The sequence below is a fragment of the Canis lupus genome, chromosome 30 (genome assembly GCF_003254725.2).
Source record: "Canis lupus dingo isolate Sandy chromosome 30, ASM325472v2, whole genome shotgun sequence".
Classification (NCBI taxonomy): Eukaryota; Metazoa; Chordata; class Mammalia; order Carnivora; family Canidae; genus Canis; species Canis lupus.
Window position 1 is genome coordinate 37263744 of NC_064272.1, and position 70698 is coordinate 37334441.

The 70698-nt window shown below is 54.2% G+C and overlaps 1 long non-coding RNA gene across 2 annotated transcripts; it reads left to right on the forward strand.

The window, feature by feature from the left end:
- Positions 1-342: 342 nt before the first annotated feature.
- On the forward strand, positions 343-14832 carry LOC112675620 (uncharacterized). 2 transcript variants are annotated; one of them, XR_004810887.2, is made up of 2 exons: positions 343-723; positions 13739-14832. It is a non-coding gene; the product is annotated as an uncharacterized LOC112675620 (long non-coding RNA). The 2 variants fall into 2 exon arrangements; XR_004810886.2 differs by having other exon boundaries at positions 13744-14832.
- The last annotated feature ends 55866 nt before the right edge of the window (positions 14833-70698 follow it).

The following is a 70698-nucleotide window of genomic DNA, read 5'->3' on the forward strand; positions in this document are numbered from 1 at the left end:
AGCCCCCGGGCGCGGGTGAGGCTGCGGGGAGCGGGGGGCAGAGCGGCGCGGGGCCGGGGGCCTCCCTCCGCCGCCTCGCCCGGCCCTGCGCTGCCCGGCCCCGCGGGGCCCCGCCGGCCTGGCCCGCGCCTCGGCCCCTCGGCCCCTCGCCCTCGGCCCCTCGGCCCCTCGGCCCCTCGGCCCCTCCGCCCCGCGGCCCCGCGGCCCCTCCGGCCCGCCGCCCCTCCCGCCCTCGGCCCCTCGGCCCCGCCGCCCCCGCCGGCCCGGCCGCCCCCCGCCGCCTCCCGCAGCGGCGCCCGCTCGCCCGGCCCGGCCCGGCGCTGGCGGAGAAGGGCGGCCCCGCGCGCCGGGAGGGAGCTTTTAAAGCGACACACACGCCGCCCAGCGCCGAGCGCGCCCGCCGGGGGCTCGGCTCCGAGTGACGCTGGGGCCCCGCGCCCCGGGCCTAGGCGCCCTCGCCCGGAGCGACCCCGCGGGACCCGCCCCCCGCCCCGTGACCCCGCCCCCTCCGCGGGGCGCCCGAGCGCCTCTTGGGCCTGAGCCTTCCGCGCCCAGCCCTTTCCCTCTGCCCCTTCCCACACCCCGACCCACCCCAGGCCTCGCCTGGAAGCAGAGAATTTCAGGAATCTCAGAAACCTCAGAACACAGACAGCTCTACGGAGCGCCTACTGCGCGCCGAGCTCTGCGCAAGGCCCCGCGGGGACTTGGAGGCCCTGGCGACAGGTATGCCCGGGACACAGCTCATTTCTTCGGTTGCTCTGTGCATTGGCTCGACATTTGTTCCACGTATTCGGCGCCTTCCCGGTAGGCCCCACGCTGGACTCGGGGGCTTCGGGAAGGAGAGCAGCATTGCTTACGGCTTACAGCCCCTGGGGGAGTAGAGGGGGGGTCAGTGCAGGACAAAGGCAAGTTCTGGAATAAATGGTAAGGGATTGGGGAGGGCGGGGAGCAACCCGGGTCAGGGGCTGGCAGGCTCTCCCTGGAGGCAACCCTTGAGCTGCATCTGGAAGGAGAAGTAGGAGTTACCCAGGTGACTGTCAGTGTGGGGGAGGTGGGGATGAGCGCTCCTGGCAGGGAGGAGAGTTAGGGGGGAGGCTCGGAGGCACAGGGGAGGGGAGGGGAGTTTGAGCCAACTGTGTCCTTTGGAGATGCCTATTTGACAGCTGGAGGGGGTGGGGTGGGGGGAGTGGATTGGAGGAAGACCAGATCCTGGAGAGACTTGGAGGCCACAGTCAGGCGCTAGGATTTCCTCCCAGGGGCAGAGGGGAGTGATGATGTCCGGGACGAGTCTGTTCCTGCTCACCTTCTCAGGAGATCCCTCCCGTGGTGTTGTGGACGGGAACGCTGAGGGCCAGGCCACAAGGAGGAGACCAGTTAGGAGGCCGTTGCAAGAATTCAGCTGGGCGGGGGGTGGGGGTGGGAGCAGAGATGGAGAGGATGGGATGCTTTGAGAAAGCATTTAGGAGAATTGGACGGGACTTAGGGACTGGCTGAACTTTGAGAGGGAGGGAGAGTCCAGGATGCCTCTTACAGCTGACGGCTTACAGCTTGGGAGACTGGGTGGACGGCTGTGCCGCCACTTTCACGAGAGAGCAGTGGGGAAGAACGGGTCTGGGGTGAAAATGAGCAGTCCAATTTGGGACACGTGGCGATACCCCGAGGACAGTCGACTGTATGGACCTGTTATGCCCGGCCTGGAGAGGTTGGTTTGTTTTCAATTGAATCATCATTGGAGGCGACGAGGTTAAGCAGGACGATTGTGTAGACTAGTACCAAAAGCAGTAAGTGTAGGCTGGAACTTTGGAAAAGAGCCCCCGAGTGAGATGGAGCAGGAACAGTCAGGGAGTTAGGAGAATAGAGAGGATAGGGCATCTTGCAGGCCAGGGAGGACGGGGTTCGGAGGAATGCATGCTCAGCCGTGTCAAAAGCTGCAGAGAGCTGCTGGGAGAAGGAATGGAAAGTGCCCACTGGCCTTGGGACTCAGGAGGCCACCGGTGGTGTGGCAGGGGCAGGTTTTTGGGGGGGTAAGAAAGAAAAGGAAGGTGGCAGGAGCCCTATCATTGGGCATTGGGTGCTGAATGGTTCGTGAGGAACAGAAGTGAGTCTAAGTGACACTTGGCTGCCCATTCTTCATCCCCCAGACTCTGGCAACCACCCTTCTTCTATTTTCTGTGTCCGTGAATGTAACTACTCTTGGCACTTCACAGAAGTGGAATCCTATAGTCCCACCAACCATTTTCATAGAAGCTATGATGCTAAGGATAGCCAACATCAAAAATGGGCTGAGCCTGAGAAAATAGAGGAGTTTCTAGCTTAGGTCCACAGGACCATCTGTGCACGTCCGGGATGGGGGGAGTCGTATTCGAACTGGGAGTTATTAGGAGACAGTGAGCTTGGTTTCAGAGGATGAGATGGAAGTGCTTAATACCTACTTGATTCTGGGTCTCATTAGTGGAAGTGTGTTATTTGGGAAAAGGGAGATGACATTTCTTCTGCTGCCTGGGTGGATCGAATGTCGAGGACCCCCATGCGGTGGGGGGATCCCCAGGAGGGCAGCCAGACGGAGAAGCAGAGGGACTGGTGTATATGTCCTGTGAAGAAGGGGTAGGCTGGTCAGAGCAGAGCAGAGGAGAGGATCGTCAGAAGATGTCTGATTATAAATCTCCAAAGGGCGACCACAGGCGAGAGACAATAACTAGGCTCTGGGTGGTGCTCAGGTCTGCCTTCCTCAGCGTTTGGAGTTTGGCCCATTCTCTCTTCCTTTCAACCTCCCTGGGCACCTGCCCAGATGTCCCATCCTTCAGAATTCTGCTTAGATCCATACTCCCTCCCCCTGCCACCTCCGGACAGCCTTGCCTAGTCCTTAGTTGGCAGAGAGAAATAGAAGCATTTTTTTTTGGCCCTTAACCGAATGTTTCCGAGGATGTTCATTTAATGTGCTAGCTGTGCGACCTTGGGCAAGTCACTTAACCTCTCTGAGCGAGGATAAGGAGCCCATGAACATTTTATTTTTCCCTCTATTGGCTGCCTTGCCAAAAGGGGAGGGGGAGCTGTTTTTCTAATGTCTCTTTGACTCGGAAAAATAGGGATGATAACAGTCCCTACTTTCCAGGGTCATTGTGAGCTTGGAATAAAATAACGCGTGTAGAAGTACTTGGCCCGATGCCTGGCACCTGGTAGGTGCTCCGTGGATGGTAGCTGCTCTCAGCTCTTATTAACGGCTTTGTGTCTGAAAGCCTTATTTCTCTGTGAGGCTCTGACTCCCCAAGATGGTGTCTGTTTCGTGTCTGCCCCCGTCTCTCCCATGGACCAGTGTCGTGGACTGTATCAGTTAGTGACTTTTACCTCTTTAGCCTGTTTCCCATCACCCTACTTCTGGCATCCCTTTCCTTTGGGAACCTCCCGGTTGTCACCGAGACCTAGTGGGCTGCCCACTGCTCCCACTTATCCTACCCCATGGCCAGCAGGTGGGCATGTGACCCAGACTGCGCATATTATAGAACCTCACCCTCTAGCGTCAGGGGTCAGGGATCGGCCCAAGAGGTAGGCAACACTACCCAAGCAGAGCCAATCAGACTCTTTCCCCAGGATTGATATGTGGGTGCTAGGGGAGGGAAGCCTTCTTACTGGGCCGCAAAGGCTGCTGACAGCCAGGAGTCTAGGGTAACAGAGTGGGGAGGAGTTTAGAGAGCATGCTAGGGGCACTGAGTCCCAATCTTGGCTTTTACGGCCTGGCAGTCTTTCTTTCAGCCCTGGGAGCTGCAACAGCATCCTGCCTATCTCGAAGAGCCAATAAATTCCTTTTATTGCTCCAACTTGTTTGGTTGGGTTTCTGTCTCATACAACCAATAAGAACCTGACACATTCAGGGAATATTAGCAAACAGGTGACTGGCTAAATGATCAGATTCTGGAGAGGGTGGGATGTCAAAGATCCTGAAACCCAAGGGTTGGGGGCTGCTGCCCTGTGGCCGTAGAAGTGAGAGTGGGTATTTGGTGGGTTATTATATCAGGCAGACTTGGATTCCAGTTCCAACTCTGCCATTTATTAGCTGTGTGATCTTGGTCAAGTTCCTTACCGTCTCTGAACCTCAGGTTCCTTATCTGCAAAATGGTCAAAGGAATAGAGACTGCATAGGGTTGCCCTGAGGATGGAATGAAATAAGTGACGAAGCACCAAGCACTGTGCCCTAGGTGGGGGCACAGGAGACAAGAGCTAGAAAAATGGTAGCTGTTTTTCTTAGCTCGCAACCCCTTGCCACCGATAGCATAGGACTGAGGTTGGGACGCAGGTCACAAGGGAACCACGATTCAATCTGCAAGCTGAATGCTCAGAAGGAGTGGGGCCTGGCTTTCCACTAACCACGTGACTCGCTAAATCTTCCCAAGCCTCAGTTTCCTCTTTTTTTTTTTTTTTTTTTTTTTTTCAGTTTCCTCTTTGTCAACACTTTCTTGATGGATATCTTGAAGGCTAAATCCACGTAGCATGTTCAGCACAGGGCTCAGTAGGTGTTCCATAAATATGATTGTTATCGATGTTTGCGGCCTAGGGAAATTTCTGAGCACAAAGGTAGGATCAGTGGATAATGTTACAGGCGAACTTTCCATGAGAAAATCCCCAAGTAAAGGAGCGTCTGTATCTGAATCTCCCAGGAAAGGCCATTTCGGAATGAGGTGGGAGGACATGGGTTTTTCTGTAGCTGGACGGTGGTAGGGCTCATATCGGGGAAGCCATGTCTGGGAGCATTCCTGTCACCTTCTTGCTCCTGTGATCTCCCCAGCTAAGACAAGGTTTTCTTTCTTTTTTTTTTTTTTTTAAAGATTTATTTATTTATTTATTTATTTATGATAGACACACACACAGAAGGGGGGTGGGCAGAGACACAGGCAGAGAGAGAAGCAGGCTCCATGCTGGGAGCCTGATGCGGGACTCGATCCCAGGACTCCAGGATCGTGCCCTGGGCCAAAGGCAGGCTCTAAACTGCTGAGCCACCCAGGGATCCCCCAAGACAAGGTTTTCAAAAGATTTTTCTACACTGGCTGCCTCTTCTTCCTCACTTCTGATTAGTTCTCAAGCTTTATCACCTGGTTTCAGCTGCCATTGCATTGTTGGAATCACCATCACTGAGCAAGATCTTGTTCTTGCTAAGACCAGCAGACACTTTTTCTCCCCTAAGGTGACCACTTTGTGGCCCCGACCCTGAGAAGCTGGTCCACTCTCTGTTCTATGACATTATAGCTCATTTTCAACTGATTCTCTTCCCAGCCCTCTGAGCACTGCTTCTCAGTTGGCCTTTAGCATTCTTCTTCTGGGGCACCTGGGTGGCTCAGCGGTTGAGCGCCCGCCTTCAGCCCAGGGCGTGATCCTGGGGTCCCGGGATCGAGTCCCACGTTGGGCTCCCTGCATGGAGCCTGCTTCTCCCTCTGCCTGTGTCTCTGCCTCTCTGTGTGTGTGTGTGTGTCTCTCATGAGTGAATAAGTAAAATCTTTTTTTTAAAAGAGGATCCTACTTCTTCTGGTCCCTGGAATGTTGGTGATCCTTGGGGGTTCTCACTTGGACTTTCTTCTCACTCCATACGCCTTCCCCAAGGGAAGTCTTCCACATTCCCTAAAGGTTTCCCACCTCCAGTTTGCTATTTCCAGAAGAAACTGTTCCAAAACTTCAGATCGTATTGCTACCTGCCTGCTGGACATTTCCATGACGATATCATGAGGCGCCTTGAACTCAGTGTACCCACATCAGAACCCATTGTCTTCCCCCTATCCCTCACCAAATGTAGCCCCTTTTATCACCCCCCATCTCAGAGGCTGGCGCCACCCTGCAGCCCACCATGCAAGCTGGAAACCTGTGATCATCCTAGACTCTCACTTTCCCGCATCCCTTGGGGAGCTAAGTCCTGTTCATTCTACCCTCTTAACACTGCGTAGACAGGTATGTTCTCTCTGCTGATGGCCAGGCCCTGTCTTGAACCCCCTGGCCCCCATTAGCTGATGGCCAACTAATGGGTCTGCCAACCTTCAGACTTATTCTGTGGAGTCCACTGTGACTGGTATCAGTTTTCTGATCTCCCTGTTTACGACACTCCATGGCTTCCCATCCCTACAAGGCAAATCCAGCCTCCTTAGTTTGGTGTTCACCTCTTTTCAGGAGTTTGCCCTTGTTAGTCTCTGCAGCCTCCTCTCTGTAGCCTCTTGCTCCCTTGGCTTCTGCCGGGAGCTCCTCATGCACCACTCCCTTTATACTTGCTCTCCTCTTTGCCTGGAATGCTCCCCTGCTTCACCCTTTTCCTTGACACCAACCGCCAGAACTACCTGAAACATTCCCCCAGCGTGTGACGTCTCTCCTCTGCGCCACCACAGATGCCTGGTCCTCCGCAAGCGCTTGCCATGTTGCATTGTCATTGTGAGTCTGACCCTCACAATGAGCTGCCGGAGAGCAGACACCTCCAGGTCCTCCACGTCCAGCAGAGTCTGCTGTAGTCAATTCTCCAGCTATATTTTTTTTGAATATTGAATCTCTAAAATACCTGTTGTCTCACATCTTCATTAAACAAAATATCCTTAAGGTGGAAAAAGCTGGACGGAAAGAGCAGGGCACATAGCTCAGGGGTTTTCCCAACCACATCCTGAGCCTTCCCACCCATGAACCTCTGATGCTCAGACCCTGCCAACAGCATCAGTCTGCCCACAGTATGGGCAAAGTGTGTTGTTATCAACCCCTCCTGCCTTCCGGAGAATCGTATGCTGTCCATGACCCCTCACTCTCTGCCCTCCTGTCAGTTAAATCATACCCCCATACAAAAAAAAAAAAAATCCTACCCCCTGCACACACACCCCCGCCTCTTTCTCCTGGGCCCTTTCCATCAGCATTTACACCTGCTTTCTAACTCTTCCATCTGAAAAGTAAGATCTCACTTCCCTCTCCAAGAACTGGCTCATCTTTCCTCTCTCCACAGCCAGACTTACCCCAAGAGTTGTCCCCATGCCCGGCCTCTTCTTCCCCAGCTCCCACTCACTCCTCTTCCTTGGCAATCTGGCACCCGCCTGTACCACTCCTCTAGCCAAATGTTAAATGCTGAGGTCACCTGTGACCTCTAAGAAGCCCCACCCTCAAGTCCTGACCTGACCTGACCTGTCTTCCCACTACATTTGGTAGTTAACCACCTCTTTTGTCGGCCGCCTCTTTCTCCTCAGCTTCGGGGGGCACCAAGCCTTCCCGGATTTCTGTGGGGGGCGTGGGGGGTGTATCCACCACGGGCCCCAAGCTCCCTATGTCTTTCCACCCTGCCCCCGTCAGAACGCAGCAGTGCTCCAGGCTCAGCTCTACGTCCCGTTCATCCTCACCCCTGTCTCGTCCCCCTCTGTCCTGCCCCCACCCCCGCCCAGCTCGTGGCCCCTCATCCCCACATGGCATCTCCAGCCCAGACTCTCTCCAGGTTCCAGACTCATGGGATCCTCTGCCTCCTGGGGAGCTGGGATTCAAAACTGAACTCGGGATATCTCTGAAGCAAGCCCTCAGCTCCTCTATCTCAGCAGCTTACAGAGACTCTGGGAAGCTTCTTTTATACCTTCCTCTCCTCACCCCCCCACCCCAACATCAAATCCACCTCTGCTCGTTCTGCCTCCCGCGTGTCTCCCAGTCTCCCTTCTCTGCTGCCACCGCCGTGTCTGAGACACCGTCATCTCTCCCCCAGGCAGTGAAATCCACCCCCTACCACGTGCTCGCTGGGCCTTTCAAGGCATTAGCCCCGTGGCAGGCACAGGGATCTCAGAAAACTCTGAGTCAGACGTATCATTCCCCTGCTTAGAAACATTACGTGTCTCACATTTTCCTAAAATCCCCAATGCACAGGAGCCCCTGGCTGGTGTGGCCCCTGCAGCTCCCCCCCACCTCCCCGCCCTCTGTCCTCACCTCCCCGGACTCCCACCCATCAGCCCTGCTGACCTTTCAGCGCCTGGGATGCACACAGTCCTCTAGGCCGGGCACCTGCTGTCCCCTCTGCCCGGGGCACTCTCCCCCACCTTCATGCAGCTAATGTCCGTTCATCCTTGAGGTCCTGGCTGAAAGGTCACTTCTCGGGGAAAGGCCTATGCACCCCACCCCCCGACACCCAGTCCTTGCTAGGTTTCGGATCCTGTGGCCTACGGCAGGCCGCCTCTTAGCCCCTTTTGGACGTCTTGGCGCCTGTGCCGCCGGCCCCACAACACGCAGACTCCTTTACCAAACCAGGGGGCGCGCCTCCTCCGAGCTGCCTGTTCGGTGGCCGAGCCCAGAGGATCCAGGGCAGAGGCTGCGCCGTCCCGAGCGTCCCTGTGCCCCGGGCCTGGCATCTGGCCAGGCGAGGACGCGGAGTCCCCGGGACGGGCCTTCGGAGAGTGGCCCGCGCCGCCCTCCCCGCAGCACCATCACTCTGCAGCGCGGCTGGCGCTGAGCCTTCTTTCCCTTTCCATCCTAAGCTAACTCTTCACGGAAACTTTGACTACAAAGAGAAAAGCAATAATAATTACTTGGCGAGTAATAATCGACAGAAGCGCAGAAGGAAATAAGACCCAGGCTATAGGGGCAGCCCCGGGGGCTCAGTGGTTTAGCGCCTGTGGCCCAGGGCGGGATCCTGGAGGCCCGGGATCGAGTCCCACGTCGGGCTCCTTGCGTGGAGCCTGCTTCTCCCTCTGCCTGTCTCTCCCTCTTCTCCATCTCTGCCTCTCTCTCCCTCTCTCTTTGTGTCCCTCATGAATGAATAAATAAATAAAATCTTTAAAAAAAAAAAAAAAGACCCAGACTATAAAACACAAGAGCCTAGAGATGGTTGAGGCCAAGAGGCTGGGCTCCATGAGGTCTCTTGGGGATCACTGCCCCTTTGGCCCTTGGGCCAGGACTTCCACCCTTGTCCCGTACTCTGGGCTCAGTCCTGGCTAGGGGGGCGCCTCCCTGGGCACTCTCACTGGCTGACAAATCTGTGGGCGGCACCTCTAAGGGGACTGGGATCTCCAGGGATGGGGAAACAGAGGCCCAGACAGAGGAGTGGAGAGTGGGCTTCGGTGTTCAGCCCCAGACCCAGATCATACCCGTGCTGGCTGAGCTGGTCTGTGTAGCCCCTGCCCCTGCAGGGGCTGGCCCTGGACCGATAGGGGGTAAGAATGGAGGGGAGGGGGCCCAAGTGCATGGAGGCAAATGGGTACAGCTGAGCTGGAAGGGGGGGCTGGGGGGAGGGGAGGGCCCGCGGAGCAGGGGGCAGGACGGAACAGCAGGTTCTTGTCAGGCACACAACTTAATTCTGAGGCTGTATCCCTCGTGCCTGAGAGATTTTCAGCTTGCAATAGTGTCATTTACAGATGGATTTGCAGTGGCGAATTACAAGTTTGTAAGCAACAGCTTCTCTGACGCCTTGAAGAAAAAAAAGCCTTATCCCTCTGCAAATTATAAATTCATAACTAACACTTTTATCCAACTGAATGCAAAACAAATTCATTACCAGCTATATTATTCCATTGAATACCAAGTGAATGAACTGCGCAGGATTTTGTGCGGATTAGGGATACGTCGGGAGATGGGGACCAGACAGCCCTTCCTCCGGTCCCTCTTCTTTGTGTCCCTTCGGGCCCACCTCAAGCTAACCCCAAATGCAGGTGGAATTGGACGGGGCACACTGCTTGGATCAAAAGGAGGCTGGAGGTTATGGTGGTGATGGTGGCGAAGATGGTGCGGGGGGGCGGGTGCGCCGAAACACAACCACCCTGCGGGCGCGAGTGTACATCTTTTGCATGATTATTAAAATTGTTGTGGTGTTATCTTAAGATACTATCTGGTGAATGCCTAAGTCCTTGTGAGGTGCAGGACACCCCCCTGTAAAAGGAGATCATTGCAGTCGTTCACTACGCAGGAAGACTCGAGTCCTCTGAGCAGACTCCAGACTGGAGCAGGAATTCCCAGTGTCTCCCCAGAGCGTTACTCTCAAGACCACGTTCCAAGGTGCTGAGCATGTGGATGGGTGATCCTGGGGGCAGGGGGTGCGTCCAGACCATGCCTGCCACATGCGGGCCCTTTGGCGTCTGTGGCGGGATGGGGGGGTCATACTTTTTAACTCAGATAATTTAGTCCCTGACTCTCTGGTGTATTCCCCATGTGCGGTTCTCGAAACTTAACTTTTCTCTTTAATGTTTATTTTAGAAAATCAGGAACATACAAATAAACAGAACTAAAAAATATGTATACGTCCTGCCAGAAACAACCCAAAGTGGTTGAATGAATGGAAAGCTGTTCATTCAGGAACTCTCATCGCTTGGAAGACTTGTCTCCACGTTGGCTGTGGAAGAGGAGGGGAGATGGCCCATGCTGTAGCTGTGCAAGCAAGGGCCGGGGACCACAGCTCCCGTAGGATCCCCTCCACCCCCCACACTGCCCCACAGTGTTCCCAGCCTCCGTGTCCCGTCTCGGCCTCTCCTCCAGGCCAACCTCCCTGCCTCCCTTCCTCCTATTTCTCTGATCCTGGTGCCTCTCTCTGCATCCTGCTCAGGAGCCAAATGACTTCTTATCTCATGCTGAATGGTTTGCAACCATCATCTCACTAAACAGTTGACCGAGGGTTTTTTTTTTTTTCTAAACAAAGACAGTTTCCCATCTGAGAACAATTTCTGGTGCCAACTGTGAAGATAAACTATCTTTACCTTGTTTTATGAACACATATTTTTTAGAAAGAGAGGGTTATTCTACAAATGCTGATATCAAACCTGCTTTTGTTCATTAACAATGTAGCGTCCGCATATTTGTATGCCCATCGAGAAATCTTTTTTTTTTTTTTTTTTTATTCATGATAGGCACACAGTGAGAGAGAGAGAGGCAGAGACACAGGCAGAGGGAGAAGCAGGCTCCATGCACCGGGAGCCTGACATGGGATTCGATCCCGGATCTCCAGGATCGCGCCCTGGGCCAAAGGCAGGCGCCAAACCGCTGCGCCACCCAGGGATCCCCCCATCGAGAAATCTATATGTGCTGTTTTAATGGCTGCATATTCGTCCATGTGATTTTTAAAAATTTTTATTTATTTATTCATGGTAGACAGAGAGAGAGAGAGAGAGACACAGGCAGAGGGAGAAGCAGGCTTCATGCCGGGAGCCCGACGCAGGACCCGATCCTGGGACTCCAGGATCATGCCCTGGGCCAAAGGCAGGCGCTAAACTGCTGAGCCACCCAGGGATCCCAGTCCATGTGATTTTTTTTTTTAATCTCTCTCTCTCTCTCTCTCTCTCTCTTCTGCTATGCACTTAGGCTGTTTCTAGTTTTTGCTATTATAACAGCACATATCATCCTTGCACATTAATTATTTCCTTAGGTTCTTAAAAGTAAAATTTCTGAGAAGGCACTTTCCAAAGGCTATTGTCATATCATTGAACTACTCTTTTTTTCTTTTTTAATTGCACTTCTCTTCAGAAAGTTCATGCTGATTTGTATTCCCGGCAGCAGATTGTGTTATTGCCCCCTTACTATTAGTTCTAGCTTTGTCTCAGTTACGCTCCGAGGTGCCACAGGAGGACCCCCATGGCCGCTCTGGTGACACACGGCAACCAGTGAGTGACTCCTTGAAGGATGAAGAGACTCAGGAACAAGAATGGGGGCCATGTGACCCACCTGCCCCTCCTATAGATCCTTTGATGGCCTCCGTGGAGGGATTTGAAATTGATTGATTGATTGAACCATTGATTTTATGAAGGAAGATACTATGTCCCTTCCAGTGATGGTGATGGTCACCAGTGCAGTGTAATGATGGGTGGCCATGCGGTGAGTGGCAGGTAAGGGTGGAGGTGATGGGGAGTGCAGCGTTGTCATGGAGCCGGTGGGGGCGGCACCGCCCACAGGAAGGCCATCACAGTGGCGGCAGTGGGGACCGCGGTGGCAGGGAGGTGAACCCAATGGTGATGGAGGCCGTGAGGCCGTGAGGGCAGCAGTAGCGGAGAATTGGAGGTGTCCCTGTGGTGGTGCGGGGCTGCTGTGGAAAAGTGCAGATGGAGGTGGTGCAAGTGACAGTAAGAGTATGCTACAGGATTACACAGATATACCACCGGGGAAGAGGTTGTCTCAGGCCTGGGGAACAGTGTGAACAAAAGAAGCAGCGTGAGACTAGTGCCAAGAAAAGCGAGGAGATCCACTGGCCAGCAAGGTGGTCGAGGAGAAGTTTCATGGTGGTTGGTGCTGGGGAGGGTCTGGAAAGGGGCAAGAGAAATTTGGACTCCAGCAGGGCAGTGGAGAGATGTTTTGGATCCTGGGGTGAAGGTGGACGGGAGACGAGTTCCCTGTAGGACAAAGGAGGAGAATCTGAGGAGCTGAGCTGCCAGCCACGCTGCAGAACTCAAAGGGGAGCGGCAGGTGGACTAGACCCTCCAGGGTGCCTGTGAGCATCCAGGGGCCGCCAGCAGCCCGCAGGAAAAGGGGGAAGGGTCCACGGCACCGGGTCCGACCCACAGGGGGGGAAGGGCCCCTGACCCCGGCCACTCCTGTGCCAGCCCCAGCCAGCAAACCCCACTCTCACCTTTGATGGAGCGGGAGAAAGGTCTAGACCAGTGGTTCCGGCCGCCCCCACCTCTCCCGCAGCAGCTCCCAGCACCCACCCTGAGTCTGATAGGCATTTACTCGTAGCGCTGCCTGGGAAGAGGCCTCTCCTGCTTCTCTGGATGTAGCACGAAGCCTGCTTTGACGTGTGCACAAAGCTGCAGGATTCTTTCTTTCAGGGCAAGGACACCTGGAAAATCTCAGGGAGGCAGAGCGCTGGTATCTGAGCAGCCGCATCCTGGGGATGAGGGGTTACTCCCTCCCTGGGGCTGGGGCTGGTCTCCTCTCCCGCGGCCTGCTGTCCTCCTCACTCCTACACAGAAGCCCCCGGAGCCGGTGGGTGATCTCTAGGCAAGAGCGCGAAACATACTTTTTCTCCCATTTTAACGATCTCAGTGACCTCACAAGGTTTCCATGGTGACAAGACCAAGGAGTCAGTCAGGGGGCCCTTGGTGAATTAGGCCAAACACACCCACCCCCCAGGACCTTCTTCCTGGTGCTGGGCTTCGGGAGTGGACTCTAGATCATCAGCCAGCAGCAGAGGGAAGGTCATTCTAGGCACCAGGGCAGACGAGGCGACTGAGGGGGGTGGAAAGGGCACAGCGCAGGGGCCGCGAGGAGATTAGCACCTGGTGAGGAATTGGGGGCTTGCCATCTGAAGCTTGGCTTTGCAGGGAGCAGCCAGGGCCCAGGGCCCAAGGACACAGGCGGTGGAGTCCAAGTGACCCAGGTGTGAGTGACACCCACGTCCTATGGCTGCGCATCTCCCGAACATCGCAGTCAAGGCACCTAGCGAGTGCTTATACATTCCTGTTTTCTCCCTCCTGCCCTTTCGATCGTCTGCACCATGGGCCACTGCAGCTTCCTGAGGGGTTTGAAGTGCCATCTTGCCCCCCACCCCGAATTTCTTGCCTTCAGGCACTGAATAATTCAATCTTTACATAGCACAGCGATTGAAATGCCCCATCCGTGGTCCTACTGCTGGAAATTCCACCACAGAAGCCCCACGGCTTTGCACCCAACCTCCCTGTAAATGGTACCCTCTTACCTGGGAGGTGATTCGTCCCATCTTTGGTCCCTGGACAGGGGCAGTAGTGCTGGGAGACGGGGACAGCAGGTTTTTTCTTTTTTCTTTTTTCTTTTCTTTTCTTTTTTTTCTTTCTTTTTTTTCTTTCCTTTCTTTCTTTCTTTTTAGTGCAGATGGAGCCTGTGAGTGAGGGTGAATGAGAAAGAGAAAGCAAACGAGAGAGTTTGCTCCCCTGAAATCCTGGCCAGCGGTCATGGCTTTGGCTGCGGAATTTCTCTGAGGGAGAGTGATGGAAAGCCCAGAGATTACCGAGCATCTGAGAGGAGTCAGACATGGACATCGTGCCACACTTTGCACCGTGGAAAACGGCAGAGAAATCTATAAGCTTGGCTTTCGGAGAATAGGTCCCGGAGGTGGGATAAAGTGGCTCCGTGCACCTGCAGCTCAGCTGGGTGCCTCCGGGGGAATCGCGCCACCTCAAGCAAGACAAGACCCACTTGCCAGGAGTCTGGGGGCAGAGAGCTGGGGAAGGAGCCCGCCTGGGTATGTCTCTTTGCCTTGACAGGTTCTCTGGGGAAGTCAGCTTTTATGAAGCCTGAAGAACGATTTGTAATCGGCCCATCAGATATTCAGAAACACTTTTTCACCTAGAATCTCACTTGCTGGGAGTCTGTGGCCTGTAGTGGCTATGGATTCTCCGTCAGCATCTGCAGTCCTCTACCCCATGTCCGAGGCAGCCTGGATCTCCCAGTGGGCAAATCCCACCTCTCAATGGGTCCAGGCCCACCGCATCCTTGGGAGGCATCTGGGTCTCACCGTCCTGAGCTGCTGTCTTCTGGGGCGACCGGGAATCGGGCCCACTGGCCTGGGTCTTCTGCTAACAGGGCAGCTTCCAGCCCAAGCCTAACAGTTGCCAATCCTGGGAGCTCTACCAGACACCCTCCTCCTCCTCCTGTCTCTGCTCTCTCCAGCTCCATCCTGTGTCCCATTCCCCCCCCTTCCCCACACCCAAGGCTTGGACCTTATTCTTGAACTTTGAGTGCCCTTGGGCTGCTTCTTCACTCCATTTGCTCAGGATGTGCAGAATCACTGAAGAGAATTCATGTTGGGTGTAGGGGAATAGGCGAAGGGAATTAAGAGTACACTTGTCTGGGTGAGCACTGAGTAATATATGAAAGTGTTGAACTGCTACATTGTACACCTGAAACAACTATACCACTGTCTGTTACCTACACTGGAATTAAAAAAAAAAATTCACATTGGGGATTTTTTCTTCTTTTCTCTTTTACATTTCCTAACTGGATTTTGCTAGTGTATTTCTTGATTCCCGCCATCTTGCTGACCTCCTCCATAGTCTCTTTCTTGTTTTTCAGTTTATTCTCTGGAGTGTTCTGGATAAACAATCATATCATGAACAAATAACGATAGCGATTTCTCCTTCTTCCTGAATGTTATGCTTCTTTTTATTTGCATTTTTAATGTACTATTGCATTAGCTAGAACTTCCAGAACAATGCAGACTAATTGTGGTAATAGCAGGCAATCGCATCCCACTCTGCCTTAAATATGAGCACCTCTCCTCGCCAAGAATGTTGTTGTTGACTGTTGGTCGCGGACAGGTATTTTTTTTTTTTTATGATGTTGAGAAAATGTTCTTTTATTTTTATTTCACTAGGAGTTTTCATCAGAATGGATGTTCAGTTCTATCAAACGCATTTTTGGTTTTTGTTAAGATTGTCAACGAACTTTTCCCTCTCTGGTAATTGATGTGATTAATCATATGGGCCGATTTTCTCACGTGTAGTCACCCTCACCCCGCTGCACTTCTAACACAGCCACCTGTGAAGTGGGGAGGAGATCTGTTGCCCAAGAGAAGTCTGGTTGAGTAGCAGCTCTACCCTGTGCTCTGAATCCCATGGCCCTGAGCACGCTTTGCCCCACCCCCACCGTCTACTCCAGGATGTAATCCTGTGATGCCTAGGGGCTTGAGCTGCGGTTCTGGAGATGTGGATGGGGTGCTGGCTGGTCCCAGAGTGATCTTTTTTTTTTTTTTTTTTTTTTTTTTATTCCTGAGAGATGCAGACAGAGAGGCAGGGACACAGGAAGAGGGAGAAGCAGGCTCCCTGCAGGGAGCCCGATGTGGGACTCGATCCTGGGACTCTGGGAGCATGACCTGAGCCAAAGGCAGATGCTCAACCGCTGAGCCACCCAGGCATTCCCCAGAGTGATCTTCTAAAGGTCGGTCAGATAGATGACTCCCTTCACTGGCTCCCCATCGCCTTCAGCAGAAAATCCAAGCTTCTAACCGCATGGTCCTGGCCTCTTACAACTGGCCTTTGCCCAACACCATCCCCCGGCCCGCCATCTCCCCATCTTCTCCCCTCTAACCACGTGGAAATTTTGGCAGGTGGCAGTGGGGTGTCAAGGTCTGTGCCTCTGGGCCCTTTCACAAGCTGTTGTCTCATGTGGAATGTTCTCCCCCAGGGAGGGCTCATCGGTCTCTCCGGGGAGCCTTCCTGACCCCACCTGCCGAGTCAGGAGCCCCTCCCCAGGTGCCACAGTCTATGAGTTCACTACCTCTTTGGTGCTTTCCAGGCAGAAGGTAGTTCTATGTGAACGGTTGTCTCCAGTAGCTCCAGGAGGCCAAGCAAGGGTCCTCCTCCCAGCCCAGGGCTTGCCCTACGACAAGTGTTGGTCTGCCAAGCCTGGGTCAAACACCGTCTGAAGACAGCCTTGAGCACAGTCAGCTGTCCAGACTCATGAACGCACCCTGTTTGAGCCCACCCGATCTGTGCCCTCCAGGGCTCACTGCCCCCCCTCCAACGGTCCTGTGTGTGTGGAGAAGCTCACAGGTGGCTGCAGCTCCCTGGAGCCTCTTTTAAAAATGCAGTCAGGCTTGTTTCCTACTCGTAAACAACGACTTAGCACAATGTTGGGTCCCACGGGAGAGTGTTCCCCCAAGCAAAGGAGACGCGGGAAGGGGAGGCCAAGTGGGCCCAGGAGGGACCGGGTGACTGGGCATAGATGGGAGGCAGCAGGCAAAGGGGGCTTGGACGGGCTGCAGCCCCCGGTTTCCTGCACGGCCCCAGCTCTGGCATCTGATCTGGGCCTCGGCAACAGCTCTGCCTCTTTCTCCCCACTGGGCCTCAGGCTCACACCTGGTCCCCACGGAGGTGTCCTCAGCCCACCCAGAGAGGATCCATTTTCAACTCTGCCTTCTCCCGGCCACCAGGCGGCCAGTTAGAGTTGTCACCTCTGGTAACAGCAAGCTGATGGCAAATGGAGGGCCGCTAAGCCTGGGGCGGGGTGAGGGTAGCTCACCCTGCCCCTCTCTTCTGCCCCCATCTACTCGCCCGGGCAATCCTGGATAAGAATCTAATGAGATCAGGTGTCGTGGCTCCAAGGGCACTGGCGTCAGGTCGTCAGGTTGTGGAGTCAGGCGGAGCTGGGTTCAAGTTCCAGCTTCCCGTCTGGCTTGCTGTGTCATCTTGGGCACACGGCTTAACCTCTCTGAGCCTCGATTTCTTTACCCGTGGAGCAGTGCCCGCCCGCGGAGCCGTCGTGGGGATGAACTGAAGCGACTGACGGACCGCAAGGTGCTCAGCACACGTCTGACACACGGTCAGAGCTCAGCTCACGTCAGCCGATGTTACACATCACAGGGCGCAGCAGGCTGGGCACGGCGGTCGCTTCACACAGCCTCGTCTGCCATCAGGGGTAGGGAAACTGAGGCCCAGAGAGGCACAGGACAGCAGGCTCCTACAGCTCCTCCTCGGCCTCGGCTTGTGTCTGTGGAGGAGACCTCTGCGAGGAGCCACTGCTCCCGTCACAAAGGCCTTGACGCCCGCAGTCTTGGGTCTTGGGCTCTGCCCTACAAACATCTTGGCAGCCTCATTAATTTAACAAACCTTTGCACCGTGCTCACTAAGTGCCCAGTGGAGTTAGATGCCTTTTGTGTATACTAACTTTTTACTATCATTACCCCCATTGTATGGAGGAGGGAACGGAGCAGCTCACCCTTGCCCGAGGCCGTCCAGCCAGCGGGTGGGAGGGCCACCCTCGGCCAGCAGAGACACGCCAGCAGCCGGTTTCCCATCCTCAGGGGAGCCCAGCCCAGGCTGGGGGAGAGGGGAGGGTCATGAGGGTACCTGGGGCATCCGAAGCCTGTCTTGCCCCACCTTCAAAGCTGGGGTGGAGGAGGCAATCTTGTGGAACTTGAGCCTGAGGCTGGCCTAATGGGAACATGAGCTTCGCCCTACAAATGCCCGTCACTGGATGCCACGTCTCAGGCCACAGCAGGTATTTCCCTGGAGAGAGGACAGTGAAAACTTGGAACAAGGGAGCTTTTTATTATTCAGAATAACCACAGTATTTAATTTACTATTAATAATAGCTCTTGAGTCAACCTGCTCTTGAAGGGAAGCGGGAACTGAAAGGATGTCCCTCTCTCCTCTCCTGCCTCCCCTCCTTAGAATACTAGGAACACAGTCTCGAATGTTTGCATTGTGGGGCAGGTTGGCGTGGGAGGAAGTGAGGCCCAGCAGTGAACCCCTCTCCTTCCTCCCTGTCCAGCTGTGCTCTGCTATTCTTCTGTGGGTCCACGGCGGCCACCACCCCTCTGCTGGCAGGACCCCTGGAAGGACAGTGTGGCTTCTGTCTTTAGGCTGAGCTGAGGGCAGGGCCAGGGGCCTCCAGCTGAAGCAAAGGGAAATGTGGGCTCAGCAATCCTTGCTGCCTTAGCACTGATGGGAGCCATAGGGACCATAGGTAGGGGCGAGGAATCAGTGAAGCCGGGATCCCTCGGGGGCCCGTGTTTTGCCCTCTGCATCCAGTGTGGGTGCAGTGTCAGAAGGAGCCCATGCAGAGAGGAGCAGAGCCAGGGAGGAGACCGGAACCCGTGCCAGAGAGTTTGCGGCTTGGAGTCCAGAAGGCCCAGGGGGACCTGAGAACTGCCTTCAAGGAACTAGAGGGGTTTGTTTTCTCCACCATCCGTCTTCACTGAGGGCTCCTCTGCCAGGGGCTGGGAGTGTGTGGCCCAGTCTCTGTGGGGCTCTCAGGGTGGCCGAGACAGTGGGCAGGAGCATGACTGAAGCTGGGCAGGGAGCACTTCGGGGTAGAGCTGTGTGGTCCTGATGGGAGTCGTAGGAGACAGTCAATTTGCCTGATTTGGAGCTAGACGGGTGTCCTGGCTCCCAGAGGCAAGAGCTCAAGGACTCTCCTCTGGAGTTGAGTTTGGCCCTTTGGGGTTGGTTTGCTTGTTTGTTTATTTTTGAGAGATTGAGAGAGAGAGAGAGAGAGAGAGAGAGAGAATCTCAAGCAAGCTTCACACTCAGTGCACAGCCCAGCGAAGGGCTCAATCTCAGGACCCTGAAATCATGACATGAGCCGAAACCAAGAGTCAGACGCCTAACCGACTGAGCCACACAGGTGCCTCGGCCCTTTGGCGCTTATTCAAGATGGCACCCAGACTCCTGGGCACCCACTGTCCTTGACTCTGCTGCCTATATTAGGGCCCCTGTGTGACCTCGGGTGAGTTAAGTGGCCCACTGGGCACACGTCCCAGAGGGCAGGGGTCATGCTTTCCCTTTCTTTTAACTACCCAGCTACCCAAGTACCTAGAGCTGGACGACCATGGTTGACCTCCCAGGCTGTGGGATGAAGGTCCCGGGCAGCACGGCAGCATCTGTTCTCCTTCCCCGAGAGATAGCCAGCAGCCTCCTCTCCTCTCCTGTCCACCTCTCCCATGGGCTGAGTCCTAGACATCTTTCGGCGATTGAAGACTGCTCTGTAACACTGCCATGGGGTGGATTCAGACCGGCTGATGTGATACTTGAGCTTTCTTAGTCTGCCAGAGTCGAGCTCCACATACCTGCACACACACACACACACACACACACACTCCTAAACATGCACACTCACACACATGCCGGCTTTCATTGTGAGGGCCCCACTCTTTATTCAAGGAGCGGTCTCGGGTGTCTGAATGGATGCTTGAAGACTCCCTCTTTGCAATTAACACGCTGCTGCAGTATTATTAGCCTCTGATAGGCAGGTCTGCCTTTGCCAGAGACTATAAATATGTGGAGCCAATGACTCAGCAAATCTGTTGCTATTTTTCTTACAGATCCGTGTGGATCTGTGTCTGTGTACACCATGGCCCCATCTCCCAGCAGCTCCCATGGCTTGTATCCATGGAAACGCAATCCTCCCCAACTACAGTACTCCGGCTGACAAACATGGGAGTCTCCCCAGCCCCCTACCCACTTTGGAGAGGGAGTGTGGGCTCCCAGTGAGCAAGAGGGTGGCACAATGGAGGACGTGGCACTTTCTCTGTTGCTTTGAATGTCCAGTCTCCAACCCCTCCTCCTCCCCCCACACTGATCTGTGGTCAAGGCTTTGCCACCTGTTCAAGAGAAGTGGCCCAATGAGGGAGCCCTTCCTGAGGGCTCTCATGGGGGTGAGGTTGGCAGGGCAGTTCCTGAGAGCTGTGGGTCATATGGCAAGGGAGGCAGGGAGGGCCGGATGCCCTTGGCTGTGGGGGACACCAGCCATTGGGAGACAGAGTAGACAACAGGGCAGCGGCTATGAGAGGGAGAGGGAGATTATGTTTGGTACAAAACCCTGTCTCCTGACCTTGACTCTGTCAAAAGAACCTGTGAGTTGGATGAAAGAGCATGAGCTCTGGAAGTCCTCGCTCCCTCCTTGCCTTCTGTAAACACTTGCATCTGCTGACTCCGTGCCAGGCCCTGTGTTGGGAATGGGAGTGCAGGGAAGAATTGGAATCAGACCCTCCTCCTTGAGGACTATGGTCTAAGAGGAGCAAACAGACTCAACATCAGGTCAGGATTGAGCAGTGGGCCACAGCAGGGTGGGCAGAGCAGCTTCCTCGGGGAGCTACAGGTCATAGAACATGCCAGAGGATGAGGCAGGGTACAGAAGATGCTAGGAGGCAGCATGGTAGCCCTGGGGAGCTGGTGAGACTCATACAGAACTCTAACTCTCGCTCCTATTAGTGGTATTCCCATGAGAAAGTGAACTAAGCTTTCTGCCCTATGAAATAGGAAACCACAGTACGTCCCTCATGGGGCCCGGTGAGAATTAACACAAGTATCTGGCCCTAACTGTAGCAGACTTTTATTGTGCTAACTATATGCCACAACCATCTACATGGCAGTTATTTTCTTCCTTTCGGGGCCTGTTGCCCTATGTCAAATGAGGAAGCTGGGCCAGATAATATCTAGAGGGCCAAACACCCTGACTCTCCCTGTCCTCAGTTTCCCCATTTTCCAAATGGGAAGAGGAAAGTTCCAGGAGGCTTCAGAAGTGAAGGAATAGATCATGGAATTATTCAAAGAACATGAGCAGTCATTTATTAAGCTCAGCTCGCTTCTCCTCCTGCTTGGGATACAGAGGAGCAGGAGACCTGGCCTCACCCTCAGAACGTCTGCTATGGCTGGAGAGGCAGGGAGGATGTCCAGTCCTGGAATATGAGCTCTAAGGACCATTCGGGCCACCTCTGGCCTCCAGATCCTTGTTCTCAAAGCTCCAGGGAGGCTGGGGAGCAGAAATGATTGAACACCCTCTTTGTTGGCTCCTAGCAAAGTCACGCTGACCCTTCGAGGTAACTAGTATAATTAGAGAATTTAAGGACTGGCCTGAGGTCACCCAGATGCAGGTGGCAGAGCCGAGGTATCAATCCAGGTCAGCATCACCCTACCGCCCACAGTCTCTCCACAGCTCTGCACCCCACCCTCTGGAGCTCTGGTAAACCTCCTCAAATCCTTTGGGAAGTAGAGGAGTTATAAATAGCATGTGGGATTGTGAAGTGAAAAAACCAAGTTGCTGAACAACATATACAGGATGATTGCAGTCATGTAAAAAACAACCTGGAGTTGATATGTCTGTATATGTAGAATGCAGAGGAGCGTAAGCGCAGTCTGAAAGTAAATCTGGAAGGGGCTCTTCCCCATTGTTTGAACATCTCTGAGTTCAGACAATGTCTGAGAACATTGTTTGTTCATCTCTGAGTAGAAGAGTAGAGTGGAGGTGGGGTGGAGGGCATCTTCCCTTATGATTCGACGTATTTCTGAATTGGTTAACTTTGTCACAAGGAGAAAGTATTCATGTCTTACTTGTGTGATAAAACCATTGTACCGGGAAGGATGACCAACTCCCCCATGTCATGAGCGATGACCCATCTCCCCCTGTCATGAGTGGGGCAGGCAGTGACTTGGAGCGGGGAATGGTGCTGGTTGGAGAGGGTGAGTTTAATGACCCAGGTGGCCTGATTCACAGGAACTTTTTAGTCAGACATGGCAGGAGTTTGCCAGGAAAATCTATGAGCTTCATCTATCTTTTAACAACCAAGAGAGCAGCTCGTCCACCCATTTTTCTAGATGGGGACCCTTAAATCCATAGACAGCTTAGCCCAAGGTCAGAGAGCCCTAATGTTTGGTTGATGAGTACACCTGCTTAATTAGCAAGGCTCAGAGAATCATGAGCTTTATCTTCACATGGGCCTGGCTTTGACTTTACACAATGCCATAGATTTTCTGAGCCTCAGCTTTCCTGCCTGTAAAATGGCATCGATACATCTACCTTGAAGCATTTTTGTGAGGGTTGAATGAGATCAGGTTTGACAATGGCCCTCTTCATGGTAGTTGCCCAGTGCTCTTCCCCTTTCTTCATCTAAGGGATGCTGTTCTGGACTCAGACTGTGCAAGTAAGACAGAGGCTATGTCTTCAGTCTTGGCATGGCCTTAGAGAAGGCCTTACCACACATTGAGCACATTCTAGGTACCAGTGATTATGCCAAGAGCTATCTGTACAACTCACTTAATCCTAATTCTGCTCCCATGTCCGAGATAGGGGCTACCTGTTATTATCCTCACTTGACAGAAGTGGGAATTGACATGTCAAGGTTATTCTGACCTGGTAGAAATAACTTAGGACAATCACCATTTTCCATCATTAGGAAGACTTTGTGTAATAAGGTATATTTATTTTTCTTAACTATTAGGTAGAATTCGCCAGGAAAATCCTCTGGGCCTGGAGTTTCATGAGAAGTTTGATTACAAATTCAAATTCTTTGAGGGACACCTGGGTGTCTCAGTCAGTTAAGCATCTGAGGGATCCCTGGGTGGCGCAGCGGTTTAGCGCCTGCCTTTGGCCCAGGGCGTGATCCTGGAGACTCAGGATCGAATCCCACGTCGGGCTCCCGGTGCATGGAGCCTGCTTCTCCCTCTGCCTGTGTCTCTGCCTCTCTCTCTGTGGTGACTATCATAAATAAAAATAAAAAAAAAAATAAAAAAAGTTAAGCATCTGACTCTTGATTTTGGCTTAAGTCATGATTTCAGGGTCATGGGATGGACCCTGAGTCCAGCTCCTCACTCAGTGAGGAGCCTGCCTGAGATTCTCTCTCTCCCTCTGCCCCTCCTTCTGCTCTTGCTCTCTCTCTCTCTCTCAAATAAATAATCTTTTAAAAACCCAAATTCAAGTTTGTTGAAAGTTTCAGAAGCATCTGTACTCTCTATTTCTTCTTGTGTCAGTTTTGGTAACTTTGCAGCTGTAAACATAAAAGGATAATGGAATTCCTGCCAGGCAGGGTTATTCGGCAGAGTGACAGAGCTTACTTACTTATGTGTTAGAGCAGCAAACCCACTCTAAGCCTGGAGCACACTGGGCCTCCTGACATTGCATAGGATTTCGGCATCCTAATGTGCCCCCTGCTCTCCATCAAAGCAGATGGGCCAGGATAGGAGCCATGCCTCCCCCATTGGATTTGGGGCCTGAGTTTTTCTCATGCTAGAAAGACTTGGGTCAGGGCAGGAAGGCCCTAAAAGGTTGGCACACGATACCAGAGGGGCCATCCAAGGCTGAGACAACCTAGAGGGTCAGTGGAAGCAAGGCACTCAGGACCTCCACACAAAACTACCCAGAAGCCCTGGTTTTGAAATGTTGAGTGCCCAACTGGTACTTGGGTAACGCTTATGGAGGGAGAGAATGGGAACAAGGGAATGGGGGCAGGGGCTAGATGGGTGCAACCAGAGGTGATGTTCCCTACCCCTATCTCCTCTAGGATCCCCAGCTTCCAGATCTGAGTCCTGGAGGGGTGATTATAATCACAGGCACTGCAAGGTACCCCCACAACCAGTCCTCCAGCTCCAGAGGCTGGGCAATGTGGGGTCTGTATCATACTTGCCTCTACACTTTAGCTTTAACTCTCCTTCCCCATTGAATAGCAGGGCTGAATGGGGGTGGGGGCACAATGACAAGAATGAGAATGTACTTTGCTGTTTTGGTTCCATGCTTGTATCTCTTCCCTGTTCTGTGAAGCTAGAAGGAGCTAGGCCTGTGCTGGAAATACTTGTCCCTGAGTTCAGCCTTTGGGGACTGCTCCCTGGGATCCCTTATGCAAGGATGTTCTAGGCCATGCGGCAGCTTGACACAGCAGAGCTGCTCCACATAGCACTGGGATCTTTCAGAGAGCTCAATATCCTTGGAACAAAGGAAGGAGCAAATGAACGATGGCTCGCTGAACGACTGAACGTGTATTGCACGTACCAGCACATTAAGGTAAAATGCGTTGTCTGGTGAGAGGCTGACACACACATGCAACAACATACCTTTGGGTGCTAAACACAGTGCTAAAAGTGGTCCAGGGTGCTGTAGGGGCACAGAGGAGGAATGTCTAATCCATACTGGAGGATTGCAGGGAAGACGGCAGCAATGATTTCTTGACAGAGGTGGCAGGGGCTGAGTCTCGAAGGATAAATAAGAGTTGGCTGGGAGGCTGGTATTGCTGAGAGAGACAGCAGGGAAGAAGAAACACGCTTGGCACAGGGAAGTGAGAGTTCTGATCTCAGGGCTATTAGTGAAGTTACTGATGTTCAATATTCAGCCTTATTTCCAGGGCATATCCTGCTTGGAGAGGATCCTGGACTCACGGTGCATTGGAAGGTTTTGTTTTTAAAGATTTTATTTATTCATGAGAGACAGAGAGAGAGAGAGGCAGAGACACAGGCAGAGGGAGAAGCAGGCTCCATGCAGGGAGCCCGATGCGGGACTTGATCCGGGGTCTCCAGGATCACGCCCTGGGCCGAAGGCGGCGCTAAAATGCTGAGCCACCCGGGCTGCCCGTAAAAAACCTTTCTTGCCTTTGAATAAAAGTTTATAGGAGGTTAGTGTCAAAATCCCAGTAGAGAGAATCTGGCCTCTTTGGCCACTTACGAAGTAGTTTCCCTTGGAGGTTGGAGAAAGCACGCAGACAAGTGGGGGTAGCAGAGTTATTCCACGAGTTGGGAGTGACAGGAGGGGGTCACTGCTCGTCCAGCCGTGTCAGCCTCCCACCACGTCAGAGGGCCCATCACCCCCACCAGGATCTCCTCTCCCCTTGAGGTTATCTGACAACTCCTGACCCTTCATAGCCCCGAGCCCAGGAAGCAACTTGTGATATTGTAGCAGAGAAAGGTCCTTCAGATCCTCTTGGTGGCCCCATCCCAACCCAGATCCATTCTGGGTCTGGTGAGCAATGCCCAGGGCTGGGCATCAGAAGGCCTGTGTGACCTTGGGCGAGTCAGTCAACCTCTCTGGGCCTTTAGTGACACCTTGTGGCAGCATCTGCTTGAAACCACAGTACTTGGGTGAAAAAGAGAAAAACCTCCTGCCCCTGTGTCCCTTTTGCCACCCCCAGGCCTGTCTCCCCTCAGAGCAGAAGGGCAGGCTTCCAGAACCTCTGATCCGGCCCTTCCCAGTCCCCCATCTGTCGTCACATGACTTAGCCACACTAAGCGAGCTGGCCTCCACAGGGCAGCAGTCCCACCTCAGTCCTCTAGTCTGGAGTGGCAGGTGTCAGCGCTCTGTCCTGCGTGGCACTTGGGAGCAGGATGGGAGGGCCATGTGCCGATCACAGGAAGGCAGACAAATCTCCCCATTTTCCAGAAAGAGCAAGTGAGTCCACAGCCGAGCGAGGTTACTACCTGGGTTGCCAGCCTCAGCCTCCCATTCTCTGTCCCTTCTCCGATAGGTGCAGGGTTTCACCCAGAAGTAGCCAGGAAGGGTTCCCTGCTTGGTGTGCGCATGTGTGTGAGTGTGGGTGCGTTGCCATGCACCCCGGGAACTTCCTCCTGGAGCCCCTGCAATGGCAGGATGGTTGTCGGTGGTCCATGTTCTCGGCTTCCCTTCCTGACCCATGAAGCCGAGCCCCTCTGCTCTGATCCCCAGCATCCCGACCTGTTCCTACCCGGAGATGTGCTGGTTAGAAGGGATCTAATAAAACGGCTCCGAGAGGCAGCTGCTCCTGACTAATCAGGGTGCCCAGAGGGGACTGACAGGTTGAGAAGGGCCTTCCAGGCCCAGAGCCAAGCGCTAATGGTGGAATTTCAAACCAGGTCTCCGTGGCCCAAAACATTTTCTCTTCCAGCCTGGCAGGCCGATCCACGGGCGCAAGGAGGCAGGTCTGGGCCGGAGGGAGAAGCTGGCCTGAGCTAGCCATGGCCCCGCCCGGCCACCTGGGGAGTACAGGAAGGGGGCCCGGGGCTGGGTAGCCAGGAGACAGGGTTTCGGGGACTTGGTTTGGGGCTCTGCAATGTCTGGCCCAGCTCCATAGCATCAAGAAGATTAAGGGTAATCGAGTGACTGCTCTGGGCAAGGCGCTTACTACTTGGAAGTTAGAGGTTGGCCTGACACCCTCACATTCAGTCTGCTCTCCCCGGGATTTGAGAGTCCCTCAAAAGGCAGGCAGCCCCTCCAGGCTTTCCCCAGGGCCGATGGAAGGGGCTCACCCTTGAGCAGGTCTGTCCCGACACACACGGTGTCCCTTACTCCTCCCCAGCCCACGAGGTGCGCATCATCTCTATTCCACTTCACAGACGAGGAGGCCAAGGCTCAGAGAGATGGGGCCGATTCCCGCTGTACCGTGTCCTGGGGCAGCTTGCTGCCGGAGGGCAGGTGGCCTAGAAGGTGGCATAGGCGGAGGTGGGGCACACGGGCCTCATCCCTGGCCAGGCGCCCTCAAGCTGGGCTCCAGGAACCACCTCCCCTGTTGGATCAGAACCAGGAATGTGGGCTTCGGGGGTCCGGGCCCAGGCCAGGCTCCCGGCATTGCTATGCACTGCCCCCTGCCACCCCTCGACACCGTTCCCGCCATTGTCTGCCCCTCAGTATTCAGTGGCTCCCCATCACCTTCAGAACCTGCTGTCACCTCCCCTATGTCTACCCTCTTCGGGGCCCAGGACAAGTCAGCTCCCACTTTTGGCCATCAGGATACCCCCCGAGAGCTGAGCTTTCCCCTCCAGCTGAGCACTAACAGAGGACCTTCCCACTGGCCTCCTGACTATGTGTGATGGGGGTGGGGGCACAGCCTGGACTGGGAGCCCCCCCCCCTCCATGGGCTTTGGAGGGCCCTCATTATCACCCTTCCCTGTGAGCTAGGCCTTAGGGTGGAGCCAGCCCTTAGCCTTTGAGGGGAGGAAGACTTAATTACCTTCTCCGGCAGAGGGAGAGGATCATGAAGAGCCGAGGAAAAGCCTGACAAAGCCGCTCCTGCCCGGGGCCCCCTCCCTGCCAGCACCCGACTGCCCCCACCCCCACCTCAGGCTTTGCACCCCGGTCCACCGTGGGACCCAGGCAGCCATGGCCCTCGTGGGATGCACAGACCACAGGGACGACCCCGTGCCTGAAACCCCCTATTGGCACTTCCCGCTGGGGTCACCCCAAGTGCTTCTATCCGATATGGAAGGAGGGGCCAGGATCCCCTAGACCACACGGGGATCCTGGGACCCCTCCGATGAGGAAGAGATGAGGCCAGACATAGGGCTTCTGGTGTGTGTGACGGATCCCCGATGGAAGGAGGCAGAGCACGGCTTCCCAGAGGACAGTCAGCTGCGGGGTCATGGCCCTGCCTCCCGGAGAGTCTGGCAGGGGCCTGTGCCTTCTTTTGCCCGTGGGCAGGAGCCAGTGCTCGTGTGCCCTGGGCCCTCAGTGGGCAGGGAGGAGGGCATCGGGAGGAGGGGGAGGGGGGGAGGAGGAGGGGGAGGAGGAGGGGGAGGAGGAGGGGGAGGAGGAGGGGGAGGAGGAGGGAGAGGAGGGCATCGGGAGGAGGAGGGAGAGGAGGGCATCAGGAGGAGGGGGAGGAGGCGTCAAGAGAGAGGGGAGAGAGAGATTGGAAGCCGGGCAGACAGACAGAGAATATCCTCACAGGGCGGAGCCACACCCAGGACTCTTCCTTGTGGGTGACACTGGACACTGCACTTTTAGTGGGGGGCACTCCTTTGCCCTTCCCCCCGAAGTGTCATCAAGCTCAGCCCGGCGTGGAGACCCACCCTAAGGGCTGGAACCCTAGTTCTGCACACAAGGCTCGGAGCACACCCATTGGGCCGACGCCAGACCGCTGGATGCCTCTCCGGCATCGTGCGCACCCCCACTCTGGTGCCTGAGCCCCCGGCTCCCACTTAGCGCGACTCCTTTCCAGAGAGGCAGCCTGAGGGGTGGGGGCGTGGCCCGGGAGCTGGGGTCCCTCCTGCCACGGACTAGTTCTATGCTCCTCAGCAAGTCCCTTCCCTCGTCTAAACCTTTAGCGGTCTCCTCTGTGAGGCGGGGACTGTAACAGGGTAGGCTTGTTACGAGGTTTAAAAAAAAAAAAAAACATACGTAAGGCGCTTAGCATAACGCCTGGCGTGGGGCAAACACTCCCAACTGTCAGTTCTTATTACGGTTATTATTATTAATCCCCTTGGGTGGTGTTTCTCGACTTTAAAGAACTCCAGGCTCCCTTGTGATAGACATACAGGCCTCAAACTCCTCCCTTTAATGGTACAGGATTAAAATGTCAAAGAAATAAAAGTTTGAGGCCAAAACCAAATCAGAGTGCTTATTAGATGGAATATGCTTTTTCAAATAGGAGCACCCCCCCCCCCCCCCGCGCACACACACACACACACAACTGAGGCTCACTGTGGGGAGCTGGGGGTAAGAATAGTTTGGGCTGGGTTTTGTGCGGCTCTCAGGCCAACCAGAGAGAGGCGGGCCTGGCAGGGGCCTGGGAGCCGAGGTGGCAGGGGGCCCCGAGCCTGGGGCAGCTCCCTTCTAGTAAGCACCTCTTTCCCCTTCCCCTCAGGGGCCTCTGGGTTCCAGCCCAGCCTCCCAGCTCCACAGTAATGCCTTCTGATGCCAGCAGAAGTCCCATTCTCATGCCAATGGAGAGATTATGGGAGAAGAATGTGCCTCCGTAGGGCCCCCAAGAACGGGCCCTGGGGACAGGGACGGGTCCCCGGAGTCCGTTCCAGACTGGCCTCCCAGGACCCAGCACTGGTTCCAGCCCCACACCCAGCAGTCCTGGTAAGTCCCCGGGCAGGCTGGGTAGGTCGCACAGTTCCAATTGCCCATAGAGCTGGACAACTGCCTTCCTCCTCTCCCCATGCAAACAAGAATCCACTTGACAACAACACCTGCCTTACCTCACCCCTCCCACGACGAAGGTGCTTCACGTACCTGGGTTTGCTCCTCCCAGAACCCTCACCATGGAAATGAGGCTCATCGGGGTGGCACTTTGCCCCAGACCTTGGCGCTGTGATGCCAGGATCCAAATCCAGGTGTGTGCACCCCAGGACTCCAGCTCCTAGGCCTTTTGGCTCCGTCCTGGGTTCATGGAGCTGGTGGCATTAGAGATTCATGGGACACAAGGTAGCAGCCGGGAAGCCTGGTAGCTGAGGGAGGGTGGCGTTTGATGTAGGCATAGCCAGGACCCAGGTGCCTGAAAAGGACCCAGGGATGGTGGCTCAGGTCCAAGAGGCAGCGTCCTTCAGTGCTGAATCTGAGTTCCCAGCCCAGGCCACACTGGGGTGGGGGAGCAACCAGAGTTGGATGGGAATTCTTAAAGGAGCTGACAGGGATTTTAGTAAAGTGGTCAGCTGACTGCTCACGGGGGACGCGGTGGGCAGGCCCCAGACCTAGAAACCTCTGCCTACTTTTCAGCTTGCCGAACTCCTACTCATCCTTCAAGGCCCAATTAAAATACCCCCCCACTGTGAGGCCCTCCCCGACTCCTCCAAGCTGACTCCCTCCCCCATGCTCCCCCTTCCCAAGCCTCCCTCCTTAGGCCTCCCTCCTCCCCCAGCCTGCAAAGCTCCTGCAGAAGGATCCGTGCCTGATTCACCTCCGTGACTCCGGTGCACAGCACGGGGCCTGGCACTCGTGCGCCTTCAGAGGTGTTTACGGAATGAATGAGTGATTGTGCAGGGTGGTCCGACTGAGAAAGCCTGTCACCTGCATGCTTGAAACCTAGGCAGGCAGGCGGCAGCGAGTGCGGGAGATCTCCATGCGCCCAGCATGACCTCGTGCCTGCTGGTTGCTGGTTTCCACCAGAGCCTCGGTGCACAGTTCCGGGTGAGCTTGGCTTCTCCTTGTCTTGGAAGGGTCCCTCCTCGAGCGCACCCCTGAGACAGTTTACTCTCTGGCTCAAGGCCTTGCCCAGGGCCAGGGAAGCCTGCGTGGCCCATCAGCAAATGCAGGCTTAAAGCACAGGGGAGCCAACACCCCATAACAACCCCCAGCCAGGGGGGGAAGGGAGCCTGCAGGCAGCTGCTCCAGCCTCTGGCCTTCAGGTGGACAGTTCTGGAGATGATCCGTGCGCCTCTCAGAGGTCAAGGCACAGGAACCTCGAGGACGCCCCATATGTGGGCTGATCCCCTTTCCCTGCCTGCTGTCCTGTACCATCAAGCTTTCTGCTCTCAAGTCCTGGTCTTCGGTTCCAATTTTGGAGAAAACCTTTATCAAGACGGTGAGCTACACAGAAGAAACTTCTTGACTGAAGACTCCTTCTCTTGCTGGCTCTGACCCTGATTCCTGGGGCTGCCTGTCCAACAAAACCCCATCTTAGCTTCTAAGGGATCTCTGGGGTGTGTGCGAGGCTCCGTAGAGGAGAGTTATTCAGGGATTATTTCCCGAAATTAAACTCCACGGTCCCTGAGGGAAAGAGCGGATGGGGCCCAGCGATGCTGGGGTGGGGTGGGAAGTTGCTGGGGTTTGATGGGAAAGCCATTTTGCCTTAATTGTATTGTGCACATTAAACCAACAACTACAGGAGCAAAGGCAGGGGGTGGGAGGAGGTAGAGTGGGAAAATGGCTGGAATGAGCTGGCGGGGGAGGGGGCGGGTCTGAGGATTCAGGGGGCAGAGGGGGTTGGGGTTTAGGGACTCCTTGGCCAGGCAAGGACACCCCACCGCACCTCTTACCAACTGGAGTGTAAAGGAGGTAGTAGAGGGAGGGTAGGGACTGGACCTGTGCTGACTTGACCTTCCACTGAGGCCAGGCATCGTACCAGGTGCCTCGCTGGAGCTCACTCACTCATAAGCTGCTTTACATGCACCACCAGATGTAACTCCTGCAGCAAGCCCGGGAGGTGAACGCTATTGCTATTCTAATTTCCCACGAGACAACTGCACGGAGAGGCAAGTAACTTGCCCAAGGTCACACAACCCCATCCACTCCAGCTGGGGGGGACGCCTGATTTCTACAGCGAAGGGCAAGAGAATGGAGGCCAGACCCGTGGTGAGGGATGAGAAGTCATGTTGGAGAAGCCCTTGGCCTGATGCCCGTGGGCAGAGGCTAGAGACCTCCAAGGGGATCAGAGGCATGAGGCAGGCTTCCTGGAGGAAGTAAGGAGGGATCGTGATGGGCTACTTTCCCTCTCCGGACCCTCTGGAAAACGGTTAGTGGTAACCCTCTGCCCCCTCCTTCTAGCAGTGAGGACCCGGGAGCTGGAGCTGTAGGGTGGGAATGTCTGATGGTGGGCGGAAAGGCGATTAAGATCCTCTCTGGGAAGGGATCAGGCTAGCAGGAAGCCAGAGAGGAAGAAGTCACCGTCTGGGGGGGGCGCAGGAGGGTGCCTCTCTCTGCTAGACCTGCCCGGGCTCCTGGAGAGGAGCTCTTGGGACCAGAAGTCAAGTGGGCCAGGCCCCCAGTTGGCAGGGCTGGTGAATTAGTCAGACAGACGTGGCCCTCCCCACCATGCCCATGGAAGGCCAGCCACTGCCGTCACAGAAGCCTGCCTTGGGCAGCTTGGCCCCAACCTGGCCGTCCTACCGACTGGATGCCTGCGTGGTGTGCCTGCCAAGGCCTGTCTCCCAAGATCTGGAGCTTGCCCCTGGAAGAGCCCCTTCTGGATCCCAAGCCTCCAGCCAAGCCTCCATCCCCTTGTCAGCATCTCACATGACCTAAATGTGCCAAATCCTTACTGAGGAGACTGTGGTCTGAGTAGCTCCCAGGAGTCCAGCGTCGGCGATCTCCTCAACAAATGGCCGTGCCGGTCAGTGTTTTGAATGGAGACTTCCATCAGGGCCCTAGTGTGCGACCAGGTCTGGGGAGCGGGGGGCATCTGTAACCAGCGTCAGGGCTCGTTGTGTGACCATGTTCAGAGTTCAGCCTGGGGCTGCTGTCAGGCATGAACGTTCCCAGGAACTGACTTTTCCTTGAAGCAAGGTTCCAGGGGCACAGGGACAGCCTGCTGGGAGCAGTGGAAGGTCATCCTTAAGAGAAGGGGCTGCAGCGTCCAGATCCGGGGTGCAGCTCAGTCCCAGGCTGGGTGCAGGTCCTGGCTCACCTCTGGCCAGTTCTCACCTTGGGGAATGTCCTTAGCCCCGAAACATTCTGTGGCTCTGTCAGGGAGTTGGGGCCCTGTGCCTCGTGGGTTGGGAAGGCTGAATGAGACGGAGCTCTGGGGCTGACACACACTGAGTGTCAGGAAACATGAGCCTCTGCCCAGGCCTGTCATCGGGGTTCTGCAGGCTCTGGGGCTCACGGCTTTGCAGCTGGCCCCAACACTCCCCCCTGATTCAGAGGAGGCTCAGAGAGCCGAAGGGACCAGCCTCTCTGCTCCTTCATGGCCAAGAGAGCCATTGGGTCCTGGAGAACTTAGCTGGAGGCAGGAGGGCTTTGGGTTAAAAAGGTTTGGGAACAGGAGTCTCATCCCTTTGGTAACCTGTGACTTTTCTCAGAGGTCTCTGGCACTCTGCGTGGCTGCTGCCTGTGTCCTCTGGGGTCAGCTCAGCTCTGCAGCACTTCTCAGACCCTCCATCATAATGCCCCGGGATCCTTTCATTCCCCTTGGCTTCCTCTTTCCTCCCCTCTCCTCCATTCGGATGTCTTCTAAGAGGACAAAATTCCAATCACCAGGCAGCCTTCTCTGCCCCATCCAACAACGCCAATCAACTGTTCTCCATTTTTCCAAGAGCAGAAAAAGGAGAAAAGTGGGCTGAATGGCAATGAGGAGATAAGGAGGAGAAAGATGGGTTGGCCAGGGACAGGCAGGGTGGTCCTTTGGGACCCTGGCCACTTATCTCTGGCTGGAAAGGAGCCATCCTGCCAGAAACGAAGGACAAACTCAGTAACCTCGGATCCCTCCACTTCCTGTCCTGGGACCCCAGTCTTTATTTTCTTAAAGATTTTCTTTATTTATTTTTGAGAGAGAGAGAGAGGTGGGGAAAGAGCGGAGGGATAAGCAGGCTCCCCACTTAGCAGGGAGCCTGATGTGGGACTTGATCTCAGGGCCCTGGGATCATGACCTGAGCCGAAGGCAGAGGCATAACCGATGAGCTGCCCGGGCCCCCAAGACCCCAGTCTTATCAGGGAAGCATCATGGATTCCAATCCAGCCCACAAGGGAGCAGCCCTCCCTGGCCCTGTACCTTGCAGGCTGAGTGGCCTTCGGCAAGTGACTCAACCTCCCTGTGCTCTAGTTTCCTTTTCTCTAAAGTGGGCTGTTGTGAGGAATAAATGAGCACCGGGACCTAGACCATGGCAAGTTCTGCATCATCGTCAGCTATTCCTATGCACATAGTAGACTCCGGACACTTTTGACAGCTCACTCCTATCAGGAAAAAATTTAGGGACCCCTCTATACACAGCGACATTAATTCATTTGTAGATTATATGCGTCTGTCTCTGTGCTGATAGACTCTACGTTATAAAACATTTTAAGAGGATGCGTCAGAAAACCGAATGTAAATGGGAGCTCTGATACTTTCTTGCCAACAGGCCGATGGCTTCGATCGTGCTCCCACCCGGGGCCGGGCACGGTAGCTGGGAGACCACTTGGTGCAGAAATTGTAGCCGTTGGGGCAGCAGCCCCTTCAGCAAAGCTTGTGCCAAGCCCACATGAGAGGAGAAGCTCCGGGCCCCGCGTGGGAGCCAGGGAGTGCTAATGGGGGTGATTAAATCATTTGCAATAATCCATTTGGAACAGCAGCCGTGTCTAACACGGGACTCGATGACTGTTTCACAAATAGAAAGGTGGCCTGGGAGGCCGTCGCGGGACACACTGCAAGGGCATGGGGAGGCGCGTGCAGACTCGCCCTTGCTCCTCACTGTCTTCTTGCTGCAGCTAATGCACAGGGCGATGGCTCCGGTGCCCCTTCCCCGCCCAAGGGCACCTGTCCCCAAGTGCTCGCGTTCGACTCTTCCTCCCTCCTTCCCTCTCTTCCTCCCTCTGTTTCTGTCCTCGGATAACGGCTGTGCGCCCAGCCTGGTTCCCTTCTGGGTTTGCCAGGCAAATCATACTCGGTTTTGTTCTCCCGGCATCAGCTCCCCTTTCTTCTGGAAACCACATCATCTTTTTTCCTTTTCTGAAACTTCCCTTCTTTCAGGATATGCGATCTGGGCGGGTGGGCCTCGCCCTCCACCCCCACCCCCACCCCGGTTCTCAGAAGGGACACACCAGCCAGGCCTAGCCAATCAGAGTCACAGGGGTGGTCACGTGGCCTGTCCCGGGCCAATGGGATCCTGCTCTGGGACGTTCTCTGGAGCTGTTCCTAAAGAGGAGCCCTCCCCTTCTATAGCTCAGCTGATGGAATGTAAACTGGGAGGTCGGAGGTCGGCTTGCCACCTCAAGGGAGGCGGTACAGAGGAAAGCATACGCATTCCTGGTGACCTCAGGTGAACCCTGACTTCAGCTCTACCTGAAACATCCCTTTATATGAGCCAGTAAATTCCTTTTCCATGCCTTTCTAAGTTTCGGGGGGGGGGGGGTTGTTTTATTTATTTTTAAAGATTTTATTTATTTATTAGAGAGAGAGAGAGAGAGAGAGAGGACATGAGCAGGGGCAGGGAGGAAGGTCCAGAGGGAGAGGGAGAGGGAGAGGCAGACTCCCGGCTGAGCAGGGAGCCCAAAGCGGGGCTCGATCCCAGGACCCCGGCGTCATGACCTGAGCCTAGGGCAGACGCTTAGCTGAATGGGCCCTCGAAGACCTCTCTTCCCTCACCAACCTGGCCTCCCCTCTCGTCCCTCTCCTCTTCCCTCATTCTGTTCCAGTCACACCTGCCTCCTTGCCGCTTCTCGGCGAATGCTGGGCACACCCTCACCTCTGCACCTTTGGCCTTGCTGCTCCTTCTGCTTGTTACAGCCCTTGGGCCGGGACAATGCTCTATGACTGTTTTTCTCTCTCATCCCGAATGGTACCTTTCTTCTCCAGCCAGGAGAAAATAGCCCCCTCCCTAAGCCCCTTCACTCCCTATTTGCTTAGCCTGCTTTATTTTTTTAATTTTTTTTTTCCATACCACTGGTACCTAATTGCTCTCTCGTTAACCATCCATCTCTGCCAGCTACATCATAAGCTCCACGAGAGTGGGACTTTGCTTTGTTCACCAAGGAATCTGCAGGCCTAGAGCTGAGCCCAACACATGGCAGGTGCCCAGGAAACATTCGCTGAATGAATGTGTCTCCCTCACTGTCCTGTGAGGCTGAGCCCTGTCTCTCTGTGGCCTAGACCCCCAGGAGAGGGGCTAAGGGCTCCTCCTCCATCTCTCCCACTGGTCAAGTCATCAAGTTAACAGCTGGCTCCCTCCGGTCCGTCTGGCCTCCTCTTTGCAACTCTGATCACATTGCAAATGACTTGTGTGTGCCCGGTGGGGGGCGTCTGTCTTCCCCATCACCCAGCCCCTGCCTGCTACATCCCAAGTGCTCAGAACAAGTTTGTTAATGAGGCTCCAAACAGCACTGGCCGAGGCAGCCCCTTCCAAGGTATCCAAATCAGTTTTGAAGGAGCAGGCAGTTAGTTTGCTCCTAATTACCAGCCTCGCTGTGGACATCCTCTGAAGATGCCTCTTTCCTAATTAAAACAGCAGGGTGGATTGTAGGCTCTGGGTAGCATCCTGTTCCTCTCCTGGTGGGAGCTAGAGGCAGGCAAAGGTGTTTCATTAGAAAAGAGCTGGGGAAGGGGGCTGGTCACAGTGACCACCACCTCCTAAATGAGTTATTTAGAGGCTGGTAATTTAGACACAGGATGAGACAGCAACGGAAGGATGAAATAATGAAGTCCCTCATCTGTCTCCCCATCTTGGGCGCCGGCCTCACCTGGCCGCTCCTCCTCCCACCAACTCCCAGCGTAGCTGTAAACTCCTGCTAAGAGGCAGCTCCGCAGGCGCTGCTCATGTGACCTTTGGCCTCCAGCATCTGTGGGCAGAGAGGTCTTGGCTCAAGGGTGGGCCTCGGACTGTGTGGAGCCCGTCCTTCCTGGAAGAGATAGCATCTTGACCCAGACCAGCCGAAGCGGGGTTTGGGGGCTTATTTGGCTTGCTGCAGTTGCTGGCTGTGACATGGCTCACTTACTGCATTCCCGTAGCCTTTCTCCCCTTTTTTCTTAATAATAGAACTTCAGTTTTATTGGGGTAGCAAGATGCCCAGCTAAAAGATTTCCTGGCCTCCCTTGCAGCTAGAGGTCACCAGTGATATAAAAACAGAAATTGTAGGGTGGACTTTCAAGAATACTCCTTAAGAGGAAGGTAGACAGGTGACACATAGCCCTTTTACCCGATTTCCCTGGTTTCTGCCTCTTGCCTAGAATATGGGCATGATGGTTGGAGTGCCAGCAGCCATTTGGGGTCCCTGAGGATTAATGCTGTATGCTGAGGGTGGTGGGCCAAAATATGGGAGCCCAGATTCCTGATAACCATGAAGCTGCTACACCAACTTGATCTGCTTAAATCCAATCTTCTCCATTGAGAGAGAATAAGTGTCTAATTTGTTTAAGCCGTTGTTTCCCAGCAGCTGAGTGTAAATTCTAACTCATGCACTGACCCCTTTGAGAATGTGACAAAAGATGGTACCCGGTTCCATAGGCCCATACGCCTGCAAGCAGGCACGGACATTCTGTATGATTTTGCACACAGTTTCTGTGGGAAAGAAGCGATCACCGATGTTCTCTAAGTAAGGAGTTCAAACATCTCCTTGGTTTACCACCTCAGATTTTATTGCGGTTCAGTGTTTCTGGGGCCTTGGGGGTACGTTTGGCATCTAGAATCTGCATTATTGACAGCCTTTTTGCTTCTAGTGGTATGAGGTCAAATTTCAGCATCATCAAATAGAAGAGAACCCAGGACCCACCATCACCAAGACCTCTGGGGAGGGGCAGCTGGAGCCCCGAAGAAGCAACCATGAGCCCGGCCACCCTGACCTTTACCTCCGGGCCTGGCTCTGCCCCCGGTACCCTTACACACGTATCTTCCACTCACAGACCCCGCTGCCCCGGAGCTCCCCAAGCATCCTGGGAGTGGCATTCAAGGCCAGCTTGTTGACTCATTCCTTTGGGCCTCCAGGAGAAGTCTGCCCCAGGGCAGCCTAGGCCAGCTCACAGGGCCCCTCCTCCCATGGCTAACTGCTCTGGAAAGTCCTCCTCCCCTCACCTGCCTTCCCTCCTCCACACCCCACCCCTCCAGCCCCTGGATGACAGAGGTCAGAGAGACATAAACAACCCATGGTTTCCAATTAATTTTTAATTGCAACCTGAAATTCTTAATTGCAGCTGGAACGCTATTACGGGTAGAAGGGTGATGATGGGTGGAGGTGGGGGTGACCCAGTTAGAGACGCTGGCCCCTGCCGGACCGGGCACCGAGCCAGCACAGGAGGGGGCACTCTGACCAATCACCCCAAGCCAGGACAAGGCGATCGATCGCACCACAGGTCTTGGGCCTGCCCCCTGGGCGACGGCAGCGGACTGGCACTGGGGCCTGGCCTTGGGGAGGGCGGCCTGAGATTTGTCAGTGTCTCATTATGGTCACAGACGGTCCGGCAGGATAGCGCGGCCGTTAGAAGCCTCCCCTGGAGCAGGGCCTGGCAGTGGAGGGAGCTTCCTGTGGCGGCAGGCCTCCGGGGTTTCTCAAAGGACACCAGGGCCCTTCCCAGGGAGGCCCCCCACCCTGCACAGAAGCCCTGGAGGTTGGAGCCCAGGCTGTAGTCACTTGAGGGGTTGGAGGCAGGGCAAGTTGGGAGTGGGAGGACCAGCTGTCCCAGTCTGTCTGAGACCGATGAGTTTCCTGGTGTGTGGGATTGTGGGTGCTAAAACCAGGACAGTCTCTGGCAAATGGAGGGGGTGGGGTGGTCACCCTGGTTGGAAGCAATTAGCCACTTTGACACAACTAACTTGGGAGAATGAATGGCCACCCTCAGGCTCCTCCTGGGTGGTGGGGCCTCCTAACTACAGGAGTGAGGGGCTGTCTCATCTCCTGCCACCTCCAGCCCTTGACTTTTAGGGGCCATCACTGTGACCTACAGGGTCTGTTGGTGCCACTCTATCCTTTGCTAGACACACTGGTGCATCCCCCCGGCCAACTAAACTTTACCCACATGGTAGGTGAGACAGACATAAGGCCGCTGGATATCTGTTCTGGCATAAGGCATATGCCTGGCCCAAGCCTCAGTTTCCCCATCTGCCTTCCTCCCTGCCTAGGAGCAGCCTGGGCCAGGTCGGGGTGCGGCTAGAGGGGCCAGAATGGACAGGGCCTCTGGCAGCCTGTCCTGCAGGAGGCCTCAGAAGGTGGGAGAGGCTCACCCACCTGTTATGGGGGTAGCCTCGCAAGCAGAGGTCCACTGCGCCTCCCAGGCTGCATTTGCAAGCTCTTCAGGGAAGGCAGCTGGTTCTCCACGGGAGCCATCACCTGACACCTGACAGCTAATGACAGCAGAGAGCCACAAGTTGGCCAGTAGGCTTCCCTCTCTGGGCTTGCATGCAAGCCTGCTGAGGGATGCTCGGGGCTGCCCACAGGGGTGGGAGCCGGGTGGGGGCCGAGACTGGCGGCAGCGGGGCAGGGACATGAAGGGCTGGAGGATTCTCAGAATACAGGTTTTTCTGGGAAGTTCGGGGAGGGTCCCTCGGGCAAGTTCTGCTTGGTGACCCACGTCTGGCTCCCATTCGCTCGCTCGCTCACTCACTCATTCATTCAACAGAGGCCTCCTGAACAGCCACCACCTACAGTCCCCATTCTGGTCACAGGGGGTGGGGGGGGTGGGGGTCAAGAATGGGATCTCAGACCCAAGGCGCTCCAAACAAAAGTCCCCCCTGTAGCATGGTTCCCAGACTCCCTTGGCCAGGCCCCCTCCCCAGAAGCACCCCCAACTTCTTCTCCAGCCCAGATCCGCAGCAGGGCAGGTGGAGCAGCCTGGGGGCCTGACCCAGCCCAGGGAACCTAGGGGCTTTGGAGCCTGAGGAGAAAGACAGGGCCTGCTTATGCCTTGAAGTCATTCCCTCAATCTCCTTGGTCCTGATCGAGTCCTGATATGGCCAGAGCAGCTCCTCTGTCTGCAGGAGCCCCTACCCCCAGGCTTACCAGGCACCCAAGTACCCAGGAACCTCTCTGGGATACCTCAAGCTCCACATGCCATTTCATCAAAACTTACCTGTCTGGCTCCCTTCCCTCCAGGCTGCCCTTGGGAGTCCATGGGCTCCGGAGATTCATGCATGGAACAAGCAAATGTACATTCATGACATGATCCTCCATACACATTCTGTACCTTTGGCGCCTCCAAAGCCCTGCCCTTGACGAGCCTGGGGGCAAGGAGAGAGAAGGGCCTGTGACCCCACCAGAGGGCCATTTGAACATTAAACCTGAGTACCATTGAACCCCTATGATGTCTGGGGCACATAGCACTTACTCATTTACTGCTCATGAGAATGCTAGGGAGCAGATACCATCGTGTTCCCATTTTACAGATGGGGACACGGAGTGTGGGGAGGTCCCTTAACCTGCCCCTGATCATCCGGCTGTGGGCAGGAAGCTGGCACATAAACCCGGGTCTCACCCCTGAGCCTGCGCTCCCAAGGCCCACACTGTGCCCTTCTGAGAGGCACGTAGGGCAGAGCAGGGCAATGAGCTCCCCAAGGCCTCTGCTCCTGCGGGAGATGGAGTGAAGGCATAGTGTGGGAAGGACCTTGTGGTTTGCTCGGAAATTTAGAGCAAGGGTACGCTCAGGGGCGGACCGCATGAGTGTAGGCCCGAGGTGAGGGCTACGGGCAGGCCCTTCCCTGAGAGGACCCCCCCACCCCCGCCACCCCGGTGTCTCATCAAACTGGTCTGGCTGAGGCAGAGGGGAGAGGCTGGCTCTTTAAGCTGCTAAATTGGCCGCAAGGCGACCTCTGCGTTGGCCTGACTTTCGCCTGTGAGTCTGAGAATTGGGCTAGAAGGGCCTTCACAGATCAGGTGGTCCAATCTGCCCTGGACAGGTAGGAGATGGGAGGTCCGGGGAGGGGAGGGCAGCTCCTGGTCTCCCCACCTCCCTCCCAGGGGAGTGGCAGGCAAGAAAACTTGTCGAATGTTTCCAGCATCTAGGAGGAAGCAGCTCCAGGCTCGACTTCTTCCAAGAATTCTCTCGAAGTCAGCTGCACCTGCTGACCTCTCATTTCTTGAAATGGCTCTTGGCCTGTGGGTCCTGATGAACTTAATGGGATCGTAGGAAAGCGGGGTTTCGCCCTCCAAGCTTCCATAGGCCCACTGCTCCTCGCCTGCCATGCTCCGTGTCCCCCAGGGGGCTGAGCCTTGTCCCAGAGCAATCGGGCTGGAGAAGAGGAGGCCACCAAGCCCTAGTCTACAGGGGAAGCCACAGCAGGGCCCCCACCCCCATCCTGCCTGTCCTTGTCACCTGTATGGACAGAGAGATGACTTCTGCCCTTGGAGTCAGATGACCAGGCTTTAGGTATGAGATTAGGTGCCTCTTCACCTCCATGACTTCATTCCCCACCCCCACCCCCACCCCCAAGGGCAGCCCCCTCCCAAGCCCTTACGGGACCATCTCAGGGTCACCTCTCAGGGTCAGACGAGCCTCTGCAGTGACTAGGCCAGGGCGTCTGACGCACTCACAGGCTGCTTACTCTCTGCAGCATCACTTTATAGCCTGCCTGGCCTGGTCCGAATTTGTGTCTCTTTTTTTTAGCCAGCAGCACCTAGTTGCCGAGGTCCTGACGCCAGGCCTGAAGCTGGGTGAGCCGCACAGAGGCTGCGCAACCCGTGGTAAGCCGCCTGGGCCGGGGACAGCACTTGCTCTGGCCCTTCCGTCTGGGGCCGCTTCGCCCGCCCGCCCTCCCTCCCTCTGTGTGGAGTTTCTTCTCCTCCTTCTCCCTCTCCCCCCACTTCCTTGTATCTAAGGATTGCATGAGTCACTTCACTTTGCGCTGCCAGATGTCGGATGCAGTTGAGCTCAGAGTGGAAGCCAATTTTTTTCCCTTTACTCAAAGAGAGCTCGGGGCTGATGAAAGCCCCCAACAGAGTCATCCTGGATTTCTCAGGAGGACGGGGTTGGCTGCACCCTCACTTCTCCGGGGGTCTGGCCCACCCTCCCTTCCTAGCGTGCAAAGGCCACTTGTCCTGCTGGCACCGGGCAGGGGCCGCCCAGGGCAGGCTGAGTCCGCGCCCATCATCCGGCCCCTCAGCGTCACTGGCCTGAGAGGAGCCCGGGGCCCAGGGCCCAGGTCCCCCCGCCCAGGAAATGTTCAGTGGGAGCTCCACGCTGGTGCTGTGGGGAGACAGGAAAAAATAAAGAAGGCCTTCGCCTTCAAGGAATCGGCAGTCTGTTTAGGGAGACGAGATTCATATAAACAGTGGTTCACGTTTTCAGCCTGGATCGTGCTTCTGCTTCCACACACGCCCTCATTTAGCTCTCGCACTGCTTCAGCGAGGCGGTGTTCTCACTCTGCATCCAGAAACATGAGGATCTCAGAGGTCATGTGGTTTGTCCAAGGTCACATGGTGGGGGGGGCTGAGCCCACCCCAAGGCCACTGGACCCCAAACCTCGCTATGTGTAACCAAGTTTTCGAGGAGGCAGGGCCATGTCCTCTGCCCACCGCTGGCCCTGGGCTCTGCTCCTTGGCCTTGAGGGTGTGTAGTCATGAGCAATGCTCCAGGTGCTCGGGGGGCCAGAGACTGAGTATGTTGGGGAGTATGGAAGCAGGAGGTGGGGAGGCTTTCTTAGTCTGGGTTCCCTTGAAAGCATAGTGAGACCAGGGCTTGAGTGATGGTAGTGGATTTAGGATGAGTCTAGAAGCAGGAGGGAGTAGGGTGGGTGCGAGAGGAGTGTAAAGGAGCATTAGCAGAGAAGCCAAGATGGGGGGCCGTGGGCAGGCGGGCTCTTATTTTCCCAGGTCCTCTGGAACCACTTGTCTGTGAGGTGCAAGGCTGGACCGGTTATCCACTGGCTCCCATCCCCCATTGGTCGGGGGCTGTCCTGGCAGGGTGTTCACCCCCCTGCCCTCCCGGATCACAAGCCCCATGGGTACCAGGAGCATCAGAAGAAAAGGGGGGGGGGGTGGAGCCTGGCAGCAGGTGCTTGAGGTGGATGCTGAGTTTGCAGAGAACTATCCGCCCCTCAGCGGGCCTGAGCCAGACCTGGCTTGGGCTACAGGGGAATGTGGGCACTGGGTTCTGAGCAACCAGATTCTGGGCACCGCTGCTGCCACACCAGGCCCTGGCTCGACAACCCAGGGGGCCAGCCTTGTTGAGCAGCTCTGGGCAGGTGCCTAGCCGGGTGCCCTGCGTGCCTGGAGAGAGCAGGAGGGAAGAAAGGACACCTGCGTGCTCCCAATTCACTTCGCTATGGTCAGCGTGAGGCGCCTGAAGGTCCTCGCGTCCTGGTCCTGCCGACTGGCTGCTCAGGGCCCAGCAGCGCTCCCAGCCCGCCCGTCCTGGGCGTCCACACGGGCCCGGCACCGAGCTGCTGCCTAGGGAAGCTGCCCCGCAACGTTCGTGAGTGCTGGCGCCCCAGCCTACGCTCTTGGACGCCAGGGGTGGACTGTGGGTCCCCGGGCTCATCCCAGATGGCACTGGGTCTTCAGGGGAGCAAGAAATGAAGGGAGAGCCTCCCCTTCCTGACTCGGGCTTCTCCCTCCCTCCCCCACCCCCCTCTTCCATTTATCTTTGGAATGAAGTGGTTTCACCTGCCGAGGGGTTGGGGGAAACTATCCCGTGTCAGAAAGACACATTCCCCCCCTAAACTTGTACTGTGGTTTTGATGGTCTCCCATGGAGGAAGAGACGTATCTTCTAGTTTATGCTTCTGAATCTGTAGCTGGAAACAAAAACAAAAACAAAAACAATTCTCTCCCTCTTCATTTTTTTCCGCCAAACTTCCCCCCGGCAGCCTTTTGGCTGGGCCGATAGACGATGCCCAGAGCTCAGGGCTGGAGGTTCCTCTGCGGTGTGCAGGCAACCAGGAGGAGCCACAGCCTGAAGCTGGCGGTGGGCCTGGCATAGACTGGCACAGGAAGGGCCCTCGCCTCTCAAGCCAAGTCGGCTCCAGAAGGCAGGGGTTGGCTGACACCATAGGGCAGTCCTCCAGGCAGAGGGAAGGTTGGCCCGCAGGGAAACAGAGGCAGCCTCCACCGGACCCAGTGCAACTGCTATTGGGGGCAGCAGGGACCTCTCCCCTGTCAGCCAGACACGGAAGCTGCTGTCACCTCCTACATGAAGCCTTCCTGATTGCGCAGGATAAACAGAACCCTTCGATCGCTTAGTTTCCCTGCTGGAACCTCTGCCCAGATGGCTTTCTGTCTGCGTCTGCTGTGGGATCATTTGCAGTCATGGTGGCCCGGTAGTTTGGATCAGAACTCCCCCATCAGAACATTCTGGTTCAGATCCTAGCTCCTCCTTTCCTCGCTGTCTGACCTTGGGCAGGTTACTTAGCCTTTCAGAGTCTCAGTTTCTTCAACTGTCAAATGAGGTGTATTATAAGGATTAAATGAGACCACCTGATTGACTGATTGATTGATGATTGATTTTGAGACCACATGATTTAAAACCATACCCCGCCCCCCAACTATCCTGCTTTATTTTTCTCCATAGCACTCACCACTGTGTCACATCCTACCATGAAGGCTGCCCTTGAGTCTGGGAGCCCTCTGAGGACAGAGACCATGTCTTGCCATCCCAGGGTCCCCAGTGCCCTGGTTCATAACGGGCCTCCTTGGGAACTGAGGTGGCCACAATCCTACTGCAGGAGGCCAGAGAATTGATGCCTTAGTCTCTCACGAGGGTAGTTCTCAATGGAAACCGTCCTGGCAGGTGCTGTGCTGTGAGCTCCCCAGCCCGTCTCCTCAGGAGATCGGTCCTGGGGGACCAGGCCCTGGTCGCCCGCACACTCGCACACCAGCTCACCCTGCAACTCACTGGGGGCTCCACTGAGCTGCCTGGTTCCAGCTGGCCAAACAATGCTCTGCCTATGAAGTGGACCAGGGGGGCTACTGGCTTCCGCACCCGGCAGACATAGCTTGATTTCTGGAAAGTGGCCGTCGGCCAGACCCAACCCTGTTGGGCCTTACGTATGACGTCTGTAGAATGGGCATGGGTGGCGATTGTGACTCGGAAGCCACGTCCTCCTGGCAGCCCCTTGGGGGTACCTCTACCTTTCCTTACACCCTTTCTCGCCTTGTATTTGCGTGACCCTCGCTGCAGAGTTGGGAGAAGCTACCAGGAGCTCTGATGCTCGTTTTAAAGATGAAGTAACTGAAGCCAAGAGACAAAAAGCACCCCATGAGGTCCCCTGGCAGCCTGGGACTGGCCGGGTCAGCCAGGCACCAGCTCGGGAGGGGGGGGGATGGGTCTTGGGTGCTGTGGACGGGCCGTGGGGGGCTGTACCTGCTGTCAGCCTCCCCGCAGGGCCCCCCACTTGGGGTGTGCTGTCTCTTCTCTGCTTTTTAATTGCTTGGAAACAGAGCTGACAGCAGCGGGAACAGCTCAGCCGCTGCTGGTCTCATGACTGGATGCTTTTGTTTGTTCACAGAATCATATTTTTACACTCGAGCTTCTGCTAATTTATGCCACAGCCTGAGCTCTCCGTTGCTGAGGATCCAGTTTTGGGGAGCGGGGAGTCAATTCCTGGGTTGATTTAGTCATCTCGGAGCCTATCAGAAGCCAAGCAGGGGACAAATTAACAGCAACAAAAAGTAATAATAGCCAGGCTCAGTGTTTATTTTCTGGCCGTTCCCTCCTCCGTGGGCCCACCGCGCTCCCTTAGCGCGTCCACCGAGGGAGGCTGTGCTGGGAAAATTAAATGGCTCCTTATTTAAGTTGGAGCAATTAGCCGGTGCTGGTGGCTGCTCAGCACCTATGGGGGCTCATCCCAGCTCCGCTCCAAGGGGAGAGGAGGTGGGGAAGCCTGAGGGCTTGCCTCCCAACACACACACTCACACACATACACACTCACACACACGGAAACCACAGCCTGCGACATCACTCTGTGTGAAATGACGTTTAGGTGCAGAGCTGCAACGCCCTGTAGGAGATTGGACTCACTTGGGAGCAATCAGGGAGGGCTTCCTGGAAGAAAGTCCGTTTGGATCTCAGAATGGGAGGCCGTAGTCTGACTCTGACCCATAATAGGCCAAAGGTAGAAACGGAGGCAGAGCTGCTACGAATAGAAGAGAGGGTCAGTGAGTGGGCCGGGGACCTGTTTTGGAAGCCTAAATTTTTGCATAATCTTGCTTGAGATGGACTCTGCGCCAGCAAGTAAAGTTTGAGAGACAAACGTTTGTTTGTCTTTACTGCAAATAAACCAGGGCTGGAGCTGATGAGAGGGTGCAGGAGGAGACCGCTGCTGCAGAAAGCCCCTGTAACAGAAGGGAATTGTCTCTTAATTAGTAATGGAAGCAGGAAGGGCCTGAGTAAGGCCCACAGAGGTCAAGGTCAAGCAGGCAGGGAGAAGAGACAGGGGCCAAGGGGAGGGGGAGCCAGCCCTATGCTCAGTGCTGCTGGTAGGAGGTGCCCCCCACACAGTTTAGTTCTTGGCTACCTCCTGTGCCCTGTGCCCACCAGGGCCACTCGTGCTTGATGGCATCCTCCCAGCCACCCGTCCTCCCGCCCCCCAGTGTCCCATCCATCACTCACCTCTTCGCTCAACCACACATCCATCTACCCACACTCTTAACCACCATCCGTCCACCCTCCTCCCGCACCCAACCCCGCACTCAGCCAGCAGAAAGGCAGCCGGCGGGGCACAGCACAGGGGCTCCTCGCCAGCAACCTGTCTGGCAGCCTGGTGGCATTACCTTGTGAAGGTACGAAGGATCCGGCGACCAGTCTTGGGGCCGAGGCAGGAATCTGCTTCGGTAAGCTGGGTTCAAGGAGATTTATCGATCTGTAGACTCACATTTACCAAGCTCACAGGGACTGATATTTATATACACACCCTGATGCCAATTTATTAATTTATAATAAGAAATGCTACTCAAGTGGAGCGGATGTTTGCCTTGGCAGAGCGGAATCTCTCCCAGTAGGCGAGCTACACGGGAAGTCCAATTATTATAAAAAGTGCTGGGTTAGTAATTCACAATGAGACACAGAGCTTCTGAGGGGTCTGGGTACTTGCATACTCCCCATCTGTCTTCTCTTGCTAAGAGCAAGTGACACGAGAAGATTGTCATCAGAAGACCCCTCAGTGGGCAACCCCGGGTGGCCCAGTGGTTTAGCACCTGCCTTCAGCCCGGGGCGTGATCCTGGGGTCCCGGGATCAAGTCCTGCCTCAGGCTCCCTGCATGGAGCCTGCTTCTCCCTCTGCCTCTCTCTCTCTCTCTCTCTCTCTCTCTCTGTCTCTCATGAATAAATAAAATAAAATCTTAAAAAAAAAAAGAAGAAGAAGACCCCTCGGTGAATCTGAATTAGAGCTGGGGCAGGTGGGGGAGACTGGCCTGATGCACATGCCCCGCCCTGGGATCTGATCTGTGCCAGGCACCCTCTACCCCCGGGGAGCAGCAGACTTTGGCCCGCGAGCCTAAACCAGCCCACGGACAGTGTTTGTACAGCCTGCAAGCTAAGAATGGTTTTTACATTTCTAAATGATTGAGACAGAAGCAAAAGGAGAATAATATTCTGTGACATGTGAAAATTGTATGAAATTCAAATTTCAGCACCCGACTAACGTCGTAATGGCACAGAGCCCATCCGTTCACTTCCTGTTATCTGGGGCAGCCTCTGCCTCATTAGCACAGAGCTGAGAGGTTGAGCAGAGACCATGCACCTGCAAAGCCCACCTACTATCCGGCCCTTTACAGAAAAGTTGGGGGACTTCTGTTTTTGGCCAGTCCTCTTTCTCCTGTGCCCTTTATCTCTTCACCGAATTACTTGTCACCCTCCAGCTCCGTTGATGAGGGTGTTCAGAGATCATCTGGACCGTGGAAGCTGCCCAAGTGGACTGGTAACAAATTCTCAGGTGATTTCTCAGTCTGCACGCACGCTGGCACGCCATCACGCTGCGGGAATGTTACCCACACAGCCCCCAGCAGGTGCACCAGCGCCTCGATGTGCTAACGACGCAGACACTTGTTATCTTTGTGTTCGCCAACTGTTCCCCATTCACCCCCAGCCTGCCATCCAGCATCGCTCCATTTTCCCAAGCCGGCCTCGTTAGCCCGCCCATGGTAGCACCTACCTTTCCATCTCTGGAACATCCTGCCGTCCATCTCTTGGGTCTCTGGTCTAATCAGGCAGGGTGTGGTGCGTGCGTGTGTGTGTGCACGTGTATGTGAGCTCACATGTGTGCGTGTGTGTGTACTGAGTGACTTAACAACTCGACACACTCCCAGCTACGTTTGAGACTTTAATCGGACGTTAAAGGCCAGTGAGCAGTCACGGTCCCTGCAGGCCGAGGTTCAGATACCCTGAGTAGGGCTGATTGTCTCCAGTGGGAATTTTCTCTAATGGAGAACAAACAGCATCTTGTGACCCTGTGGCCTTGAAGTATCGTCTGGAGTTCTTAGAGGCAGCCCCGGGAGACAGGAAAGGAAAAGAGGAAGTAAGGGAGAGGAGAGGAGGGGAGAGGGAGCAAGGGGACCCAACAGGAGCCTGGAGAGGGAGGGTGGGGGGGGAGAGGGAGGCGCCCCCAGTGGGAAGCATTCAGATGGCCCATTGATTTCCTTTCTTCCAGGGCTCCTTTGTCCAGGGCCCCGGGGATGTGGGCAGGCTGGTCTGGCAGTGCCCAGGGGTGGTGGGCACAGCTGGGCGCTCAGGCGGCCAGTGCCCTGGGCACTACCCTCCCACAATCCTGCTGCCCAGCTGGGCACTTGGGTTTCTGGCTCCCCTGGAGGGGCTGGGGAGCGTCTGTGCAGTTTAGGGACACTCAGAATGACAGGCCCCTCTGAATGGGGGGAGCGGGGGAGGGCTGTCTGCAGTCCTGGAGGCCCCCTGCACCTCCGATCCGGCTCCGCTGGCTCCTGTTGGCCTCCGACACCAGGCCAGGGGTGGGTAGTGCCGGCCACGCAGGACGGCCCCCGGCGGAGTGGCCACTAACCCGATGTCTGAGACCCTACTCCAAAGGCCAGGAGGCAGCGTGCCCCACCCCCCTGCTTCACCAGCCTTCCAGAGGCCCCAGGAGGCCGTAAGGAAACCAACAGAGACAAGAACCTCAAAAACAAGGTGTCGACTCAAAGGCACAGTTACCGCCTCTCCTGCTGTTGGCATAGACCTTTAAAGCTGGGAGCACCCGCCTTTGCATTTCATGGCGGGAGACGTCAAGGCCTGGGCGGGAAGAGCTAGGTGGCCCGGCCAGCAAGACCTCGGGCCTGGGGCCTGGAGTCCACAGCTGCCGTCTCCCCGGGAGGTGGGATAACAGGGCAGGGAGGACCTTGGGCCCCAATGCCACAAAGCCACGCTTGGGTGCCTGCCTCCTTTCCTGGTCGGGATGAGTGTCAAAGCCTCCATAACAGGAGAATGCTGGAGGGGAGCCGAGTAGGCTGTTGGGAGGGCCAGAGGCCTCTCGGCACACAGTAGGTGGCCAGCATGCCCCCGCTTTTAAATCCCCTACTGTGCCTGAGACCTTGGGCTCAGAGAACAAACAGAAACCCTTTGTTACAAAGAGACCCCAGCTTGGTGGGGGAATACAGACTCCCCAGATCAGGAATCAGGACAAGTCAGTGCAAGATCTATCTGTGTGTGTGGGTGTGTGTCGAGGGGAAGGACTCAGCAAGGGCACTAACCCTGCAGCTGGGCAGGGGGGCAAGGGGAGGAGGAGGGGAGCACTCTCAGGTGCAGGCAAGGCAGAGAGAGCTCCTGGACCCGAGGCTGCTCCCTGGGCAGCCTCCAGAGGGTTCTCCCTACCCATTAAGGGTCTTCAGCCGGCTTCCACCCCCTCCCGGGCCTCCTCACCGCCCTCCCTCTGCGTGAGCTCTGGGAAAGCAAACTGGCTTAATATTTGCTGAAGCCAAACACCATTTTGCTTCAGCAAATTTTCTGATGGAAAAAATAATTCGGTAATGAGGCCCCAAGTTAAATAGACTCGGTGTTTGGAATTCTCCAGTCCCGCTCTTTGCCAGGAATGACAGAAGGACAGGAGGATAGGAGGGTAGGAAGATGAAGGGGATTGGCCCAGGTAAGTGTACGGGGAGCTGCCCCCAGGAAGCCTCCCCAGCTTTCGTGGTCACCCAGACGCCCTCCTAGTAAGTACTGTCGCCCGCTATTGTGCATTCATCTCTGAGCACTCGCGCCAGGCTCCGCCACACACACACCTCCGAGCAAAGGCAGATTCCCAAACGAAGGCCACATAGCATTGCTTTTGCACACACGTACACACGTGGGCCTGCTTTGGGTGCTCCTGCAGGCCGCTACTGCCGGGGAATGGGAAGATTGGGGGACCTTGGATCCGAGAGTGACCCCGGCCTGCTAGTGGTCACTGCACATCGCCCCAGGTTGGGAGGGCATGCACATGTCCCCACCCATCCCGGGCAATTCTCTGAGCCCAGAGGGGTTGGTGGGACCCACTCTGATCCTAGGCTCACTCAGAGAGCTGGGTGGGACGGCCAGGTACCTTCCATGACCAGAACCCAGGGGAGGCCCAATGGTAGACAGTGGAGCCCGGTGTGTCTGGTTTGGAGGGGCCCAAAGACAAATAATGTGGCTGGCAGGCTCCGTGGAGATGTAATCGGGTCTGACAGCCCTTGACTAATCTGTGTTTATCTTCCTCAAGCCCCTGTCACGCCACCGACAGCCCTGGGCACTCCCCTAGCCCAGACTTGGGAGAGGGAGGAATGAAGGCGGGAAAGGGGGCAGAGACCCACCGCCAGAGCCAGAGCAAGACTCCACATCAGACACATGAACCCAGACGGGCTCCAGTTCCCAGAATTAAATTCTGGAAAATCTGGACTCTGCATATGGCTGTCTCTCCGTGTCTCTCCTCGTCTCAGAGATCTCTGCCAGTGGGTGCACCTCTCCCCTGCTCCAGGGTCAGAAGCAAGGGGTGTCACTCGTCCAGCAGGGGCCGACTCGCACCCATGCCCTGTCACCTCACGAAGCAGGCTGCACTCGGGCTGCTGAGATGTGCTGGTTATTTTTGTGGGTGAAGGTGTGATGTCACAGGTACAGGGCCTTCCTGCTCCTGGGAGAAGGGGCCACGCTTACTCAGTCCTCGCAGCCCCGTCAGTGCTGGGCTCCAGGGTGATGATCAGCTCCTTCTCCCAGCGCTTGCCTGTCCTGGAAGGGCTGCCGGGGGTGCCCAAGCATTTCCTGATACCCCTGTGTGCCTAGACCTGCCACAGTGCTCTGGGGACGGAAGGCACCAAGAGAAGGGAGCCTGGACCAAGTAGGAGGATGAGTCACTCCCCAAGATGCCCGACCCTGCATGCCACAGGGATTCTGAAAGGAGGCTTGTCCATCGTGGCACAGTGGTCAGGGGAGCTGTAGGATGGTGTGGTTTGGACAACAGTAGGGGCATCCTAGGTGGAGGTCGGTGTCAATCAAGTCTCAGAAGCCAGGATAACACTGACCTCTATGTGCGCCACGCATAGGTCCAGGTGATCTGTGTGGCTAAGCTTAGTTCACCCTTATAATGGTGGAGGCACAGAGATGTCAAGTAACTCGCCCAAGGTCACACAGCTAGGAGGTAGCAAGGCTGAACCAAGGCAATCCAGCGCCAGAGCCCACACCTGTAGCTGCTCTGCTCTTCTTTGCATGAAGTTGCCTGTGTGAAAGGAGCGTTTGGGGCAGGAGTTGGAGCCATAAGGATGTGGGGGAGGAGCTGTAAAGGGATTTAAAGTCAAAAGGCACCAAGCTGACAGCCTGTTTGTGACAGGACAGTAGGAGGAGTGACAGCCCCTCTATGTCCCCGGGACCCCTCCCCTACCTGTACTACCCCCCTGCCCTGCCCCTGCCAGCTCCCATGACGACGAGGAGATGCTCTAGATTATCTGAGATCCCCCACTGCTTTGCTGCCCAGCCCCTGTCCCTGCCTCCCGGGACCTGCTCACCCCCACTCTCATCCCCACCCGCAGGGACAGGTCCATGACCCAAGTCTGGCCGATCAGCCTCTTTCCTTGGGATCTGAACATTTAGAACCCAAGAAAGAGGGCCCCTTCTTCTCTGCAGAGAGCTCTTGGCAGAGGGAACCCTGGAGCCTGGGTACAAGGTTCTGGCCTCGGCCAGCAGGGAGGAGAGGCTGCGAGGGAGGCCTGTGGCGTAGGGGTCTCACGCCTAGCCTCCTTGGGGCTTGCTGCTCCCCAGCCCCCCACCCCCAACATTTGGTTACGTGACTCAGTAATATCCCCTTTGCGCCTAATTGGCTAAATTGAGTTTCCATTGTTTGTCAGCAACACAGCCTCAAAGGGTGGTACCTCATAGACTCTGGAAGAGAAGGGACCGTGGGGAGCTTCTAGGGAAGTCTCCACATAGGACTCTGGGGGCCCTGTTGGGCACCCCCTCCCATCTCCCAAGATGGGGGCTCACTGGGCATGTTCTCTGTCCAGATCTGGACACAGCAGAATGGAGACTGGACTGTGCAGAGGTGTCACCCCCAAAATGGGAGCCAGAACCAAGCCCTGTGCTCTGACCTCCGAGCTAAGGAAGGAGGGTAAGACAAGTCGCAGAGGCCCGGCATCCCCTGGCCTGGCCTGGCCTGCTGGCCCCGCGTCTGTGCCTACTGTGCCAGCAGACACCGCGTCCTGCTCTTCCCTTGGTCTTGACCACCAGCCCTGGCCACCAGCCCAGCAGCAGCGCCTGCCTCCAGACCACTTAGGTTCTTGAAAAGTAGCAAGAGCACAACTAAACCTCAACACAGAGTCACTGTGACCATCACTCCTCTCCCTGGTGCTGGTCCTTCCTCCCAGAGTCCCAGAAGGCTCCTAGGGTTTCTCATCTGTCCAATAAGCTGCCCGCTGGTCCCTGCATCCCAGATGGCTACGCTGCCTCGGCGGCCGGGTGTCCGGGTTTGTCTTCACCTTCTGTATGTGCCATTCTGGTGCCGGTTATCTGGCTGGTGTCCTTGGATTTATGTCTCCTGCTCCCCAGACGGTGGGCTTTCTGAGACGGATGCTGAAGGGACATGACAGGAGGCCTGGGCCTGGGCAGCTCCGCTTCCCCGGTCAGCTGCTACGCCAGGCCCTCTCTTCCCCCTCTTACTGGAAATGTCTCTCTCCCCTTCAAAATAGTTAGAAAAAAAATGTTTCCTAAATCCTGGAGCAACTGAGCCTATGACTGTCCGTGGGGATTTGAGCCTGCTGCTTCTGGTGCTGGGGCTCCTGCAGAATGAAGTAAGGGAGGGGAGTGGGAGTCAGGGTCGAGGGGGGGGTGGCCTTGGTAGGTGCAGCAGCAGACATAAGAGAAGAAACCGTAGAAGTCGGGCCACACGGCATCTCTCGCTGGGGACCCGGGCTCGTCCAAGGGCTGTTATGCCAGGAGAACAAATCGTGGCAACACGCTCCATTTGGCTTTTGGACTTAAAGCGTAACCCAAAGGGCAACTGGCGAATTATGAAAAGCTCTCCCTGGCTGCCCAGGCTCGGCTCCAGCCCTCGAGGCTGTGTGTGCACGTGCACGTGTGCATATGTTGTGTGCGTGCACGCCTGAGGCCAGTGGGTACTTCTGAGCACACGTGTGCACACAGCGTGTGTACGGGCTGCGGCTTGGCTGCATTTACCCACACCTGCTCGTGGCAAGGGCTGGTCTTCAGCAAAGCTGAGGAGTTTGAGGATTCTGAGGCCGGCCCCCCGCTCCGTTCGCGGGCCCTGGCCTCGGCTCTGCACGCCCCCTCCCCGGCCCACCCCACTGCCCTGCCCTCCCGCACTGTTTCTCCACCAGACATCTCTCTGGATCGACCAGCGCTGAGCTGTGATTTCCCCCACAGGTCATAACAAATACCATTTACAAACGCAGTCTTGTCCCTAAGGCCTCATAAACCAGATTTGATGCCTCTCGCCGTCTCTGGAAGATGCTCTTTAGTAAGAAAAATATTAGAACATCTGCGCCTTATCTCTTAGATGAGCTTCTAACATTGGGGGGTGCTGCTCCAGGCTTTTCCCAGCCTGGCCCCAAAGCTCACTTTCCTGATTCACCAGAACTTGCTAGACCCTTCTCCCTCCCCAGATAGGAGAATCAAGGGTAGAAGAAGGCAGCCTGGGGCCCTGGGAGGACCGAGAGTCCTCCCTCGCTGTCTTGCTGAAGGTCCTCGGGACCTTCTCTGGTCCTCAGTCTTCTTCTCTGTAAACTGGGCGCATTGGATGACATCAAACGCTCAGCCTGAGGGACAGTAAGAACCTCCAAGGGTGGCTCTTGCGGTTTACAAAGAGCTTATTTCCCTGTGGCTCTGACTCGTTTTAAATCATTGTCTGAGTTTCCTGCCATAACAGATTAGCGCGGGCTGTGAGGCTCAAAACAACAGAAATTTATTCCCTCACAGTTCCTCATAGTTCTGAAGGCCAGGAGCCGGGGGTCAGTAGTCCCGGGCTGAGACCGAGGATTTCGGCAGAGGCGCGCTCCCTCCGGAGGCTCTAGGAGACAATCCACTCCTTGCCTCTGCCGAAGTGTCGAAGTGTCGCGGGGACTAGCACTCCGTGGCTTGTGGCCACAGCACTCTTACCTCTGCTTCCCCAGCCACAGGGCCTTCCCTCTGGGCGTGGAACATCTTCCTCCTGGATCCTTACACGTGATGACATTTAGGGGCCACCCAGATAATCCCGGGTATCTCTCCTCTAACCTAACTTAATCACATCCACAAAGACCCTTTCCCCAAATAAGATAACACTGGCCGGTCCTGGGGATTATTTGGGGGCCACTGCACTGCACTGATTCCATTTAGAAATGTCACCATCACTAAAGGCGAGTGTGAGGTCCTTATATTTATCAAAGGGAGGCAGGAGTTTACAGGGTTGAGAGGGACGGCTGGGAGGCTCAGTGGTTGAGCGTCTGCCTTCAGCTCAGGTTGGCACCTGGGGGTCCTGGGATCGAGTCCCACATCGGGCTCCCTGCATGGAGCCTGCTGCTCCCTCTGCCTGTGTCTCTGCCTCTCTCTGTATGTCCAATAAAATCTTTAAAAAATAAAAATAACAGGGTTGAGAAATAGCGGACAAAAGGACCTGCAAGGGTCCCACCGGGCCTATCCCTGCAGTTCTAACTGCCGTGTGCTGAAAGAAACACGGGTAATTTCATTTCAACCAGAGCAAAGCACGAGCAAGGAGGGCGACGCCTCTCCACTAGACAACTCGATCCCAGGCACGGAGTCCCGAGGTGCCCCTGTGGGTGCAATACCGTCTATGAGGGTCTTTGACTTATCGAGGACCCCCATTACAGGGGCCCAGATGCCACTGGCTCCTTGTTGCATGTGGCATGGGCCAGGCGGGCGGATTGGCCAGAGAGGCCATGGTCCCAGGCCTTCTGACCACCTGGAACTCTGCGCCTCTGTGCTCTTTGGTGGCCCAGGAACGGGGGCAGACCCAGCTTATGCCCACTGCCCACTCCCACCATGGGAAGATGGCCACTTCTTGAACATTCCAGATAAGCCGGTAGAACCCCTGGGCCTGTCGGTCCCAATTAGGAGCCTACCGCAACAGATCACTTTGCTCCCCACTTTGCCCACGCATCCCTGCCTGCAGCCTCGCCGTGGCCCGTAGGAGTGACCTCAGTGGGAGGTGGGGAGTCTGTGTGGGACACATCGGGGCTCACACCCTGGCTCTGTCATTTGCCAGCTGAGTTTGCTCTGGCACGTGATTTCACTTCTCCAACCTAGGATTTATCACTTCTCGAGCGGAGATGTACCCTGAGGGTCGTGAGGCTGTGCCCAGTAAAGAGGGATCTAAGAGGTGGCCTCCGCTCAGGGGCTGGGGGTGGGGGGGTGCCTCCCTCAGAAGTTCAGAGCAGGCAGGCACATGAAGTGTGTCCAGATGCACACAGAGCAGACAAGGAGAGAAAACAGGGCCCCATTAATAACCCCAGGCCCCTCGTGGCCGGCACGTTCACATGCCCACCTCCGCCGGGAAGGATGCCTGAGCTCAAGACGGAGCGGTCTGCCTTCAGCCTCTCCGGAGACGTACAGGGCTGGTCTCCTGACCTCAGCAAACGGATCCTTCCACGGCCCTGGGCTGCAGAGTAAGGAGCCGGGTAATGAGAGCAGAGGCCAAAATGGGGAGCCCAGGGCTGTGGGCCTGGGAGGACAGGGAAGGGGAAGCTGGCCTGCGTGAGGGTCCTCAGCAGGGCTCTCTGGGGGTAGCTCGCACCCGGGCCCGAGACCCTCTCCTCCGGGAGCAGCGCTCAGGAGGCCCCGTGTGCGTGCCCAGACTCCCAACACCCAGCATTGAAGGATGGCGGCCCTTCCTAGCGGAGGGCATCTTAAACTCTCCTTTCCCACACCCTTTCCTTTTAGTCTTGTTTTAATTCTCTGTTAAATGGGAAAGACATGTCTTTTTTTTTTTTTAAAGTAAACTCTATACCCAACATGGACTTGAACTCATGGCCCCAAGATCAAGAGTCACATGGCCTCCACTGACAGAGCCAGCCAGGCGCCCTGGAAAGGACGCATCTTTGAGCTGGACCTATGGGTCCCTGCCGGTCCTGGAGGTGGAAGCCAGGCTGCCAGTGGGAGAAGGGGTATCTAGAATGGGAAAGAGGGGCAAGCGCTGCCCTGAGAGCCAAGAGTCATCTTACCCCCACCTGGGGAAGCTGCTGGGGGTCCTGTGGGGGTTTGGGGAGAGCCCCCTGGGCTACGGGCCTTTTAGAACCCCTCATTCCCCCCGCACCACTGGCCTGACCTACTTCACCAGGCAAGCCCCTCAGAGGGGTCACACCCTCTGTCCTCCTGTCTTCATGGCCAGGAGAAGGTGTGGCTCCTGCTGCTGGCGGAGCGGGGCAGGGGAGCTCCACGTAGGCTGTGGCCCCTGCTGTAGAGCGCCCAGGGCTGTCTCTTGGGGACAATGTGTGAAGTCCTGCTCTCAGCCATGTGCCAGGCAACCTGAAAGTGGCCATGCTGTCCTGTTGTTGCCTCAGCCCCCTGCCTTTGCGGGGAGCACTGAGCTCAGAGGGTGAGGTCTGGAAGGAGTGGAGCAGTCTGGGCAGCTGTCCGGAGGAGGCAGGCTGGAGCCCTCTGGCACGCGCCCGTGGGAATCTGGGCGTGAGGGGGGCAGGGGGGTCAGTGGAGAGCACCTGAGGAGGGATGAGGAGGTGGGACACGCTGGCATGTGAGGAGGCCTTTGCTCTAGGGGACGAAGCCGAAATGATCCCCCAGCCCAAGGTCGCAGAAGAGGAGGGCCAGCCTGCCTGCGCGGGGTGCTGAGGGACAGGCTTTGTCTTCAGGGAAGGAAGGGGATCGCCCTGGGGCCTTCTGGGGCTGGTGCTCCCTGCACCCCGGCTCCCTTCCTGGGCCTGTGGCCTCTCCTCCCCCCAGTGAGGACTGAACTGCGGGGCTCAGGCTCCACTTCCTTTAGATGGGGCTGGGGGTGGGGGTGGGGGTGTTGAATCCAAGCCAGTGCCGCCCAGAAAGGGGGCTGGGGGGCGGGATGGAGAGACAGGTTCCAGGGCTGGGGTCTGGCCCCAGTCAACCCCTGTGTCTGCTGCCTTCTCCTGAGTGCGACACCCTCCTCTGACCCCCAGCAGGGTGCACGCCCCTCCTGGGGCTGTACCAGCCTGGGTGCTGGCATCGGGGAGGGGTGCCCCCAGCTGGGCTGCCAAGGCCACTGTGAGCGCAGGCGCCCCCGGGCCGGTCCATGGGGTCTCCATCTGGATTTTTCCGTGTTTCTCTGCCTCCGGATCTCCTTCCATTTTCCTCCACCGCTCTTGAAATCTGCTTGCTTTTTTTTTCTCTGTCTCAGACCCATGAAATCCCTGTTACCCAGCTGTCAATCTCAACTTCCTTTTTTTTTTCTTCATTCCTTTTCCTCAGGCTCTCCCTCAGCCCCAGCTGCCCACACCCAGTTGGCTCAGAAACAACTCATAGCCAGCCCCTTGGGGCCTCAAGGTGGCCACCCCAGTTCAGATGCCCCTGGCCTGAGCTAGACCACTACAGAAATCTCCAGAAGGTTCCTCTTCCTTCATTGCCAAAATCTGTTCCCCCAACTCCATCTCCGAGCTGCCCCCCATGCCAGCATGGCACCCTGGCCCTTGCAGCCCATGCCCCGTCCTCTCCCTCTGGGTGTCCCCCCCAGGCTGAGGGCATGTGGCCTGTCAGAAGCAGCGGGGTCAGATGAGGGGTCCTGGGGACTGGCATTACCGGGGGGTAGGGGGCTGTACCCAGTCTGTCGAAGGAGGCATCGCTGTGGCCACAGACGGCTTTGCAGCTGTAAAGAGCTAGGAAAGCATCCGGAGGATGTGCTAAGGCAGAGCGCAAGTGGGGGTGGGTGCAAGGACACTCTGGTCACAACCAGGAGAATGACAGAGAATCAAAGGATTTCTGCATCGAAGTCTGTTTTCTGGGATCAGTAATCAGAACGGGGACAGCGTCCTGCCCACCGGGCACCTTGCTGGGTTTGTCTGCGCAACTGGGGGAGTAGGAGCCCCGAGGGCTGCAGAGGGAATTGAGTGGGGGCACTTTGATCTTGAGAAAGAAGCCGCAGGGGGTGGGGCTGGCTGCGGAGGACCGGAGAGGGTGCTCCCTGGTCAGCCCAGCGCGGGTTCTGGAGACAGGTCCGGAGGCTGTTTCTGGGGTGCACATTGCAGACCCCCCCTTAATGGCCTTATAGAATCTTTAGCAAACTATGCATTTCTCCCTTGGGCTTAGGTATGAGTACACTCCTTCAGGGGGTTGGGGTTCTCACCTGGGCCATCCCGATGGGGTCAGAGAAAGGCACTGAGGGTGCAGAGCTAGGAGGAGGAAATCCCAGGAAACTTCTACCCGGGTCTCCTTCAGTGATTGGGGGACACGAGTACAAAGCAGTGAACAGTCTGCTAGTCCTGAGCAGAAATGGGTGGACTTGGCTCCAGAGGAGGGTGCAGATTGCAGATATGCGTGGATGTGTGTGGGGCTGAGTGTGCACACGAGCTGAGGAAGCAGCACTGGGACCTCAGACCTATAGTGATGCAACATGACCACACGTCAGTGTGTGCTCCCCGCCCCCCCCCCACACACACCTGCAGCAAATGCTACTGGACCATCAAAACCAGCCCAGCGTTGGCCACCGCCAGGGGATCTGCCTTTGCAGCACCGCAAAGACACAGCTGCTCAGCTGCTCCGCTCCGCACCGGCCGCCCTGGCCCAGGAGGCTCTCTACTTTCCTCTCCTTGAGGCAGTAGCCCCAGGATTGAACCATATATTGGACTGCATATGCTCCCCCGGGGATCCTGGTTTTATCATAAGCAGGAGGCCCTGGGAAAGGAAAAAAGACAGAGTCGAAAGAGCGTATTATTTAATTTCATTAGTAAAAGGATACAGTCTCATCTTGCACTCCTCCTTGGTGAAGAGGACACAGCAGTTATTGGTGCCTTAACTCAGACCTCACTCAAGGAGCCTGCCTCCAGCCTGGGAGACCCTATGTCCCTGATCCAAGAACCTGTGTGGCCCTGGGGCAGCACAATGTGGTGTGCCTGCCAATAAGAAGGATCAGAGCATTGGGACTGGTCTTTCTGGTGTTTTCTATAGGTTTCCAGAACTTTAATGTGTCTGTGCAATGTGAGATTTTCATAGGCCATAAAGCCTGGCTTGACTTTGCACATGTGAACTAGGCATGCTGAACCCTCTGCCCAGGAAAACACTAGAATGTTCACATTGGACAATCATCTGTGACCATGGTGATGTCATCAACCCAGGCTTGGGAGGATGGCCTCCCCAGCTTCAGAACATGCTCTAGGCCTGGTTGGAATGCACCTCAGGCTGGGGATAGCTCTGGACTAAATCAGCCAGGGCAATGCCGTGATGCTTCTTACATGTGCATCAGTGCCAGGAGGAGGCAGGAGCTGAATCAGATGACCTTAGGAGACCACTTCCTTATACTCCCTGGTTCTATCACCAAAGAGCTCTCTGTTGATGTTGGCCATCAGGCATTAAAACTTAAATCGGAGTTACACTGGAAGACGATCTACATTTACTAAGGACCCACTGTGTTGTGGTTTTTTAAAAAGATTTTATTTATTTATTCATGAGAGACACAGAAAGAGAGTCAGAGACACAGGCAGAGGGAGAAGCAGGCTGCATGCAGGGAGCCCGACGTGGGACTCAATCCCGGGTCTCCAGGATCAGGCCCTGGGCTAAAGGCAGCACTAAACCACTGAGCCACCCGGGCTGCCGACTCATTGTGTTTTAGATTTTGTGCTAGAAACTGGGATCCAACAGATAACAAAGCAGTCATGGTCCTTGCGTTGGGTGGAACCATATGAAGTTGCCTATTTTGTAAGTCAAAATATTTGACATCCCATGTCTCAATTTAACATTTGAGATTCTCTGAGGTAAGTGGGAGAGACAGATTGGTAAAGAGGAACTGCTATAAACTGTGAGTAGCTTCGATAGGCCTAAGCTCAGGAGCTATGGAAACCCCAGGAAGAGGAGTGAACCAGAACCAGGGCATCACAGAAGCCTTCCCAGAAGAAGTGGCATTAGTAAGAGCTAAAAGATGGGTAGAGGCAACCAAGTAAGGATAGGAAATGAGGAGACAAGGGAAATTTTTAGGGAATAAAATAGTCTATCCAGAAAGGCTCAGAGATGTGAGGGAACAATGCATATTTGAAGACCTGATGTGGGCAATGCCCTGAATTCAAAAAAGGGGTCTGGGTTGAGATGCAGCCTGAAATGCAAGCAGGGCAGGATAATAAAGGGCCTCCTAAGCCTTGTTAAGAAGGTTAGATTGAACTTCATTTTGAAGGTAATGGGGAGCCATTGAAAGCTCTAAACAGGAGAGTGATGTGCTCAGATTTCTGCTTTAGAAAGATCCTTCTAGTTTCCAGAGTGGAGTCAATAGATGAAAAAGGAAGATGTCAGAGGTGGGGGGACAATTAGGAGGCTCTCAGGGTAGGAGGTGACGATGGATTGAATGTGGGGCAATGATGGCCAATATGGAGAGACAGTGAAAGAATCACTGAGTATGATATCGTCTGAAAGTCTTCCATTATTTTGTGGCTGAAGGATAAGCCAATCCAGGAGGCCATGCTTCCTCTTCTAGCTCCTCAGTAGAGCTGCCATGTTTTTCCACGTACTTCCATCTGTTTTCAGAGGGGAAGACATCAAAGAAAATGGACTATACTGAGCTGGAGTTGGGAAGAAAAACCCACGCCATTAGAAGATTGGGTCTGGGGTCAATAGAACTTAGCCCTTTAGGGAGCAGGATGCTACTTTATTCTCCTTGTCCTTGGCCCGTGACCTCCATCATGCCTGGCCTATTGGATCTGAGTCTCCTTGCCTACCAGCCTCTGAAGCTGGAAGTCCTTCTTTCTTCAGTCTGAATAAACCCAACCACACACTATGCTTCTGCTGACTCAGTCTGGGCTCCTGTTAATGTGACCTAGTTCATCCTATGAGGAAGTCCTGAGCTTCCCTATGGTCCCCCTCATGTCACCCCCACCTCTGAGCCATATATTCTATGCTTTTGAGCATCTGTTGACTCTGAAATCCTCTGTTCAAGGAGAGCTGATGCCTGGTGGAGCCAAGAGGGCTGTCATAACTTGTGGCTTCTAGACCTGGGAGTGACTTGAGCTCTCCACCCTAGATAAACCCATCCCAGACCTGAGCTCCAAGAGAATGTCTCAGGGTCTCTATGCTCCCAAGGATACAAGCCTGAACTCTCAGTGGATTCCAAGCACATACCCCAGTAGCTACAAAATTCCTTCTCTCATTCTTGGTACAAATCAGGGTAAACATTTCTCCCAAAATGTTCTATCCTTGAACACTAAGTGCAAGCAAGAGGCATGCGAATGGCAGAGAGCTTTAGGTCTAAGGTCAGGGAGACAGGGCCCTACTCTCACAGCCAGGGCCCCCACCCCAGCACTTTGCCCCCCAAGGATTAATTAAAGATGAGTACAGGCCTGGGGAGCATATAGCTTGTCAGGTTCATTTTCAGGTGAAGCCCTGAGATGAAGGTGAGGGGGAGCTCTGTGTAGAGGAGAGGTGGCTGCCAATGAGTATCTCCAGTGCCTGCTCAGCTCCTCATAAGTGGTGATCACCAGTGAGGACCCCTTTGGCTATAATTAAGAGAAAGCTCGGGCCCACCTAGCTCAAACCACAAGTAGCCTGAGTATCTTACAAAACAGGAAGCCCAAAGATGGGATGGGTTACAAGGGCTTCAGGAGCAGCTCTGCCTCTGCTTTTCCACTATGGGCTTCAAACCTCTTTTTAACCTACTCTGAGAGAGATGAGCTCTTCCTATGTCTTTTTAAATTTTTTTAAATCAATGTGAGCACATTATCCATACTTCTCAGCAAGCCAGAGTTGTTCAAATATCCATTCCTAAAACAACTGGCAAGGAAAAATGGGACTACTATAATTGCCTTTGTAAAACCCACACCTGCTAGAACAGGTCACCCCTGAATACAGCCTACGTGCTGTTAAGGGAGAAATGACTGGTAGGATGGATGTTGGGTGTGTGACCAACAATGCTTGCTACAGGCGATCAGGTGAAAACTAGTTTTGACATTTTCTCTGCATCACTTGGAAAGAAAAGCCTTTATTTTTTCTTTTTTAAAAAAAAACACTAAAAAAGAAAAGGATGAAAGAGAGTCATGGCAGGTCAGAGGCTGAGCTGGACTGTTGGACAGAGTTCCTCCCATCCATACTTTCTGCTGCTCACAGCACTTTCCTGTCCACTGTCTCATTTGATAACCATTATGGACCTGTGAGCAAGGCAGGGATGCAAGGATGCGATTTTTATCTCCATTTGACAGGTCCAGAAGAGGAGACACCAAGAGCTAAAGTTACTTTCTGAGATCCCTTCCAGGCACTGCTTTCATTCACACCACCTAGATACACCCACATGAAATTGTGGCTTATTTTTAGATCTTTTAGGAAAAAGATTCTTTCTCACTGGTTACATGATCCTAGAGGTTAGCCTCTGGAATTAAGCATCCAGATTCTCAGAACATTTCTCAGAATCTCTAGGCTTGGTTTTTTGTTTTGTTTTGTTTTTTGCCTCTTCCACCATATAGAAAGAGATGCAAATATGCCTTTCCTGGCCCTGATCACAAGCCTTTTCTATTAATATGGAAACAGGGTGTTTCTCAAACTATCCTTGCCCTCCAAGGAGTGGCACTGTCCTTGGTACTGCCCACTGCTTCCCATCACTTGCTGCCCTTGAAACCTCTTTTCAGCTTCAAGGCTGGATTCTTTTCTTTTCTTTTTTTCAGGTTGAGAGGTGCAGAGGGAGAGAGAGAATCCCAAGCTGGTTCCATGCCCAGTGCAGAACCTGATGCGGGGCTTAATCTCACAATTCTAAGATCATTACCTGAGCCAAAATCAAAAGTTGGATGCTTAACCCCTTCAAGACTGGATTCTTAAACCAAAATCTAGGGATTATGGGATTATTTCAAGAGAGATTGTTTCAGTCCACCCACTGCCAACCCACTAGCTGTCGGACAACTTAGGTATTAACTGAAGAATGATTTATAAGTTCCAGACGCACACTCCCATGTGGTTCTGTCTACAGCACTAAACAGTCTATGCTCTAGGTCAAGGATCAGCAAACCATGACCCACAGCCAAATCTGTCCCACAAGCTTTTTTAATAAAGTTTTATTGAAACATAGCTGTGTTCATTTGTTTACTTTTTTTTTTTTTTTTTTTTTTTTTTAATTTTTACTTATTTATGATAGTCACAGAGAGAGAGAGAGAGAGAGGCAGAGACACAGGCAGAGGGAGAAGCAGGCTCCATGCACCGGGAGCCTGATGTGGGATTCGATCCTGGGTCTCCAGGATCGTGCCCTGGGCCAAAGGCAGGCGCCAAACCGCTGCGCCACCCAGGGATCCCCATTTGTTTACTTATTGTCTATGACTGCTCTTGCTCTACAACAGCAGAGTTAAGCAACTGAAGCAAAGACTATATGACATATAAGCCTAAATAGTTAATAACTGGCCCTTTATAGGAAGTAAGCTGCCAACTCCCTCCCTAGTTTACTTCCTTTGGGACAGAAGATTTTTGTTTTGAGTACAATCCTATATTGCTGATAATTCCCTTTATCTCTACCTTTTCCTCCGAACTCAGGATGGGGTCTTCCCCTAGTTTTTCTCTGTCCCTAAATAAACAGACTTCTCTGTGTGGGTCCCAAGTCCATTCCCTCTCTTCAAATTCAACTACCCTCCTCAAATATGAACTCAGTGGTGTTCTCTGGCCCCTTCCCACAGATGTGTCCCAAACTCATCCATTTCAGGCACACAGCATTCTGCTCATCTTCCTTGAGCCAAGCCTCTCTAGTCTGACGCCAGCAATTAACTGACTATTTACCCCTAGGAGTTTCAAACTTCTTTATTGCCTTTTTAGCACGTTGGGACTTTTTCAGTTATGAACAACAGAAACCTGATCCAATTTAGATTAATTAAAGGAATTCTGCTAGAAAGCCCAGAAGTTGATCGTACTGCTCCCAGAACTCAGGTGATGCCATCAGAGCTCAGCCACATGGCACCTCTTGGCTCTGTGTCTTCAATACTCACTTCATTCAGGCAGGCCTGTACCACGTGGTGGACAAAGGACTGCAAACAGGTCCACTTCTAAGAGCTTCTCAACACACCCAGCAGAAGAGACATTGCCTTTCTTCTAACAAAAGAGCCCAGGACTAAGTCTCAGTGGCTTGGTGGGATCACATGATCATCTCTGAGCCAATCACTGGCCAGGGGAGTGGGACACTGTGATTGGGCAGACCTATGTGGGGAGGTGATTGAGGTGGTCCCTGTGCAGGTGACCATCTGGTTAGGTTGTGAGTGGCAGAAGGCTGTTCCCCAGAGGTAAATGCTCTTACCTTATGGAAGAAAAAGTGCTGGCCAAGCAAGGACTATAGATAAACATCTCACCCCACCTGCAGGGTTTGTATTACTGCTCCCACAGGGAGTTTCATTTTCTCCTTCTCAACTATCCTCTCTCTGTAACAGGGCTTGAATCTCTCCCAGCTTACATGATTCAGCCTGTGCTTTTCAGGCTATCATACACCCTCCCTCTTGCCTGTCCCTCCAGCATTGCCTCCCACCCTCTCCTTTATATCTTAGACTCTGTCAGTATCAAGCTTCCACCAGAAATCCCCCAAATGTCCCAGGTCTTTACTGTATCTTTGCACATTCTACTCCCTCTGCCTTTCTCTTTTTGTCTACATGGCACACTCCTGATTCACTGCCCAGATCAAGAATCCCCTCCTCTGAGAAATGCCTACCCAGCCTCCAGGATGGTAGAAAACATTCCCTTGTCTGTGTGCATGGTCACTGCCCGGCACCAATGTTCTGTTGACCCTCCAATTAGCACTCACTCCACCAGGTTTATCTCTCTTTGTTTACCTTTGTCTTCTCTTTTAGACTATAGTATCCCTGAGGTCAGCGACATTTTTAGGAAATGTTTGTTTAATGTAAGCATCTTTTCAGTGAGCTGGGCTTTGACTGGCCTCTCCAACACCAGCCTTGTAGAATGTCAGGCCGTGTAAAATTCCATGGGATTAATGAGAGACTACAGTCTTAAAAGGGGATGAATCCAATTACACACATTACTAATGAACACAGTCTATACTTAGTGAACACTTTATGTGTCAAGCCCTGTACTGAGCATTGGAACCATGGAAGTGATTTAAGCATGTTCCCAACCTCAGGAAACTAACTCACTGTATGGTAGAGAAATGAAGACATGTAAGCCGCTTGTCTTTTCATTGCTCTTTCTCCAATGCCTATCCTTGTGCCTCACACATAAATCAATGTTTAATAAGCAGTTGCTGAATTAAGTAATGAATAAATGAGTAAGAGAAGGAATGAATGCAATGAAAGGTATAAGTAAGGCTTTCCCTGAGCATGGGGGAAAAATAGAGCCGGGGGGTATCATGTCATCATCTCTTGCTTACTGAAGGTGCCAGGCACTGTACCAGTTGCTGGGGCTTCAGGGAGAAGGGACATTTGTCCCCCGTGCTCAATGATCCCACAGCCCAGAAGCTGAGGCCATATGGAAAAATCAATGCTTACAAGATAGGGTGTGAATTACTGAACTGAGGCACGCTGAGAGCTGTGATAAGAAAATGTGGTGGAAGGGGGATGCCACTGAATTAACTGAGCAATCAGTGTCTTCCAACATGAGATCTCTGGGTTCTCAGCCCTTTCCTGGGTTTTCTGCGGGAGCTCCAAGAAAATCCTAATCAATTTGCTGAAGAAGATTGTAATCGATGAGAGGATAGGAAAAAACACTCATCGGACACTAAATAAGGAATCAAAATATTGGATCGTGTCTGGCTCTGTGCTAAATTCACAGACACAAAATGTCACAGCAGGGAGAATCCAGGTTCACAATGAGCCCAGGTGGTTGGGAAGGGCTTTGTAGAGGAGGAAAATTCTAGAAGGGAAGCTCTGGGAACTAGAGATCTCTGAAGGTCTCCAGTGTAGGCTGGGCCCATTTAGATTTTTATAGTTTACTTTATAGGAAGCATAGAATATGGAGCTGGGGAAGGGCATGATTAGATGCAAATTTTAGAAAAATTACTCAGGTACACAATATAGAGAATGGGGGAGGGAGATAGGGATACAAGAAGGAATGTGGGGAAACCAGTGAAGAGCCTTTGCTATAGCACCTGTGAGAGATCATGATGGCTTCAACCACATCCTTCAGTTGAGATAACCTGGCTCCCAGCAGTTGACTGGCCATTGAAAGCTCCCTTTCCCTCAGTAAATGGGCAAGGGAAGGTTTCCTGGTTGGGGGGGTCTAATTCACTCATTCATTCAACAAATATTTATTGTTCTAAACACAGAACTAGGTGCTGAGGGTAGAAACTGTATCAAAACAAGAGTCCCTGCCTTTGTGGAATTTGCATCCTACTAGTTAGTCAACTATTGCTGTAGATTGCTCCCAGGGAGAGAAGAAAGCTGGTCCAGAATGGTCTTTCAGGGCAGTACATCTGGGAGGTTCTCTTGGCAAGCAGTCAGCTTCCACCCCACACCTCTCTCCCACAGCCCCCTTGACTAATAAGCCATGTGCTTCTTCCATTTTATCCCATTTAATCCTGATCCCCAGCAGAGCCTAATGAGGTGGATGGTGGTGCCCATTATGCAATGAGAATGTGCGGGCAAGGACTCCCTGGGATGCTGCAGGCAATGGCTTCCCTTACAGGGCACTGAGGCAGGGGGCATCTGTGGGAGGATGCTGCTGTGCATCAGGCAGGGAGTTTGTGGGGAGGCCCCATCTCAGGCAGGGGAAGGCCTCCTTGATGCCTGAGTTGGTCCACGGATACCTGGGGTGGGCTGCATATCTCACCACAAACAACTCTGGTAGCCACAAAATTCTAATCAGACTCAGACATCACGATCTGAGACGATAACTGTGATGCAGAAAACACGCAAAATAACCAGGCAGCCTTTGTAATTAACTTCTGCTCCCTTCCAGCAGTCATTTGGAGTTAATAGTTTCTTAATTCAGTGCTCATTTGGTGACTTTAATTTCCAATTAATTTTGCCGATTTTCCTCCGAGGTGTTCATGGTGTGATAGAAATTCCTGCATGGTTAAGTCCCCACCACAGGGACCTGGGGGTGGCGGTGGGGGATGAGGTTAAGCTCTCACCAGAAGGCTGGACCCTGCCTGAGTGCCAGGAGTTGGAGCCTCCTGAGTTCAGGGGTCCTTCGGAGATCCCTCTGCTTGTAGGGGGCTGCCGAGAACTGATAATGTGGTGCAGGGGTTGGGGATGCCCTTGAATGTCTCTAGTTTTTGATAAGAGTTTTGATTTATTGCAGGGAATGGTAAGAGAGAAAGCCCAGCCCTGCTGGAGGTAGAAGGGAAGAGTCAAGATCAAGGACAATATTCTCCCTTCTGTCAAGCAGAGGGGTTTTGAGAGTTCTTAGTGCTCTGAGCTGGCACCATTGGTGCCCCATCCAGGTCCCCTTTGCTGGACCAATGCACCCATTGCCTAGCTGCAGCAGGTGTCAGCTGCTAATAGTTCACAGCCCCTGTCTTTGCTAGAATTGCCTTTGGCAAAAGTAATTCGCCTTTTCTGAGATGGTCCACTCTCCTGCTGCTCAAGGCATCCTGTAGATAAGGGCTGAGTGATATAGGCAAAAGGCTGCCCCCTCTCCCTAACTCCTGCCCCTTCCCCAGGATGAGACTGCCTCTGTGGTGCAGCTGGTGTTCCCGAGTCTCAGCTGGGGTCTGGCCAGACCCCAGCTGAGACTACATCCTTAGTTAAGTTGTTCACATATTCTGTCTTCCTTCTCTTTCTTCCTTTCTCCTTTAAGGATCTCTCAATAAACCCCATGCATCTGAATCTCTGTCTTGGGCTCGGTTTCTAGGGAACCCAGACTACAACAGTGCTTTAAATATTAAACTTTTGTCTAGCTCCTACAGTGAGTCAGACACTGTTCTAAGTCCTTTACAAAAGCAGTTCATTTCTTCTTCACAGCAACCCTATAAGGTAGGTACTGTTAGCATCCTTATTTTGAGAGAAGAAAACTGAGACACAGAGAGGTTGAAAGACTTGGCCAAGATCACCATAGGTAGTAAGTGCAGAACAGGAACATGAACTCAGTCAGTCTGGTTTCAGATTCTGTGACCTTAGCTATTATGCTGCCCAAGGTGTAACCATTAACCCCAGTAATTGCTCTCAAGTCATGGGTTACATAATTCAAAAGGCTGACCATCCAGAGGGATGAGAGATAGATAGCTTTTCTTGAGGTCCTTTGTTAGGAGATTGAGGAACAGGGAGATCTGAAACCCTGGAGCTCTGGCCCCATGATGTCAGGACACTCCTAGGGAAACTCTCTCCCTGCCCCCCTGCGGATGGTACTGAAGAATGATAGTATGACTCAGTGAAGCAAGTGCCAGTATGAAATCAGGCAACCCAGATTCTAGTGCTGACTGTGTCTCTGACTCCTTTTATAACTTGTGATGAGTAATTTCCCACCAGTAGGTCCATTTCTCCATCTCTACTATGTGGATGAGAGTTAGTTAAAAGTCTTGACAAGCCCCAGCTTTAACATTTAGACTTTAGGAAGTAGAAACATGGTACTCCCTTGGGGATCCTCCATTAGAGTGTGAAACCAGATGTCTATGGAAAGTGAAGGAGATACATTCCATGATCTTCAAATATTATTGGCTCTGTCCCCAAAAGATCATGGGAGGGGTCCGTAAGGCCACAAAAGGACCTGGGTCATAGTGACCACTCAATACCTATTAATGAAACCACTTGTCAGCAAGCATTTAGAGAGTGCCTACATTATGCCAGGGACTATACACACGTAATTCATGTCTCCCAACCTAGGGGCACAATGGAGGAACCTTCCCACAATTGCTGTCAATTCATTGACTTGCTCAAATTGCCATCAAAGGACCAGCCCTGTGTAAAGATCTCTCCCCCATAACACACATACAGTCATATTTGGAATCTCCATGGGGTGTGTCCGTTATACTTGGAGATAAGTATTTTCTCCCATAAAGTGGAACCATGATCTTGGTCTCCTGCCAGAGACCCTCTCGGTGATTCCTACTGCCTGTGGAACCACAGATGGGGGCCCCATTGCTGCCTTCGTGGCCAATACCTTTTATGAGAAAGCCACATCCAGCCATATTCCCAAAGCTGCCAATCCACAGGGGGCAATGGAGCGTGATGTTCTTTTCAATGCTCCTCAAAAGAAGAGAGGAGACTCCCTTGTTCACCTGAGGCAGGGCTGGAGCAAGATAAAAATGGTGAGGGAACGTGAACAAGAATGGTATAAATATTTATTCTTTCCTTCTCCCCTAGCCTGCACCTCCCGCCCTCATCCCAGACTCCTTCTCCAAATCTTAAGAAGCCCATATCCTAGGTCAGTCTCCACACCACAGGCCTGGGAGGCAGGGAAGGGGCAGGGCAAGAGCCCACCTAACATCATGACCTCTGTGAGTCCCAATCCCTACACCCCTCCCCCCGAAAGCCAACCCCCACAAATGTCCATGGCAATAGCTGCTGCCAGATCAAAGTCTGTGCTGGAAAACTCAAACCCAAGGCCTGTCGGAGAGTGCTGGAGCTGTCATAGCTAATGCTGTTCACAGATCTCCAAACCCCCAGCTGGCAAGACCTGCAAAGTCCAACTGGCCAGGGCTGGTTTTTCACTTTTCTAATGCTGTGGGTAAAAAAGACACCTTTGCAGAGGATGCCAACTCTACTCATGGAGCCAGGGCCCCAAGGCAGCATGCTGTGCAACCTGGAGCCATGGTCTGTCCTTGTGGCTGTTAGCATCAATCCTGATGGATGCCTTGTTTTATGCTCCCAACTTCTTTTCTCCCCATCTCCATCCTACAGAAGAATAGCTCCATTCATGTGCTTCTCCTGTCAAAAACCTTCAGAGCCCTTCAAGAAACAAATGGGTAAGATCTGAACGGGTCCTGTGGCATCCAAGGGCAACTGTGCTCTGGTTGTAAGCCATCTTGATGGATACCAAGATTCCAGTCAAATCTAGAAATCCATTCTATTCTCTCTCAAGCTTGCTGCCAAGCCTCACGGCCTTTGCATGTGACATTTCCTCTGCTTTGAGTTCTCCACCTTCCCCCATCCCACCTGTAGAAATTCACATTTTCCCTGGGAAGGCTGTGAGTATAGGGAGGACCCAGGCCATGGGAGCCAGATACCAAGTCAGCCAATATTATCCCCTCCTCTGGTGCCCATGCTCTCTCTCTCTCTCTCTCTCTCTCTTGTCTTCCTAGATCCTGATGAATGCAGCAGAATTATAAAATGGGGATAAGAATTGTAGTACATGATTGATATTATGGTAGAATTACAGTATGGAGATTAGAAATATGATAGAATTGTAGTACAGGATTGGAATTATGGTAGAGTTATGGTACGGAGATTTGAAATATGATAGAATTACAACCAACATCACACAAATACAAAGGAGTATAAGAGAATGTTATGAAAAATCACAGGCCAACAAACTGGACAACCTAGAAGAAATGGGAGAATTCCTAGCAACATGCAACCTCCCAAATGGAATCAGGAAGAAATAGAAAATTTAAACAGACTAGTATCAGCAATGAAATTGAATCAGTAATTTAAAAAACTCCCAACAAACAAAAAAGTCCAGGATCACATGGCTTCACATGTGAATTGTACCAAATGTTTAAAGAAGAGTTAATGGGGCAGCCCGGGTGGCTCAGCAGTTTAGCGCCGCCTTCAGCCCAGGACCTGATCCTGGAAATCTGGGATCGAGTCTCACGTCAGGCTCCCTGCATGGAGCCTGCTTCTCTCTCTGCCTCCCCTCCATGTCTCTCATGAATAAATAAATAAAATCTTTTAAAAAAATAAAGAAGAGTTAATACCTGTTCTTCTCAAACTATACAGAATATAGAAGAGGAAGGAAATCTTCTAAATTCATTCTATGAGGCCAGCATTACCCTGATAACCAAAACCAGATAAAGACACCACAGAAAAGGGAACTATAGGCAATATTTCTGATGAACATAGATGCAAAAATCTTCAACAAAATATTAAAATCCAACAATACATTGAAAAAATCATTCACCATAATCAAGTGGGATTTATTTCTAGGATGCAAGGATGATTCAACATTCTTAAATCAACCAATGTGATACAT